This window comes from Oncorhynchus nerka, linkage group LG7, assembly GCF_034236695.1.
Source record: "Oncorhynchus nerka isolate Pitt River linkage group LG7, Oner_Uvic_2.0, whole genome shotgun sequence".
Taxonomy (NCBI): Eukaryota; Metazoa; Chordata; class Actinopteri; order Salmoniformes; family Salmonidae; genus Oncorhynchus; species Oncorhynchus nerka.
In genome coordinates, this window is record NC_088402.1 from 1940229 (window position 1) to 2012317 (window position 72089).

The 72089-nt window shown below is 45.9% G+C and overlaps 1 protein-coding gene across 1 annotated transcript; it reads right to left on the reverse strand.

Annotated features, from left to right (window-relative positions):
* Window positions 1-21066: 21066 nt before the first annotated feature.
* Window positions 21067-52210, reverse strand: klhl38a (kelch-like family member 38a). The gene is made up of 9 exons (XM_065020072.1): window positions 52016-52210; window positions 51762-51893; window positions 44435-44601; window positions 27966-28170; window positions 27525-27725; window positions 26495-27001; window positions 25912-26175; window positions 21668-21773; window positions 21067-21356 (listed from the first exon to the last, which is right to left on the reverse strand). The coding sequence occupies exons 1-9, from the start codon at window positions 52208-52210 to the stop codon at window positions 21067-21069; spliced, it is 2067 nt and encodes a 688-aa protein (XP_064876144.1).
* Between the last annotated feature and the right edge of the window lie 19879 nt (window positions 52211-72089).

Here is a 72089-nt window from a genome sequence, read left to right on the forward strand (position 1 = left end):
TGGCTATGGCTATCCAACAGAGAGGGATGCTATGTTAGCTAGCTGTGTATGGCTATCCAACAGAGAGGGATGCTATGTTAGCCAGCTGTGTATGGCTATCCAACAGAGAGGGATGTTATGTTGGCTAGCTGTCTATGGCTATCCAACAGAGAGGGATGTTATGTTAGCTAGCTGTCTATGGCTATCCAACAGAGAGGGATGTTATGTTAGCTAGCTGGCTATGGCTATCCAACAGAGAGGGATGCTATGTTAGCTAGCTGGCTATGGCTATCCAACAGAGAGGGATGCTATGTTAGCTAGCTGTGTATGGCTATCCAACAGAGAGGGATGCTATGTTAGCCAGCTGTGTATGGCTATCCAACAGAGAGGGATGTTATGTTGGCTAGCTGTCTATGGCTATCCAACAGAGAGGGATGTTATGTTAGCTAGCTGTCTATGGCTATCCAACAGAGAGGGATGTTATGTTAGCTAGCTGGCTATGGCTATCCAACAGAGAGGGATGCTATGTTAGCCAGCTGTGTATGGCTATCCAACAGAGAGGGATGCTATGTTAGCTAGCTGTGTATGGCTATCCAACAGAGAGGGATGCTATGTTAGCTAGCTGGCTATGGCTATCCAACAGAGAGGGATGCTATGTTAGCCAGCTGTCTATGGCTATCCAACAGAGAGGGATGCCATGTTAGTTAACTGGCTATGGCTATCCAACAGAGAGGGATGCTATGTTAGCTCCTCCCACTGGCTATCCAACAGAGAGGGATGCTATGTTAGCCAGCTGTCTATGGCTATCCAACAGAGAGGGATGCCATGTTAGTTAACTGGCTATGGCTATCCAACAGAGAGGGATGCTATGTTAGCTATGGCTATCCAACAGAGAGGGATGCTATGTTAGCTAGCTGGCTATGGCTATCCAACAGAGAGGGATGCTATGTTAGCTAGCTGTCTCAAATCAAATCAAATTTTATTTGTCACATACACATGGTTAGCAGATGTTAATGCGAGTGTAGCGAAATGCTTGTGCTTCTAGTTCCGACAATGCAGTGATAACCAACAAGTAATCTAACTAACAATTCCAAAACTACTGTCTTATACACAGTGTAAGGGGATAAAGAATATGTACATAAGGATATATGAATGAGTGATGGTACAGAGCAGCATACAGTAGATGGTATCGAGTACAGTATATACATATGAGATGAGAATGTAGACAAAGTAAACAAAGTGGCATAGTTAAAGTGGCTAGTGATACATGTATTACATAAGGATGCAGTCGATGATGTAGAGTACAGTATATACGTATGCATATGAGATGAATAATGTAGGGTAAGTAACATTATATAAGGTAGCATTGTTTAAAGTGGCTAGTGATATATTTACAACATTTCCCATCAATTCCCATTATTAAAGTGGCTGGAGTTGGGTCAGTGTCAATGACAGTGTGTTGGCAGCAGCCACTCAATGTTAGTGGTGGCTGTTTAACAGTCTGATGGCCTTGAGATAGAAGCTGTTTTTCAGTCTCTCGGTCCCAGCTTTGATGCACCTGTACTGACCTCGCCTTCTGGATGATAGCGGGGTGAACAGGCAGTGGTTCGGGTGGTTGATGTCCTTGATGATCTTTATGGCCTTCCTGTAACATCGGGTGGTGTAGGTGTCCTGGAGGGCAGGTAGTTTGCCCCCGGTGATGCGTTGTGCAGACCTCACTACCCTCTGGAGAGCCTTACGGTTGAGGGCGGAGCAGTTGCCGTACCAGGCGGTGATACAGCCCGCCAGGATGCTCTCGATTGTGCATCTGTAGAAGTTTGTGAGAAAATCCTTCTGTTCACCTGATTTAGAATTCCTCACAATCAAATGTAGACCGCATTATCTTCCAAGAGAATTCTCTTCGATTATAATCACAGCCGTATATATCCCCACCCAAGCAGACACATCGATGGCTCTGAACGAACTTTATTTAACTCTTTGCAAACTGGAAACCATTTATCCGGAGGCTGCATTCATTGTAGCTGGGGATTTTAACAAAGCTAATCTGAAAACAAGACTCCCTAAATTTTATCAGCATATCGATTGCGCAACCAGGGGTGGTAAAACCTTGGATCATTGTTACTCTAACTTCCGCGACGCATATAAGGCCCTGCCCCGCCCCCCTTTCGGAAAAGCTGACCACGACTCCATTTTGTTGATCCCTGCCTACAGGCAGAAACTTAAACAAGAGGCTCCCACGCTGAGGTCTGTCCAACGCTGGTCAGACCAAGCTGACTCCACACTCCAAGACTGCTTCCATCACGTGGACTGGGACATGTTTCGTATTGCGTCAGATGAAAATATTGACGAATACGCTGATTCGGTGTGCGAGTTCATTAGAATGTGCGTTGAAGATGTCGTTCCCATAGCAACGATAAAAATATTCCCTAACCAGAAACCGTGGATTGATGGCAGCATTCGCGTGAAACTGAAAGCGCGAACCACTGCTTTTAATCAGGGCAAGGTGTCTGGCAACATGACCGAATACAAACAGTGCAGCTATTCCCTCCGCAAGGCTATTAAACAAGCTAAGCGTCAGTACAGAGACAAAGTAGAATCTCAATTCAACGGCTCAGACACAAGAGGCATGTGGCAGGGTCTACAGTCAATCATGGACTACAAGAAGAAACCCAGCCCAGTCACGGACCAGGATGTCTTGCTCCCAGGCAGACTAAATAACTTTTTTGCCCGCTTTGAGGACAATACAGTGCCACTGACACGGCCTGCAACGAAAACATGCGGTCTCTTCTTCACTGCAGCCGAGGTGAGTAAGACATTTAAATGTGTTAACCCTCGCAAGGCTGCAGGCCCAGACGGCATCCCCAGCCGCGCCCTCAGAGCATGCGCAGACCAGCTGGCCGGTGTGTTTACGGACATATTCAATCAATCCCTATACCAGTCTGCTGTTCCCACATGCTTCAAGAGGGCCACCATTGTTCCTGTTCCCAAGAAAGCTAAGGTAACTGAGCTAAACGACTACCGCCCGTAGCACTCACTTCCGTCATCATGAAGTGCTTTGAGAGACTAGTCAAGGACCATATCACCTCCACCCTACCTGACACCCTAGACCCACTCCAATTTGCTTACCGCCCAAATAGGTCCACAGACGATGCAATCTCAACCACACTGCACACTGCCCTAACCCACCTGGACAAGAGGAATACCTATGTGAGAATGCTGTTCATCGACTACAGCTCGGCATTCAACACCATAGTACCCTCCAAGCTCGTCATCAAGCTCGAGACCCTGGGTCTCGACCCCGCCCTGTGCAACTGGGTACTAGACTTCCTGACGGGCCGCCCCAGGTGGTGAGTGTAGGCAACAACATCTCCTCCCCGCTGATCCTCAACACGGGGCCCCACAAGGGTGCGTTCTGAGCCCTCTCCTGTACTCCCTGTTCACCCACGACTGCGTGGCCACGCACGCCTCCAACTCAATCATCAAGTTTGCGGACGACACAACAGTGGTAGGCTTGATTACCAACAACGACGAGACGGCCTACAGGGAGGAGGTGAGGGCCCTCGGAGTGTGGTGTCAGGAAAATAACCTCACACTCAACGTCAACAAAACTAAGGAGATGATTGTGGACTTCAGGAAACAGCAGAGGGAACACCCCCCTATCCACATCGATGGAACAGTAGTGGAGAGGGTAGCAAGTTTTAAGTTCCTCGGCATACACATCACAGACAAACTGAATTGGTCCACTCACACTGACAGTGTCGTGAAGAAGGCGCAGCAGCGCCTCTTCAACCTCAGGAGGCTGAAGAAATTTGGCTTGTCTATCCAACAGAGAGGGATGTTATGTTAGCTAGCTGGCTATGGCTGTCCAACACTGGAACTCAAGTCAAGGTAAGCTTTTGGTTTTATTCATTTATTGCCACCAAGGCCCACCGGTGTAACTGCTAAACTGCTGGCCATACACCGTACTGCATGTTCTAGTAGCCATGGTGACTATGATGTTAGCTAATATGGTGACTATGATGTTAGCTGATATGGTGACTATGATGTTAGCTAATATGGTGACTATGATGTTAGCTAATATGGTGACAATGATGTTAGCTAATATGGTGACTATGATGTTAGCTAATATGGTGACTATGATGTTAGCTAATATGGTGACTATGATGTTAGCTAATATGGTGACTATGATGTTAGCTAATATGGTGACTATGATGTTAGCTAATATGGTGACTATGATGTTAGCTAATATGGTGACTATGATGTTAGCTAATATGGTGACAATGATGTTAGCTAATATGGTGACTATGATGTTAACTAATATGGTGACAATGATGTTGACTGTGTGTAATGGTTAGCAGTTATGGTATGAACGTTTGGCTTGGGAACTTCTTTTTCGGGGGGTGAAATTGGTCCACGGGCCTACAAAAGCCAGTTGCCCATCCCTGAGCTAGAAGCTCAAGAGTGTCCAAGGTGGTATTGAATGTGTCACTGTCTGTCACCTTGATTAATCTAATCTTTCTCTTGTCCTTTTGTGCACCTACGTTGTAATCTTTCATTCATAGTCTAGGTACCTCGTGATGGTATAGGGAAATTTTCAGTACCATGTAGTAACCTAAACCTATCACTGTTACATTGAACTGGGTGAATATGAATGCCAGTAACCTAAACCTGTCACTGTTACATTGAGCTGGGTGAATGGAATATGAATGACAGTAACCTAAACCTGTCACTGTTACATTGAGCTGGGTGAATGACAGTAACCTAAACCTATCACTGTTACATTGAGCTGGGTGAATATGAATGACAGTAACCTAAACCTATTACTGTTACATTGAGCTGGGTGAATATGAATGACAGTCACCTAAACCTATTACTGTTACATTGAGCTGGGTGAATATGAATGACAGTAACCTAAACCTATCACTGTTACATTGAGCTGGGTGAATGGAATATGAATGACAGTAACCTAAACCTATTACTGTTACATTGAGCTGGGTGAATATGAATGACAGTCACCTAAACCTATCACTGTTACATTGAACTGGGTGAATGGAATATGAATGCCAGTCATCCAACATGCTGTAATAGAAATAAGGCCATGTTCATAAAATAACATCTTAAATGGCACCGACCCCAACTGATTCTGTTGTACAACTGACTAGATATCCCCCTTTCAGTTTTCCCATAACAGCAGATCCACCATGCTTGAAAATAGAGAGGGGTACTCAGTAATGTGTTGGATTTGCCCCAAACATAACACTTTGTATTCAGGACCAAAAGGGATTTTCTTTGCCACACTTTTTTGCAGTATGACTTTAGTGCCTTGTCGCAAACAAGATGCATCTTTTAAAATATTTTTATTTTGTACAGGCTTCCTTCTTTTCACTCTGTCATTTTGGTTGGTTGTGTGGAGGAACTACAATGTTGTTGATCCATCCTCAGTGTTCTCCTATCACAGCTATTAAACTCTGTAACTGTTTTAAAGTCACCATTGACCTCATGGTGAAATCCCTGAGCGGTTTCCTTCTTCTCTGGCAACTCAGTTAAGAAGGACTCCTGTATCTTTGTAGTGACTGGGTGTATTGATACGTCCAAAATATAATTAGTAACTTCACCAGGCTCAAAAGGATTTTCAATGTCTTTTTTTTTTTTTCTTCTTTAACCCGTATACCAATAGGTATCCTTCTTTGCAAGGCATTGGAAAACCTCCCTGGTATTTGTGGTTCAATCTGTGTTTGAAATTCAATGCTCGACTGAGGGGCCTTACAATTATCTGTATGTGTGGGGTACAGAGGTAGTCATTCAAAAATCATGTTAAACACTATTATTGCACACAGTCCATGCAACTTATAATGTAACGTGTTAAAACTTCGTATGGCTGCAGGGGGCAGTATTGAGTAGCTTGGATGAAAGGTGCCCAGAGTAAACGGCCTGCTCCTCAGTCGCTAATATATGCATATTATTATATGCATTATTAGTATTGGATAGAAAACATGTTGAAGTTTCTAAAACTGTTTGAATGATGTCTGCGAGTATAACAGAACTCATATGGCAGGCAAAAACCTGAGAAGAACTCCAAACAGGAAGTGGAAAATCTGAGGTTGGTCGATTTTCAACCCAGCCCCTATTCAATACACAGTGGGATATGGATGAAGTTACACTTCCTAGGGCTTCCACTAGCTGTCAACCTTCTTTAGAAACTTGAATGAGGCTTCTACTGTGTTGTGGGGGCAGGTGTCTGGTCATGGGCTGGTCATGATAGCGACCTGCGTTCCATTGCTTCTCTTCTCAAAGGAATTCTCTGGTTGGATTATATTATTATTATTATTATTATTATTGAAGATTTATGATAAAACAATCCTAAAGATTGATTCTATACTTAGTTTGAAATGTTTCTAAGACCTGTAATATAACTTTTTGAAGTTTTTGTCCGACGCTATGCTGGACCTGCACGAGCGTTTGGATTTGTGTACCTAAGCCCTGACAAAAGTAGCTACTTGGACATAAATAATGGACATTATCAAACAAATCAAGCATTTATTGTGGAACTAGGATTCCTGGGAGTGCATTCTGATGAAGATCATCAAAGGTAAGGGAATATTTATAATGTTATTTCGGATTTCTGTTGACTCCAACATGGCGAATAAATGTTTTTCTTCTTCTGAGCGCTGTCTCAGATTATTGCATGGTTTGCTTTTTCCGTAAAGTTAAAAAAGAAATCTGACACAGCAGTTGCATTAACCTGTTGAACCTATGGGGACGCTGTGTCATTATTGGATAAAAAGACGTGCCCGTTTTAAGCGCAATATTTTGTCACGAAAAGATGCTCGACTATGCATGGAATTGACAGCCTTGGAAAGACACACTCTGACGTCTCCAAAACTGCAAAGATATTATCTGTGAGTGCCCCAGAACTAATGCAACAGGCGAAACCAAGATGAAGTTTCATACAGGAAATGCCCCAGATTCTGAAGGCGCTGTGTTCCAATGTCTCCTTATATGGCTGTGAATGCGCCAGGAATGAGCCCGCGCTTTCTGTCTATTCCCCGAGGTGTCTGCAGCATTGTGACGTGTTTGTAGGCATATCATTGGAAGATTGACCATAAGAGACTACATTTACCTGGTGTCCCGCCCGGTGTCCTGTGTGCGTAATCTGTAGGTCCATGCGCGTTCCATTTCTTCAGAACACAAAGTAAAATGCCACAATGGATTTTATCGTCGATAGATATGTGAAAAACACCTTGAGGATTGATTCTAAACACCGGTTTGCCATGTTTCTGTCGATATTATGGAGTTCATTCGGAAAAAAGTTCGTTTTAATGACTTTTTTTTTTTTTTACCCAAACGCGATGAACAAAACGTAGTGATTAGTCGACACAAATAATATTTTTTGTAAAAACGGAACATTTGCTATCTAACAGTATCCTCATTGAAATCATCTGAAGTTCTTCAAAGGTAAATGATTTTATTTGAATGCTTTTATGGTTTTTGTGGAAAATGTTGCATGCTGAATGCTAACGCTAAATAGTACGTTATCCATCAATACTGTTACACAAATGCTTGTTTTGCAATGGTTGAGAAGCATATTTTGAAAATCTGAGATGACAGTGTTGTTAACAAAAGGCTAAGCTTGAGAGCTAGCATATTTCATTTCATTTGCGATTTTCATGAATAGTTAACGTTGCGTTATGGTAATGTGCTTGAGGCTGTAGTCACGATACCGGATCCGGGATGGCTCGACGCAAGAAGTTAAGGAGAGGCATATCTATAATTCCATGTGTATAACTTGTATTTTCATCTACATTTATGATGAGTATTTCTGTTGAATTGATGTGGCTATGCAAAATCACTGGATGTTTTTGGAACTAGTGAACGTAATGCACCAATTTAAACTCAGATATAAATATGAGTTTTTGATATAAATATGAACTTTATCAAACAAAACATACATGTATTGTGTAACATGAAGTCCTATGAGTGTCATCTGATGAAGATCATCAAAGGTTAGTGATTCATTTTATCTCTATTTCTGCTTTTTGTGACTCCTCTCTTTGGCTGGAAAAATGGCTGTGTTTTTCTGTGAGTTGGTGGTGACCTAACATAATTGTTTGTGGTGCTTTTGCTGTAAAGCCTATTTGAAATCGGACACTGTGGTGGGATTAACAACAAGATTACCTTTAAAACGGTATAAGATACATGTATATTTGAGGAATTTTAACTATGAGATTTCTGTTGTTTTGAATTTGGCGCCCTGCACTTTCACTGGATGTTGTCATATCGATCCTGTTAACGGGATTGCAGCCATAAGAAGTTTTAAGTACATTTTTTTTTTCTCCTGAAATTATTTACACTTGCTCTAACAAAGGGGTTGAATACTGTTTGACTGAAGACATTTCAGATTTTCATTTACATTTTTGTTTTTGTTGTTGAATTTTTCAAAAAACAATTAACTTGGACATATTGTGGTATTGTGGGAAAGGTCAAGGGGTGTGAATACTTTCTGAAGATCATTACTCTGTTACATTATCTCGTGTTGTAGGGGATGGACAGAGCTTCTATGTTGAAGTATGTAGCCTTGTGAACATGACACCTGTGTCTGGGTGCCTGCCTGCCTGACTCTGTAATAGTCTAAGGTTGCAGCTGGCAGCGGTCACTTGATCCCTGCAGAAGGTGAGGAGTCAGACCACGTACCCTGATCCCTGCAGAAGGTGAGGAGTCAGACCACATACTAACATACTAGAGAGAAGCACCAGTTAACACTGACTGCAGTCAAAGTACTAAAGAGGAAATGTATCGTTACCTAAAGTATTTTACAGAAATAACACGTGTTTTTCTCCACTGTGGTGTATATTATCAACCCAGTCTCAAACATCAGATCATATTTTGGTAAAATCACTTTAATATTATTCATAAAGAAATAAGAAATAGTTTTGTTATAAAACACAAGTCACAAATTAATAAATATGGACAATGTCATCATTTACACAAGTAATTCAGGATATAAAATAAATTAGAAAGAAATACATTATTTTAAAAAGTGAGTTTTTTTTTCTCTCTTTGGTGCAAACAATAGATAGCGTTATACTCTATGCCTCTATATGCATAGTGCTGCATTCATTGAGATTTGAAACACATAGAAACCCACAGAGAAGCATGCCACAGGCTCATCTAGTCACATGACGTCTCCTGGTTCCCATGGTAACCACGGTCAAGGCTACAGGCTACTGTCTGTACAATAGGGTCAAGAGCAAAAGGTGGCATTTAGTGAATTGGCACTGTAGTGCTAATCAGTGTCTTTGGCAATAGCTATCCTCCTTGGAAGATCTGACTTAGTAGCTGTCCGCAGCAAACAAGATATGAGGGACTTATTTTCTGTAGCAAACTGGCTCAAATGAAGCTCCTCCATCTGTCAATGTTGTGGACCATATTCTGCCAGTAAACAGAACCCATGTGGTTCTGCAGGGAGTAAACAGAACCCATGTGGTTCTGCCAGGGGAGTAAACAGAACCCATGTGGTTCTGCCAGGGGAGTAAACAGGACCCATGTGGTTCTGCCAGGGGAGTAAACAGAACCCATTTGGTTCCGCCAGGGGAGTAAACAGAACCCATGTGGTTCTGCCAGGGGAGTAAACAGAACCCATGTGGTTCTGCCAGGGGAGTAAACAGAACCCATGTGGTTCTGCCAGGGGAGTAAACAGAACCCATGTGGTTCAACTCGCCTTCACTTTAATGACTCATTAGAAAGTGAACAAGGACAGATGCTTGGAAGGGAGGAATGATTGTCTACGAACTGACTATTTACATGTATTATGATCTGTCCACAAGCCCTTAGACTGGCAGTCGTAGTGTGGTGGATGTCGCTGCGCTTAGACTGGCAGTCGTAGTGTGGTGGATGTCGCTGCCCTTAGACTGGCAGTCGTAGTGTGGTGGATGTCGCTGCCCTTAGACTGGCAGTCGTAGTGTGGTGGATGTCGCTGCGCTTAGACTGGCAGTCGTAGTGTGGTGGATGTCGCTGCCCTTAGACTGGCAGTCGTAGTGTGGTGGATGTCGCTGTGCTTAGACTGGCAGTCGTAGTGTGGTGGATGTCGCTGTGCTTAGACTGGCAGTCGTAGTGTGGTGGATGTCGCTGTCCTTAGACTGGCAGTCGTAGTGTGGTGGATGTCGCTGTGCTTAGACTGGCAGTCGTAGTGTGGTGGATGTCGCTGTGCTTAGACTGGCAGTCGTAGTGTGGTGGATGTCGCTGTGCTTAGACTGGCAGTCGTAGTGTGGTGGTATTCCTATCCTAGGAATACCTAGGATAGGATAAAGTAATCCCTCTCACCCCCCCCCCCCCCCCCCTTAAAAGATTTAGATGCACTACTGTTCCACTGGATGTCATAAGGTGAATGCACCAATTTGTAAGTCGCTCTGGATAAGAGCGTCTGCTAAATGACTTAAATGTAAATGTTAAATGTGGATGTCGCTGTCCTTAGACTGGCAGTCGTAGTGTGGTGGATGTCGCTGTCCTTAGACTGGCAGTCGTAGTGTGGTGGATGTCGCTGTCCTTAGACTGGCAGTCGTAGTGTGGTGGATGTCGCTGCCCTTAGACTGGCAGTCGTAGTGTGGTGGATGTCGCTGTGCTTAGACTGGCAGTCGTAGTGTGGTGGATGTCGCTGTGCTTAGTTTAGAAGCAGCGTCACACCAGGTCAGGGAGTTAAGGGAGATCTTACATTCATTGTCCATTCAGGGGTATAGGAAGATATGGTTTGGTAGGATATAGTATGGTAGGGTATAGTATGGTAGGCTATGGTATAGTATGGTAGGCTGTGGTATAGTATGGTAGGATATGGCTTGTTAAAATATGGTATGGTAGGGTATGTTATGGTAGGGCCCTGTATGGTATGGTTGGGCATAGTATGGTAGGATGTGGTAGGATATGGCATGGGAGGGTATAGGAAGATATGGTTTGGTAGGCTATGTTATGGAATACTATTGTATGGTAGGGTACTGTATAGTATGGAAGGATATGGTATGGTAGAATATATGGTATTGTAGGGTATAGTATGGTAGGATATATGGTAGGGTATAGGAAGATATGGTTTGGTAGGCTATGCTATGATAGGGTATTGTTTGGTATTATAGGGTATAGTATGGTAGGATATGGTATTGTAATGCATGGTAGAATATGGTATTGTATGGTAGAGTATGGTAGGATATGGTATAGTAGGGTATAGTAGGACATGGTATAGTAGAGTATGGTAGGATATGGTAGGATATGGTATTGTAGGGTATAATAATGCATGGTAGGATGTGGTATTGTATGGTAGAGTATGGTAGGATATGGTATAGTAGGACATGGTATAGTAGAGTATGGTAGGATATGGTAGGATATGGTATTGTAGGGTATAGTAGGACATGGTATAGTAGAGTATGGTAGGATATGGTATTGTAGGGTATAGTAGGACATGGTATGGTAGGATATGGTATAGTAGGGTATAATGATGTATGGTAGGATATGGTATAGTAGGGTAGGATATGGTATAGTAGGGTATAATGATGTATGGTAGGATATGGTATAGTAGGGTATAATGATGTATGGTAGGATATGGTATAGTAGGGTATAATGATGTATGGTAGGATATGGTATAGTAGGGTATAATGATGTATGGTAGGATATGGTATAGTAGGGTAGGATATGGTAGTGTATGGTATTGTATGGTAGGATATTGTAATGTAGGGTATGTTAGAGTATGGTAGGCTATTGTATGGTAGGATATGGTATTCTATGGTAGGGTGGTGTGTTATGGTAGGATAGTGTAAGATATGGTATGTTATGATATAGCAATCCAACTTCAATGGATACCTAGGCTGTTATGCTAAATTATTAACAGGGTAGAGCTGGAAAGATAAACTGAAAAAATGTAGACACCGACCATACCGGTAACATTGCAGACATTTTACTGATATCCTTCATTACGATAAGTAGCCCATACTAGAGAAATGTGATGTTGAAATTAAATAACTTTGTTAATATGGGAAATAATAGGAAACTGTGGTGCACATTAATGTTAGAAACTGTGGTGAACATTGATACTAGAAACTGTGGTGCACATTAATGCTAGAAACTGTGGTGCACATTGATACTAGAAACTGTGGTGCACATTGATACTAGAAACTGTGGTGCACATTGATACTAGAAACTGTGGTGCACATTAATGTTAGAAACTGTGGTGCACATTAATGCTAGAAACTGTGGTGCACATTGATACTAGAAACTGTGGTGCACATTGATACTAGAAACTGTGGTGCACATTGATACTAGAAACTGTGGTGCACATTAATGTTAGAAACTGTGGTGCACATTAATGCTAGAAACTGTGGTGCACATTAATGTTAGAAACTGTGGTGCACATTGATACTAGAAACTGTGGTGCACATTGATACTAGAAACTGTGGTGCACATTAATGTTAGAAACTGTGGTGCACATTAATGCTAGAAACTGTGGTGCACATTAATGTTAGAAACTGTGGTGCACATTAATGCTAGAAACTGTGGTGCACATTAATGCTAGAAACTGTGGTGCACATTAATGCTAGAAACTGTGGTGCACATTAATGCTAGAAACTGTGGTGCACATTAATGCTAGAAACTATGGTGCACATTAATGTTAGAAACTGTGGTGCACATTAATGCTAGAAACTGTGGTGCACATTAATGCTAGAAACTGTGGTGCACATTAATGTTAGAAACTGTGGTGCACATTGCTAGAAGCTGTGGTGCACATTAATGCTAGAAACTGTGGTGCACATTAATGTTAGAAACTGTGGTGGACATTCATTCATGTTAGAAACTGTGGTGCACATTAATGCTAGAAACTGTGGTGCACATTCATGCTAGAAGCTGTGGTGCACATTCATGTTAGAAACTGTGGTGCACATTGATACTAGAAACTGTGGTGCACATTGATACTAGAAACGGTGGTGGACATTGATACTAGAAACGGTGGTGCACATTGATACTAGAAACTGTGGTGCACATTGATACTAGAAACTGTAGTGCACATTCATTAATAGAAACTGTGGTGCACATTAATGCTAGAAACTGTGGTGCACATTGTTATAAACTGTGGTGCACATTCATTAATAGAAACTGTGGTGCACATTGCTAGAAACTGTGGTGCACATTGCTAGAAACTGTGGAGCACATTGCTAGAAACTGTGGTGCACATTGCTAGAAACTGTGGTGCACATTGCTAGAAACTGTGGTGCACCTTCATGTTAGAAACTGTGGTGCACATTGTTAGAAACTGTGGTGCACATTGCTAGAAACTGTGGTGCACATTGCTAGAAACTGTGGTGCACATTGCTAGAAACTGTGGAGCACATTGCTAGAAACTGTGGTGCACATTGCTAGAAACTGTGGTGCACATTGCTAGAAACTGTGGTGCACATTGCTAGAAACTGTGGTGCACATTGCTAGAAACTGTGGTGCACATTGCTAGAAACTGTGGTGCACATTGCTAGAAACTGTGGTGCACATTGATGCTAGAAACTGTGGTGCACATTAATGCTAGAAACTGTGGTGCACATTAATGCTAGAAACTGTGGTGCACATTCATGTTAGAAACTGTGGTGCACATTCATGTTAGAAACTGTGGTGCACATTCATGTTAGAAACTGTGGTGCACATTCATGTTAGAAACTGTGGTGCACATTGATACTAGAAACTGTGGTGCACATTGATACTAGAAACTGTGGTGCACATTGATACTAGAAACTGTGGTGCACATTGATACTAGAAACTGTGGTGCACATTGATACTAGAAACTGTGGTGCACATTGATACTAGAAACTGTGGTGCACATTGATACTAGAAACGGTGGTGGACATTGATACTAGAAACGGTGGTGCACATTGATACTAGAAACTGTGGTAGATACTAGAACTGTGGTGCACATTCATTAATAGAAACTGTGGTGCACATTAATGCTAGAAACTGTGGTGCACATTCATTATAGAAACTGTGGTGCACATTGCTAGAAACTGTGGTGCACATTGCTATGTGGAGCACATTGCTAGAAACTGTGGTGCACATTGCTAGAAACTGTGGTGCACATTGCTAGAAACTGTGGTGCACCTTCATGTTAGAAACTGTGGTGCACATTGTTAGAAACTTAGAAACTGTGGTGCACATTGCTAGAAACTGTGGTGCACATTGCTAGAAACTGTGGTGCACATTGCTAGAAACTGTGGTGCACATTGCTAGAAACTGTGGTGCACATTGCTAGAAACTGTGGTGCACATTGCTAGAAACTGTGGTGCACATTGCTAGAAACTGTGGTGCACATTGCTAGAAACTGTGGTGCACATTGATGCTAGAAACTGTGGTGCACATTGATGCTAGAAACTGTGGTGCACATTAATGCTAGAAACTGTGGTGCACATTCATGCTAGAAACTGTGGTGCACATTCATGTTAGAAACTGTGGTGCACATTCATGTTAGAAACTGTGGTGCACATTGATACTAGAAACTGTGGTGCACATTGATACTAGAAACTGTGGTGCACATTGATACTAGAAACTGTGGTGCACATTGATACTAGAAACTGTGGTGCACATTGATACTAGAAACTGTGGTGCACATTGATACTAGAAACTGTGGTGCACATTGATACTAGAAACTGTGGTGCACATTGATACTAGAAACTGTGGTGCACATTGATACTAGAAACTGTGGTGCACATTAATGGTAGAAACTGTGGTGCACATTAATGCTAGAAACTGTGGTGCACATTCATGATAGAAACTGTGGTGCACATTAATGTTAGAAACTGTGGTGCACATTAATGCTAGAAACTGTGGTGCACATTAATGCTAGAAACTGTGGTGCACATTCATGTTAGAAACTGTGGTGCACATTCATGTTAGAAACTGTGGTGCACATTCATGTTAGAAACTGTGGTGCACATTCATGTTAGAAACTGTGGTGCACATTCATGTTAGAAACTGTGGTGCACATTGATACTAGAAACTGTGGTGCACATTGATACTAGAAACTGTGGTGCACATTCATGTTAGAAACTGTGGTGCACATTCATGTTAGAAACTGTGGTGCACATTCATGCTAGAAACTGTGGTGCACATTGATACTAGAAACTGTGGTGCACATTGATACTAGAAACTGTGGTGCACATTGATACTAGAAACTGTGGTGCACATTGATACTAGAAACTGTGGTGCATTCATGTTAGAAACTGTGGTGCACATTGATACTAAAACTGTGGTGCACATTGATACTAGAAACTGTGGTGCACATTGATACTAGAAACTGTGGTGCACATTGATACTAGAAACTGTGGTGCACATTGATACTAGAAACTGTGGTGCACATTGATACTAGAAACTGTGGTGCACATTGATACTAGAAACTGTGGTGCACATTGATACTAGAAACTGTGGTGCAGAAACTGTGGTGCACATTGATACTAGAAACTGTGGTGCACATTGATACTAGAAACTGTGGTGCACATTGATACTAGAAACTGTGGTGCACATTGATACTAGAAACTGTGGTGCAAACTGAAACTGGGTGCACATTGATACTAGAAACTGTGGTGCACATTAATGCTAGAAACTGTGGTGCACATTAATGTTAGAAACTGTGGTGCACATTAATGCTAGAAACTGTGGTGCACATTAATGCTAGAAACTGTGGTGCACATTCATGTTAGAAACTGTGGTGCACATTCATGTTAGAAACTGTGGTGCACATTCATGTTAGAAACTGTGGTGCACATTCATGTTAGAAACTGTGGTGCACATTGATACTAGAAACTGTGGTGCACATTGATACTAGAAACTGTGGTGCACATTCATGAAACTGTGGTGCACATTGATACTAGAAACTGTGGTGCACATTGATACTAGAAACTGTGGTGGTGCACATTGATATGAAACTGTGGTGCACATTGATACTAGAAACTGTGGTGCACATTGATAGAAACTGTGGTGCAGAAAGAAACTGTGGTGCACATTGATACTAGAAACTGTGGTGCACATTGATACTAGAAACTGTGGTGCACATTGATACTAGAAACTGTGGTGCACATTGAAGAAACTGTGGTGCACATTGATACTAGAAACTGTGGTGCACATTGATACTAGAAACTGTGGTGCACATTGATACTAGAAACTGTGGTGCACATTGATACTAGAAACTGTGGTGCACATTGATACTAGAAACTGTGGTGCACATTGATACTAGAAACTGTGGTGCACATTGATACTAGGAAACTGTGGTGCACATTGATACTAGAAACTGTGGTGCACATTGATACTAGAAACTGTGGTGCACATTGATACTAGAAACTGTGGTGCACATTGATACTAGAAACTGTGGTGCACATTGATACTAGAAACTGTGGTGCACATTGATACTAGAAACTGTGGTGCACATTGATACTAGAAACTGTGGTGCACATTGATACTAGAACTGTGGTGCACATTAATACTAGAAACTGTGGTGCACATTGATACTAGAAACTGTGGTGCACATTCATGTTAGAAACTGTGGTGCACATTAATGTTAGAAACTGTGGTGCACATTAATGTTAGAAACTGTGGTGCACATTGATACTAGAAACTGTGGTGCACATTGATACTAGAAACTGTGGTGCACATTGATACTAGAAACTGTGGTGCACATTGATACTAGAAACTGTGGTGCACATTGATACTAGAAACTGTGGTGCACATTAATGTTAGAAACTGTGGTGCACTTGATACTAGAAACTGTGGTGCACATTGATACTAGAAACTGTGGTGCACATTGATACTAGAAACTGTGGTGCACATTGATACTAGAAACTGTGGTGCACATTAATGAAACTTGCACATTGATACTAGAAACTGTGGTGCACATTCAAAACTGTGGTGCACATTAATGCTAGAAACTGTGGTGCACATTGATACTAGAAACTGTGGTGCACATTGATACTAGAAACTGTGGTGCACATTGATACTAGAAACTGTGGTGCACATTGATACTAGAAACTGTGGTGCACATTGATACTAGAAACTGTGGTGCACATTAATACTAGAAACTGTGGTGCACATTAATGTTAGAAACTGTGGTGCACATTGATACTAGAAACTGTGGTGCACATTAATGCTAGAAACTGTGGTGCACATTGATACTAGAAACTGTGGTGCACTAGAAACTGTGGTGCACATTGATGTTAGAAACTGTGGTGCACATTGATACCAGAAACTACATTGATACTAGAAACTGTGGTGCACATTGATACTAGAAACTGTGGTGCACATTGATACTAGAAACTGTGGTGCACATTGATACCAGAAACTGTGGTGCACATTGATACTAGAAACTGTGGTGCACATTGATACTAGAAACTGTGGTGCACATTAATACTAGAAACTGTGGTGCACATTGATGTTAAAACTGTGGTGCACATTGATACTAGAAACTGTGGTGCACATTGATACTAGAAACTGTGGTGCACATTGATACTAGAAACTTGATGAAACTGTGGTGCACATTGATACTAGAAACTGTGGTGCACATTGATACTAGAAACTGTGGTGCACATTGATACTAGAAACTGTGGTGCACATTGATACTAGAAACTGTGGTGCACATTGATAAAAACTGTGGTGCACATTGATACTAGAAACTGTGGTGCACATTGATACTAGAAACTGTGGTGCACATTGATACTAGAAACTGTGGTGCACATTGATACTAGAAACTGTGGTGCACATTGATACTAGAAACTGTGGTGCACATTGATACTAGAAACTGTGGTGCACATTGATACTAGAAACTGTGGTGAAACTGACATTGATACTAGAAACTGTGGTGCACATTGATACTAGAAACTGTGGTGCACATTGATACTAGAAACTGTGGTGCACATTGATACTAGAACTGTGGTGCACATTAATACTAGAAACTGTGGTGCACATTGATACTAGAAACTGTGGTGCACATTCATGTTAGAAACTGTGGTTAGAAACTGTGGTGCACATTGATACTAGAAACTGTGGTGCACATTGATACTAGAAACTGTGGTGCACATTGATACTAGAAACTGTGGTGCACATTGATACTAGAAACTGTGGTGCACATTGATACTAGAAACTGTGGTGCACATTAATACTAGAAACTGTGGTGCACATTAATGTTAGAAACTGTGGTGCACATTGATACTAGAAACTGTGGTGCACATTGATACTAGAAACTGTGGTGCACATTGATACTAGAAACTGTGGTGCACATTGATACTAGAAACTGTGGTGCACATTCATGTTAGAAACTGTGGTGCACATTAATGTTAGAAACTGTGGTGCACATTGATACTAGAAACTGTGGTGCACATTGATACTAGAAACTGTGGTGCACATTAATACTAGAAACTGTGGTGCACATTGATACTAGAAACTGTGGTGCACATTCATGTTAGAAACTGTGGTGCACATTAATGCTAGAAACTGTGGTGCACATTGATACTAGAAACTGTGGTGCACATTGATACTAGAAACTGTGGTGCACATTGATACTAGAAACTGTGGTGCACATTGATACTAGAAACTGTGGTGCACATTGATACTAGAAACTGTGGTGCACATTGATACTAGAAACTGTGGTGCACATTAATACTAGAAACTGTGGTGCACATTAATGTTAGAAACTGTGGTGCACATTGATACTAGAAACTGTGGTGCACATTAATGCTAGAAACTGTGGTGCACATTGATACTAGAAACTGTGGTGCACATTAATACTAGAAACTGTGGTGCACATTGATGTTAGAAACTGTGGTGCACATTGATACCAGAAACTGTGGTGCACATTGATACTAGAAACTGTGGTGCACATTGATACCAGAAACTGTGGTGCACATTGATACTAGAAACTGTGGTGCACATTGATACCAGAAACTGTGGTGCACATTGATACTAGAAACTGTGGTGCACATTGATACTAGAAACTGTGGTGCACATTAATACTAGAAACTGTGGTGCACATTGATGTTAGAAACTGTGGTGCACATTGATACTAGAAACTGTGGTGCACATTGATACTAGAAACTGTGGTGCACATTGATACTAGAAACTGTGGTGCACATTGATACTAGAAACTGTGGTGCACATTGATACTAGAAACTGTGGTGCACATTGATACTAGAAACTGTGGTGCACATTGATACTAGAAACTGTGGTGCACATTAATACTAGAAACTGTGGTGCACATTGATGTTAGAAACTGTGGTGCACATTGATACTAGAAACTGTGGTGCACATTAATACTAGAAACTGTGGTGCACATTAATACTAGAAACTGTGGTGCACATTGATGTTAGAAACTGTGGTGCACATTAATACTAGAAACTGTGGTGCACATTAATGTTAGAAACTGTGGTGCACATTAATACTAGAAACTGTGGTGCACATTGATGTTAGAAACTGTGGTGCACATTAATACTAGAAACTGTGGTGCACATTAATGTTAGAAACTGTGGTGCACATTGATACTAGAAACTGTGGTGCACATTGATGTTAGAAACTGTGGTGCACATTAATGTTAGAAACTGTGGTGCACATTAATGTTAGAAACTGTGGTGCACATTAATGTTAGAAACTGTGGTGCACATTAATGTTAGAAACTGTGGTGCACATTAATGTTAGAAACTGTGGTGCACATTAATGTTAGAAACTGTGGTGCACATTAATGTTAGAAATCAATTCAGGCAATTTATGGCCATATCATCCAGCTCTGTTACAGGGCTTCAATCAGTGTTATGGTGGAACAAACTCCCTCACGACGCCAGGACAGCGGAGTCAATCACCACCTTCCGGAGACACCTGAAACCCCACCTCTTTAAGGAATACCTAGGATAGGATAAAGTAATCCTTCTCACCCCCCTTAAAAGATTTAGATGCACTATTGTAAAGTGGCTGTTCCACTGGATGTCATAAGGTGAACGCACCAATTTGTAAGTCGCTCTGGATAAGAGCGTCTGCTAAATTACTTAAATGTAAATGTTAAATGTTAGTTTGGGTAGGGGAGCGTTGGTCTGAAATGGCACCCTATTCCCTTGTCTTGACCAGAGCCTACCCTATTCCCTATGTAGTAAACTAGTTCTGACCAGAGCCTACCCTATTCCCTATGTAGTAAACTAGTTCTGACCAGAGCCTACCCTATTCCCTATGTAGTAAACTAGTTCTGACCAGAGCCTACCCTATTCCCTATGTAGTAAACTAGTTCTGACCAGAGCCTACCCTATTCCCTATGTAGTAAACTAGTTCTGACCAGAGCCTACCCTATTCCCTATGTAGTAAACTAGTTCTGACCAGAGCCTACCCTATTCCCTATGTAGTAAACTAGTTCTGACCAGAGCCTACCCTATTCCCTATGTAGTAAACTAGTTCTGACCAGAGCCTACCCTATTCCCTATGTAGTAAACTAGTTCTGACCAGTAGTCGTGAACTGTATAGGGAATAGGGTGTCATTTCAGATTTACCCTTGGAGGAGTGTGGAGACTCTGTCCTCCGATCTCCCTCCCTCCCTCCCTCCCTGGGGCCAATGTGACACCTCTGCCTGCCAGCTAAGATCTCAGGTTTTGATTTAGAACGCCACAGATGCGAGCATCAAGACCATGTCTGAGGCGTGTGTTGACGTCCTGTGACTGTGTGAGAGAAGAGACCAACGTCTGTCTGTTCAGATGGTGTCCGATCCCAGCTGTGGTGTCCAATTATAACTGCTGTGAATGAGTAACGTGACAGGTAGCTAGCTAGATTAGGTTAGGAGCCGGCTAGGCTAGGAGTCCATGACAGGTAGCTAGCTAGATTAGGTTAGGAGCCGGCTAGGCTAGGAGTCCAAGGAGTTTTGGGGATGTTGTGGGTCACTCATCAGAGAGATCATATACAGTTTGTGGACCAGCTGAAATGTGACAACGGACTGGAGAAGTGGAGGACATTGCATCTGTAATGGGGGACAGAGAGGCAGCTGTAGAAGTCAGTCCCACTGTTCACCCTACTGTTGAACTCCAGACGACCAGATGATGTTGATAAGATGTCGTGGGTCACTCAGGGGGGGTTGGGTCTGTTGGAGACACAGACCAGAGGCAGGGAGCCGTGGTCGAACAGTTTGTATGGCAGCGTCCCCTTGGAGGTCCACACGTCCGTCTTGGGGTCGTAACACTCGAAGCAGTCCGAGTCCTCGATGGTGTCGTGCCCGTTCAGGAAACGGCCCCCCGTCACGTACAGCTTGTTGTTGATGACCGTGGCGCTGTGGTGCATTCGCCTCTCCTTCAGGTTCTCACACTTTACAAACTTGTTGGCTTTGGTGTCGTAGGCGATCATCCGTCTAGTGTACCCTACAAATGAAACGTTTCAAATACACATGACTATTAAGGGAGCCGGCGTCCCAAATTGCAGCCTATTCCCTATGCAGTGCACTCCTTTTGACCAGAGCCCAGAGGGAATAGGGTGCCATTGGGGACAAAGCCTACCCACAGATTGTTCAGAATCACAACATCAAAGTAAATAAAGTTGAAAGGAGATGACTCCATTTAAGATGAAAAAGAGACACATGCTATCAACTCATGTGGACTGTAACAGCTGTGGGTATTCGACATGATAGACCCGGTAAACCAGATAAACATGTTGAAAGCGGCAGCCTGTTCACCTCCAATGATGTAGATCTTATCTTCGATGACAGCAGCAGGTGCACAGACGTTCTTCACTGTCCTGGTTTCCAATCTGGACCACAGGTTCCTGGAGATGTGGTACACCTGAGAGACAGAGATACCAGAGAGAGTTTTAGTCAGCCAGTCTGCCAGTCAGTCAGCCAGTCAGTCAGTCAGCCAGCCAGCCAGTCAGTCAGTCAGCCAGTCAATGACAAGGGCTGCCAGAACATGTGTGGTGAGGCAAAGTGCTGTTTTTTTTAGACCAATTTGCCTCACGATTTGTCTCTTTGCGTATCTTGACCAATCAGATTCATGGAAATCGCAGGTCTTGTGGGCCGGGCACAAAGCTCAAGGGTCACTGCTATTGGGATGTCCCTGTTCTAAAACTCTAACATTAACCTAATCCCTACCCTGTCCCTTAACCCTTACCTAACCTAGCCTTAACCCTTACATTAACCATTTTACAATGGGATAGGTTCTTCCCAAGGAAACTGGGACAGCACAGACAAAAGCTTAAGGCGTGCTCTTCCAGTATTGATTTAGCAAGCATGATAACACATCACTCCTGACAGACACAACCAAAAATGTACATAAATGTAGCAGCCTACAGACCAGTGGTCGCCGACTGGTCGATCTAAAAGGCATTCCTAGGCGATCACCAAATATTTCTGTAGAAAAGCTAAAAGAACCATAAAGGCGTACGATCCTTTTATTTAAATCGTGTTGAGCTGTTGCCGGTGGGTGCACTTGTTTCAAAAGTCTTGCGCACCGGGTAGCAAAGTGTTCCCATGAGACAAACTCCGCCTACCCGGCGGAACGGCAAATCTGTGACTAAATCGAGTGCACCTTCTGTGCTGCCGGTCAGATGGCTCAAATCACCGTGGGAACAGAGCTTCCATGACCCTGGCCACGGCCACGTTTAATAGGCTACTTAGCCTACGTCAGATTTAATAACTTTTAAAACCATGACAACAGAGAGACTGTCAACAAATACAGCAAAGAGCTGCTGTTTTTATGTCATGTTTAAGTTTATATTCAACACTATTACAAAACGCACTTCTCCGTACATCCGTTCGGGGCTGCGGCTGCAATGAATGAGTAGCCAAGTATCGACAGCCCTACGTTTTTATTATTATTAGCAGCTCGTCGTGTCCATTTTAATATGAATGAATATTTAACTTTCTCTGGTCATAGGAACAACATGAATTTGCGCATGAGGCAGATACAGTGCGACTCGAGTTTCGCCATCAGGTGGAAGACGGTGTCCCCTCTCTCTGGTCAGTCTCACCGGAGGAAAGGACGGAGAGAGCAGGGACGGTGAGAGGCGGATGGGAAACATCGTTTTGAACGGTCATCCAACTCGGAATTCCAAGTCGGAAACTCGGGCATCTTTCTAGAGCTCCGATTTTTCGAACTGAAGATCAATGACGTCGTGATTTGACCTCGATGCAGGTACCATCAGTCCAGTTAAATCAAATATATAATTAATTCACTTCATGCTCCACAAACCAACTGATCTATTTTGTTATCAAAGCTCGAGTTTTGAAATATAATATGGTCTGATTAACAATATTGGCAATCATATAGCCAATATGCTGTGATAATGTACTAGGTTTACTGCCCAAACCTCATTCCTACAAAACTGTTTGTGTGGGTTAATGTAAAATAAAATAAAAATCTCGGTTTGCTTTTTGCCTGGGAAAGTGATCTTGACTCAAAAGGTTGGTGACCACTGATATAGCCCTAAAACATTAGCTGTATTGCATGGCAAATATAACAAATGTCTGTCTGGTCAACTGTAGGCTACTAACAACAGCAGCTTCATTGTCAACAGCCTGGACTGAGAGGTAGATGTAACATAGTAAATGGACTAACAACAGCAGCTTCATTGTCAACAGCCTGGACTGAGAGGTAGATGTAACATAGTAAATGGACTAACAACAGCCTGGACTGAGAGGTAGATGTAACATAGTAAATGGACTAACAACAGCAGCTTCATTGTCAACAGCCTGGACTGAGAGGTTGATGTAACATAGTAAATGGACTAACAACAGCAGCTTCATTGTCAACAGCCTGGACTGAGAGGTAGATGTAACATGGTAAATGGACTAACAACAGCCTGGACTGAGAGGTAGATGTAACATAGTAAATGTAAATCTCAGAATCTCAGACATTTGTGGATGTCCATCATCTAATTCGTGCAACATGTTATGAAAATCGTATTATATGTAGCAAATCCAATTTCTGGTATGTTTTAATTTGCCAACGTCTAATTGCTCATGTGGCTAATCGTTAGCAAATCCAATTTCTCGTGGCCAACGTTAGCTCGGTGGCTAACGTTAGCTCGGTGGCCAACGTTAGCTCGGTGGCTAACGTTAGCTCGGTGGCTAACGTTAGCTAGGGGTTCCAGTTAGCGGAAGGGTTAGCTAACATGCAAAGTAGCTAAAAAAGTAGTAAGTAGTTGTTAATTAGCTAATGTACTCCTTGATGAGATTCGAACACGCAACCTTTGGGTTAGAGTAATATGCCCACCCATTCACCCCGACCATCCACCCTTATTATGTAAAGTTCTGTCTTGTGTAACCATACCACACGTAACATATCGTACTAATTTTAGTATCCCGGATTTACTTTACTATGTTACGTTGAGTTCATGAGACCAGTGCTTTAGTGTAGCTTACTATGCGCCCTGCCCCTCTGGCCAGTGTAAAGGAAGTGGTAAAGTTGTATATTTATAGCCCATTTGTTTGTGAGAAAAAATGTGAACGGGATCAAATTTGATTAATATTCAAACTTGGGCTGACGAGACTACCTACACTTTACAATCTAAAATGTATTAATTCATTCCAGTTAATAATTAACACAATAGCTGACAGTCTGTTAGGTAATGTGTAATTAGGCTTACAGTTGCATAGGGCAGGACTATACGATGAAAAGCTGCATAAAACAAGCTCTGTGAGATTTATTGTCCAATCACCTTGCTTTCTCTGTGTATAGGAAACGCCCCTAGTTCTTCTTTAAAACACAACTCATATGAACAAGAACAGGGTACCAAAAGCACTCACAAACTTCTACAGATGCACAATCGAGAGCATCCTGTCGGGCTGTATCACCGCCTGGTATGGCAACCTGCTCCGCCCACAACCGTAAGGCTCTCCAGAGGGTAGTGAGGTCTGCACAACGCATCACCGGGGGCAAACTACCTGCCCTCCAGGACACCTACACCACCTGATGTTACAGGAAGGCCATAAAGATCATCAAGGACAACAACCACCCGAGCCACTGCCTGTTCACCCCGCTATCATCCAGAAGGCGAGGTCAGTACAGGTGCATCAAAGCTGGGACCGAGAGACTGAAAAACAGCTTCTATCTCAAAGGCCATCAGACTGTTAAACAGCCACCACTAACTTTGAGTGGCTGCTGCCAACACACTGACTCAACTCCAGCCACTTTAATAATGGGAATTGATGGGAAATGATGTCAAATATATCACTAGCCACTTTAAACAATGCTAACCATGTGTATGAGACAAATAAAATTTGATTTGATTTGAGGGTAGCTGCAGTTTGACAGGGTTTTCATCCTCCCCAAGGCCAGGAGTTTTTCAAAACCATGTGACCTGATTAGAACAATTATTATTAAATTATTATTATTAATTATTAAACCTTTTTTACAAACGGACTAGTCGCGTCATACCGTATACGGTCCAGAGTTTTACATTTACATTTACATTTAAGTCATTTAGCAGACGCTCTTATCCAGAGCGACTTACAAATTGGACCTGGTTAGGTTACCAAATCAGGAAAAACTACAGGCCCCATCATTTTCGTCTTTTCTTCGCCTCACCACTCTCTCCACCTCTGGTCAATGATATCAAAGATTAATATCCATCAACCATCTGTCAGGCTATTAGCATAATACACGCTAAAGTTTAAACTGTTTCTGTTCTGGATGGATTAGTTGGTTGATTGATGGGTTGATTGATTGATTGGAGGGTTGATTGATTGATTGATTGGTGGGTTGATTGATTGATTGGTGGGTTGGTTGATTGATTGATGGGTGGGTTGATTGATTGGTGGGTGGGTTGATTGATTGATTGATTGGTGTGTTGGTTGATTGATTGATTGATTGATTGATGGGTTGATTGATTGATTGGTGGGTTGATTGATTGATTGGTGGGTTGATTGATTGATTGGTGGGTTGATTGATTGATTGGTGGGTTGATTGATTGACTGATGGTTACCTGTATCTCCCTGACAGGGTTCTGCATGGCGTCCTCCCCTCCGAACACATAGACCCTCTGGTCGTTGGCGGCGACGGCGGGGTGCAGCACGGCGCTGGGGAGAGGAGCCATGGCCTCCCATTGGTTAAACATACTGTTGTACCTCTCCACGGAGTTGGAGATCTGTTTGTCAACTCCGATCCCCCCCAGGACAAAGATGAAGTGGAGATAGGAGACACTCTGATGGGCGTAGCGCGGCTCCAACATGGGCTCAGCCGTCCTCCACTGGTCACAGAGACATGTGGGTTTCAATAAGGCAGCATTACATGGTATCAATAGCAGGTTGAAATGTACCATTTTTATAAATACACAATACAAAATAATTATCCATCAGCACAATAAAATCTCATTTAAAAATACCTATTTTTCTGGACAAACCGTCAGTGCTGTGGGTATGCTAGCCCCTTCATACCTGGACAAACCGTCAGTGCTGTGGGTATGCTAGCCCCTTCATACCTGGACAAACCGTCAGTGCTGTGGGTATGCTAGCCCCTTCATACCTGGACAAACCGTCAGTGCTGTGGGTATGCTAGCCCCTTCATACCTGGTTGGTCTTGAGGGAGAGGGTGTAGACGGTGGCAGACACAGAGCTGTCTCCCGAGGCCATGCTGAGGCTGAGCCCCCCCACCACATACAGGATGCTGTGGATACAGACGTACGAGGCCTTGTAGAGTCGCAGGGGCAGCTTGGCCAGCCACTGCCAGCGCTGCGTCCTCTCGTCATAGAGCAGGGCTTCCCGGGATGTCTGCTCGTTATTCTTGCGCCCGCCGACCACAACGAGCGTCTCTCGGCAGGTGTAGCGGCGCGGTGTGGTCCAGAGGGGCTTCAGCTCACGACCGCACTTGGCACTGACTGAGAGCATGAGACGCCGGACGGACTCAATGATCTCAGTGCAGAGCGTGGAGGACTGCACTAGCGGGTCGTTGGCGATGAACTGGAACAGGTAGGTGGGGTGGATGTAGCGCAGGCGCACCTTCTTGAAGAGGTCGTGGATGGCGCCGCGCCGGGAGAACGGGTCGTGGTGGATCCACGCCAGGAGGGTCTCAAACACCTGCGAAATTGGACTTTTAGTACTAACCCCCCCATGTTTGAAACAATATTATTTTGTATCTAATCCTATTTTTTCACATCTCTTCTTTACTCATCTCTACTCATCTCTCTCATCTCTCCTCATCTCTACTCATCTCTACTCATCTCTACTCATCTCTACTCATCTCTCCTCATCTCTACTCATCTCTCCTCATCTCTACTCATCTCTACTCATCTCTCCTCATCTCTACTCATCTCTCCTCATCTCTCCTCATCTCTCCTCATCTCTACTCATCTCTCCTCATCTCTCCTCATCTCTCCTCATCTCTACTCATCTCTCCTCATCTCTCCTCATCTCTACTCATCTCTCCTCATCTCTCCTCATCTCTCCTCATCTCTCCTCATCTCTCCTCATCTCTCCTCATCTCTCCTCATCTCTCCTCATCTCTCCTCATCTCTACTCATCTCTACTCATCTCTACTCATCTCTCCTCATCTCTACTCATCTCTCCTCATCTCTCCTCATCTCTCCTCATCTCATATCACCTGCTCCTCCTCTGCACACAGTCGGTCGTCCTCCAGGTAACACATAAGCTCCGGTAAGGAGAGCTCACAGAAGTCTTCGGAGGCAGCTACGTCTGAGAAGCTCCTCACGGCCATCTCCTTAGCCTTCTCCTTCAGACTGTCACAGTGGAGGATCTCTGACAACCTGATCATACTGAGACAGTTGTCTGGGCTCAGCTGCTCCTGGAATATATTATAATTTAACAAAGACCGTGTGCACATTATTATTATTATGTATTTAATTTAACCTTTTATTTAAGCAGGAAAGTCCCATTGAGACAAAAGTCTATTTTGCAAAGGGAGGCCTGATTCACAAACACAATCAGGAGTTAGTGGCACAATCACATCAGTCAACGCTGCAGTTTCAAAATCAATCTAACAGTCCCAGAGTTAGCAACAAAGCTGATTTCAATCTGTAGTCACCTGAAGGAAGGCGGAGCAGGCCTCAAACAGCCGTCCATAGTGCAGCATAGAGGCAGCCTGCATTAGAGGCAGCACTATGTCCATGCTGATGGTGATGGCTCCTGTATACACATAGTCCACTATGCCACTGAGCACGTCAGGGGAGATACCCTTCAGATCCACACGCCCCTGTCTGCTCTCTACAAAGTTACTGCAGAACATGGCCCTGAGGAATAGACATGACAAGTTACTGCAGAACATGGCCCTGAGGAATAGACATGACAAGTTACTGCAGAACATGGCCCTGAGTTACTGCAGAACATGGCCCTGAGTTACTGCAGAACATGGCCCTGAGTTACTGCAGAACATGGCCCTGAGTTACTGCAGAAAATGGCCCTGAGTTACTGCAGAACATGGCCCTGAGTTACTGCAGAAAATGGCCCTGAGGAATAGACATGACAAGTTACTGCAGAAAATGGCCCTGAGTTACTGCAGAACATGGCCCTGAGTTACTGCAGAACATGGCCCTGAGTTACTGCAGAACATGGCCCTGAGTTACTGCAGAAAATGGCCCTGAGTTACTGCAGAAAATGGCCCTGAGTTACTGCAGAACATGGCCCTGAGTTACTGCAGAACATGGCCCTGAGTTACTGCAGAACATGGCCCTGAGTTACTGCAGAACATGGCCCTGAGTTACTGCAGAACATGGCCCTGAGTTACTGCAGAACATGGCCCTGAGTTACTGCAGAACATGGCCCTGAGTTACTGCAGAACATGGCCCTGAGTTACTGCAGAACATGGCCCTGAGGAATAGACATGACAAGTTACTGCAGAACATGGCCCTGAGGAATAGACATGACAAGTTACTGCAGAACATGGCCCTGAGTTACTGCAGAACATGGCCCTGAGTTACTGAGAACATGGCCCTGAGTTACTGCAGAACATGGCCCTGAGTTACTGCAGAACATGGCCCTGAGTTACTGCAGAACATGGCCCTGAGTTACTGCAGAAAATGGCCCTGAGTTACTGCAGAACATGGCCCTGAGTTACTGCAGAACATGGCCCTGAGTTACTGGAGAAAATGGCCCTGAGGAACAGACATGACAAGTTACTGCAGAAAATGGCCCTGAGGAACAGACATGACAAGTTACTGCAGAAAATGGCCCTGAGTTACTGCAGAACATGGCCCTGAGTTACTGCAGAAAATGGCCCTGAGTTACTGCAGAACATGGCCCTGAGTTACTGCAGAACATGGCCCTGAGTTAAGAACATGGCCCTGAGTTACTGCAGAACATGGCCCCGAGGAACAGACATGACAAGTTACTGCAGAACATGGCCCTGAGTTACTGCAGAACATGGCCCTGAGTTACTGCAGAACATGGCCCTGAGTTACTGCAGAAAATGGCCCTGAGTTACTGCAGAAAATGGCCCTGAGTTACTGCAGAACATGGCCCTGAGTTACTGCAGAACATGGCCCTGAGTTACTGCAGAACATGGCCCTGAGTTACTGCAGAACATGGCCCTGAGTTACTGCAGAACATGGCCCTGAGTTACTGCAGAACATGGCCCTGAGTTACTGCAGAACATGGCCCTGAGTTACTGCAGAACATGGCCCTGAGTTACTGCAGAACATGGCCCTGAGTTACTGCAGAACATGGCCCTGAGTTACTGCAGAAAATGGCCCTGAGTTACTGCAGAACATGGCCCTGAGTTACTGCAGAACATGGCCCTGAGTTACTGCAGAACATGGCCCTGAGTTACTGCAGAAAATGGCCCTGAGTTACTGCAGAACATGGCCCTGAGTTACTGCAGAACATGGCCCTGAGTTACTGCAGAACATGGCCCTGAGTTACTGCAGAACATGGCCCTGAGTTACTGCAGAACATGGCCCTGAGTTACTGCAGAACATGGCCCTGAGTTACTGCAGAACATGGCCCTGAGTTACTGCAGAACATGGCCCTGAGTTACTGCAGAACATGGCCCTGAGTTACTGCAGAACATGGCCCTGAGTTACTGAGAACATGGCCCTGAGTTACTGCAGAACATGGCCCTGAGTTACTGCAGAACATGGCCCTGAGTTACTGCAGAACATGGCCCTGAGTTACTGCAGAACATGGCCCTGAGTTACTGGAGAAAATGGCCCTGAGGAACAGACATGACAAGTTACTGCAGAAAATGGCCCTGAGGAACAGACATGACAAGTTACTGCAGAAAATGGCCCTGAGTTACTGCAGAACATGGCCCTGAGTTACTGCAGAAAATGGCCCTGAGTTACTGCAGAACATGGCCCTGAGTTACTGCAGAACATGGCCCTGAGTTACTGCAGAACATGGCCCTGAGTTACTGCAGAACATGGCCCTGAGGAACAGACATGACAAGTTACTGCAGAACATGGCCCTGAGTTACTGCAGAACATGGCCCTGAGTTACTGCAGAACATGGCCCTGAGTTACTGCAGAACATGGCCCTGAGTTACTGCAGAACATGGCCCTGAGTTACTGCAGAACATGGCCCTGAGTTACTGCAGAACATTAGTTACTGCAGAAAATGGCCCTGAGGAACAGACATGACAAGTTACTGCAGAAAATGGCCCTGAGTTACTGCAGAACATGGCCCTGAGTTACTGCAGAACATGGCCCTGAGTTACTGCAGAACATGGCCCTGAGTTACTGCAGAACATGGCCCTGAGTTACTGCAGAACATGGCCCTGAGTTACTGCAGAACATGGCCCTGAGTTACTGCAGAACATGGCCCTGAGTTACTGCAGAACATGGCCCTGAGTTACTGCAGAACATGGCCCTGAGTTACTGCAGAACATGGCCCCGAGGAACAGACATGACAAGTTACTGCAGAACATGGCCCTGAGTTAGAACATGGCCCTGAGTTACTGCAGAACATGGCCCTGAGTTACTGCAGAACATGGCCCTGAGTTACTGCAGAACATGGCCCTGAGTTACTGCAGAACATGGCCCTGAGTTACTGCAGAAAATGGCCCTGAGTTACTGCAGAAAATGGCCCTGAGTTACTGCAGAACATGGCCCTGAGTTACTGCAGAACATGGCCCTGAGTTACTGCAGAACATGGCCTGAGTTACTGCAGAACATGGCCCTGAGTTACTGCAGAACATGGCCCTGAGTTACTGCAGAACATGGCCCTGAGTTACTGCAGAACATGGCCCTGAGTTACTGCAGAACATGGCCCTGAGTTACTGCAGAACATGGCCCTGAGTTACTGCAGAACATGGCCCTGAGTTACTGCAGAACATGGCCTGAGTTACTGCAGAACATGGCCCTGAGTTACTGCAGAACATGGCCCTGAGTTACTGCAGAACATGGCCCTGAGTTACTGCAGAACATGGCCCTGAGTTACTGCAGAACATGGTTACCCTGAGTTACTGCAGAACATGGCCCTGAGTTACTGCAGAACATGGCCCTGAGTTACTGCAGAACATGGCCCTGAGTTACTGCAGAACATGGCCCTGAGTTACTGCAGAAAATGGCCCTGAGTTACTGCAGAACATGGCCCTGAGTTACTGCAGAACATGGCCCTGAGTTACTGGAGAAAATGGCCCTGAGGAACAGACATGACAAGTTACTGCAGAAAATGGCCCTGAGGAACAGACATGACAAGTTACTGCAGAAAATGGCCCTGAGTTACTGCAGAACATGGCCCTGAGTTACTGCAGAAAATGGCCCTGAGTTACTGCAGAACATGGCCCTGAGTTACTGCAGAACATGGCCCTGAGTTACTGCAGAACATGGCCCTGAGTTACTGCAGAACATGGCCCTGAGTTACTGCAGAACATGGCCCTGAGTTACTGCAGAAAATGGCCCTGAGTTACTGCAGAACATGGCCCTGAGTTACTGCAGAACATGGCCCTGAGTTACTGGAGAAAATGGCCCTGAGGAACAGACATGACAAGTTACTGCAGAAAATGGCCCTGAGGAACAGACATGACAAGTTACTGCAGAACATGGCCCTGAGTTACTGCAGAAAATGGCCCTGAGGAATAGACATGACAAGTTACTGCAGAACATGGCCCTGAGTTACTGCAGAACATGGCCCTGAGTTACTGCAGAACATGGCCCTGAGTTACTGCAGAACATGGCCCTGAGTTACTGCAGAACATGGCCCTGAGTTACTGCAGAACATGGCCCTGAGTTACTGCAGAACATGGCCCCGAGGAACAGACATGACAAGTTACTGCAGAACATGGCCCTGAGTTACTGCAGAACATGGCCCTGAGTTACTGCAGAACATGGCCCTGAGTTACTGCAGAAAATGGCCCTGAGTTACTGCAGAACATGGCCCTGAGTTACTGCAGAAAATGGCCCTGTTACTGCAGAACATGGCCCTGAGTTACTGGAGAAAATGGCCCTGAGTTACTGCAGAAAATGGCCCTGAGTTACTGCAGAAAATGGCCCTGAGTTACTGCAGAAAATGGCCCTGAGTTACTGCAGAACATGGCCCTGAGTTACTGCAGAAAATGGCCCTGAGTTACTGCAGAACATGGCCCTGAGTTACTGCAGAACATGGCCCTGAGTTACTGCAGAACATGGCCCTGAGTTACTGCAGAACATGGCCCTGAGTTACTGCAGAACGTGGCCCTGAGTTACTGCAGAACGTGGCCCTGAGTTACTGCAGAACGTGGCCCTGAGTTACTGCAGAACGTGGCCCTGAGTTACTGCAGAACGTGGCCCTGAGTTACTGCAGAACGTGGCCCTGAGTTACTGCAGAACGTGGCCCTGAGTTACTGCAGAACGTGGCCCTGAGTTACTGCAGAACGTGGCCCTGAGTTACTGCAGAACGTGGCCCTGAGTTACTGCAGAACGTGGCCCTGAGTTACTGCAGAACGTGGCCCTGAGTTACTGCAGAAAGTGGCCCTGAGTTACTGCAGAACGTGGCCCTGAGTTACTGCAGAACGTGGCCCTGAGTTACTGCAGAACGTGGCCCTGAGTTACTGCAGAACATGGCCCTGAGTTACTGCAGAACATGGCCCTGAGTTACTGCAGAACATGGCCCTGAGTTACTGCAGAACATGGCCCTGAGTTACTGCAGAACATGGCCCTGAGTTACTGCAGAACATGGCCCTGAGTTACTGCAGAAAATGGCCCTGAGGAACAGACATGACAATAATAACAATAATAATGTATCATCTGTACATAAAAATTAAAAAATAAAACGAAACAAAAGACAACACACAGAGGCACACAAACATCTCACTACTGTCCTGTCTAGACCCACCTGTTCTCACTACTGTCCTGTCTAGACCCACCTGTTCTCACTACTGTCCTGTCTAGACCCACCTGTTCTCACTACTGTCCTGTCTAGACCCACCTGTTCTCACTACTGTCCTGTCTAGACCCACCTGTTCTCACTACTGTCCTGTCTAGACCCACCTGTTCTCACTACTGTCCTGAGTGTAGGGGCGGTAGGTAGCCTAGTGGTTAGAGTGTAGGGGGGTTAGGTAGCCTAGTGGTTAGAGTGTAGGGTGGCAGGTAGCCTAGTGGTTAGAGTGTAGGGGGGTTAGGTAGCCTAGTGGTTAGAGTGTAGGGTGGCAGGTAGCCTAGTGGTTAGAGTGTAGGGGCGGCAGGTAGCCTAGTGGTTAGAGTGTAGGGGGGTTAGGTAGCCTAGTGGTTAGAGTGTAGGGTGGCAGGTAGCCTAGTGGTTAGAGTGTAGAGGTGGCAGGGTGGCCTAGTGGTTAGAGTGTAGAGGTGGCAGGGTGGCCTAGTGGTTAGAGTGTAGAGGTGGCAGGGTAGCCTAGTGGTTCGAGTGTAGGGACGGTAGGTAGCCTAGTGGTTAGAGTGTAGGGGCGGCAGGTAGCTTAGTGGTTAGAGTGTAGGGGCGGCAGGTAGTCTAGTGGTTAGAGTGTAGGGGCGGTAGGTAGCCTAGTGGTTAGAGTGTAGGGGGGTTAGGTAGCCTAGTGGTTAGAGTGTAGGGTGGCAGGTAGCCTAGTGGTTAGAGTGTAGGGGGGTTAGGTAGCCTAGTGGTTAGAGTGTAGGGTGGCAGGTAGCCTAGTGGTTAGAGTGTAGGGTGGCAGGTAGCCTAGTGGTTAGAGTGTAGGGGGGTTAGGTAGCCTAGTGGTTAGAGTGTAAGGGGAGGCAGGTACCCTAGTGGTTAGAGTGTAGGGTGGCAGGTAGCCTAGTGGTTCGAGTGTAAGGGGAGGCAGGTACCCTAGTGGTTAGAGTGTAGGGGCGGTAGGTAGCCTAGTGGTTAGAGTGTAGGGGGGTTAGGTAGCCTAGTGGTTAGAGTGTAGGGACGGTAGGTAGCCTAGTGGTTAGAGTGTAGGGGGGTTAGGTAGCCTAGTGGTTAGAGTGTAGGGTGGCAGGTAGCCTAGTGGTTTGAGTGTAAGGGGAGGCAGGTAGCCTAGTGGTTAGAGTGTAGGGACGGCAGGTAGCCTAGTGGTTAGAGTGTAGGGGCGGCAGGTAGCTTAGTGGTTAGAGTGTAGGGTGGCAGGTAGCCTAGTGGTTCGAGTGTAAGGGGAGGCAGGTACCCTAGTGGTTAGAGTGTAGCGACGGCAGGTACCCTAGTGGTTCGAATGTAGGGACGGCAGGTACCCTAGTGGTTAGAATGTTGGGACGGCAGGTACCCTAGTGGTTAGAGCATTGGGCCAGTAACTGAAGGGTTGCTGGATCGAATCCCATATCCGACAAGGTGAAAATCTGTCATCATTGTAAGTAAAAATTTCTTCTTAACTCACTTGCCTAGTTAAATTTAAAAAAGTTTATAAATAAAGATAAAATTAATAAAATAAAGATTAATCAGGAATCTACACCTCTTCTATTACAAGCATTTCGTTACACTCGCAATAACATCTGCATGTGACCAATACAATTTGATTTAATTTTGATTTGAACAGTAGGTGGCAGCATAGCCTCTCCAACCTTAACTCCTCTAAATATTCAACGTCTTATTTTTTTTTTATGTAACAAAAAAAAACCCACATTGGTTGACCATCTCTTTAGGTTGATGGAGCCCATATGCACAAACCATGTAGTTAGTTAGACTTCTTCATTTTGTTTTACTTGTATAAGATCAAAGTTAACCTTGTCTGTTCCGTCTATCACTGAAGAACCTGATCAAACCTTTTAAGAGATGAGGGCAGCGGACATCCCATTGAATGGTAGGATCATGTGTACATACATAGTTATTGTATACATCACATGTATAGAGCATGTGTACAGACGTTTTAACAGAGAACGCACAAAAAAACAAAAAGCAGTGTACTTTATTTCTTCACTTGTTTTAGGGCTTTTAAGGTCCAACTCGTCTCCTAATGTACCAAAAGCCTAGGGATTATGTATATACATACACATGACAATACATTGGAGAAGGACTGCCACTTACTGTGCTTTAAAGACCGTATTCACACCCCTTTGACATTTTCCACATTAGTTGTACTTCAGCCTGAATTTAAATATGGGTTAAATTGTCACTGGCCTACACACAATAACCCATAATGTTAAAGTGGAATTATGTTTAAAGAAATGTTTACCAAATGAATTAAAAATGAAAAGCTGAAATGTCTTCAGTCAGTAAGTATTCAACCACTTTGTTATGGCAAGTCTAAATATTTTCAGGAGTACAATTTTGCTTAACAAGTCCCATAATAAGATGGAATCTCCAGTAATAGTATTTAACATGAATGATGAGCTCATCTCTGTACCCCACACATATAATTATCTGGTTGGTTCCTCAATAGAGAATTACATTTCAACCACAAAGACCAGGGAGGTTTTCCAATGCCTCACAGAGAAGGGCTCCTATTGGTAGATGGGTAAAAATAAAAAAACAGACATTGAATATCCCTTGGAGCATGGTGAAGTTATTCATTACACTTTGGATGGTGTGTCAATACACCCAGTCACTACAAAGATACAGGCGTCCTTCCTAACTCAGTTGCCGGAGAGGAAGGAAACTGCTCAGGGGTTTCACCATGAGGCCAATGGTGACTTTAAAACAGTTACTGAGTTTAATGGTTGTGGCAGGAGACAACTGAGGATGGAACAACAACATTATAGTTACTCCACAATACTATCCTAAATGACAGAGTGAAAAGAAGGAGGCCTGTACAGAATAAAAATATTCCAAAACATGAATACTGTTTGCAAATAAGGCACTAAAGTAAATCTGCAAAAAAATGTAGCTAAGAAATGTACTTTTCATCGACCTGGCCAAGGCTTTCGACTGTCAATCACCACATCCTCATCGGCAGACTCGACAGCCTTGGTTTCTCAAATGATTGCCTCGCCTGGTTCACCAACTACTTCTCTGATAGAGTTCAGTGTTCAGTTCAGTTATTGCATTAACTCCCTTATCTTACCTCATTTGCACTCACTGTATATAGACTTTTTGTTTTCTTTTGTTCTACTGTATTATTGACTGTATGTTTTGTTTACTCCATGTGTAACTCTGTGTTGTTGTTTTTGTCACACTGCTTTGCTTTATCTTGGCCAGGTCGCAATTGCAAATGAGAACTTGTTCTCAACTGGCCCATCTGTTTAAATAAAGGTGTTCTCAACTAGCCCTACCTGGTTAAATAAAGGTGTTCTCAACTAGCCCTACCTGGTTAAATAAAGGTGTTCTCAACTGGCCTTCCTGGTTAAATAAAGGTGTTCTCAACTAGCCCTACCTGGTTAAATAAAGGTGTTCTCAACTAGTCCTACCTGGTTAAATAAAGGTGTTCTCAACTGGCCCTACCTGGTTAAATAAAGGGGAAATAAAGGCATGGTAAGTATTGTGGTTGTAATACCTTGTGATTTAATAATACTATACAGAGCATTCAGAAACTATTCAGACCCTTTCCTTTTTATATATTTTGTTATGTTACAGCCGTATTCTAAAACTGATTAAAGTCTTGATTTTTATCTCATCGTTATACACACAATACCCCATAATGACATCACAATACCCCATAACGACAAAGCGAAAACATGTTTTTAGAAAAAAAAAAAACAGAAATACCTTATTTACATAAGTATACAGACCCTTTGCTATGAGACTCGAAATTGAGCTCAGGTGTATCCTGTGTCCATTGATCATGCTTGAGATGTTTCTACAACTTTATTGGAGTCCACCTGTGGTAAGTTCAATTGATTGGACATGATGTGGAAAGGCACACACCTGTCTATATAAGGTCCCACAGTTGACGGAACATGTCAGCAAAAACCGAGCCATGAGGTTGAAGGAATTGTCCGTAGAGCTCTGAGACAGAATAGTGTCGAGGCACAGATCTGTTGAAGGGTACCCAAAAATGTCTGCAACATTGAAGGTCCCCAAGAACACAGTGGCTTCCACCATTCTTAAATGGAAGAAGTTTGGAACCACCAAGACTCTTCCTGGAGCTGGCCGCCCGGCCAAACTGGGCAATCAGGGGAGAATGGCCTTGGTCAGGGAGGTGACCAAGAACCTGATGGTCACTTTGACAGAGATACAGAGTTCCCTTGTGGAGATGGGAGAACCTTCCAGAAGGACAACCATCTCTGCAGCAGTCCACCAATCAGGCCTTTATGGTAGAGTGGCCATAGACATTCCTCAACAAAAGGCACACGACAGCCCGCTTGGAGTTTGCCAAAAGGCACCTAAAGACTCTCACAAACCTGGCACCATCCCTCCGGCGAAGCATGGTGATGGCAGCATCATGCTGTGGGGATGTTTTTCAGTGGCAGGGACTGGGAGACTAGTCAGGATCGAGGCAAAGATGAACAGAGCAAAGGACAGACACTTTACAGAAAAGCATCCCCAAAGAATGATGTTTCCACCTCCATGCTTCACGGTTGGGATGGTGTTCTTGGGGTTGTACTCATCCTTCTTCTTTATCCAAACACGGCGAGTGGAGTTTAGACCAAAAATATATATTTTTGTCTCATCAGACCACATGACCTTCTCCCATTCCTCCTCTGGATCATCCAGATGTTCATTGGAAAACTTCAGACGGGCCTGGACATGCGCTGGCTTGAGCAGAGGGACCTTGCGTGCGCTGCAGGATTTTAATCCATGACGGCGTAATGTGTTACTAATGGTTTTCTTTGAGACTTTGGTCCCAGCTCTCTTCAGGTCATTGACCAGGTCCTGCCGTGTAGTTCTGGGCTGATCCCTCACTTTCCTCATGATCATTGATGCCCCACGAGGTGAGATCTTGCATGGAGCCCCAGACCGAGGGTGATTGACCGCAATCTTGAACTTCTACATATTATTACAGTCTGGTTTCTACATATAACTCAGTCTGGATTCTACATATAACCACAGTCTGGTTTCTACATATAACTCAGTCTGGTTTCTACAGTGCCTTGCAAAAGTATTCACCCCCCTTGGCATTTCTCCTATTTTGTTGCATTACAAACTGTAATTTAAATAGATTTGTATTTGCATTTCATGTAATGGACATGCACAAAAAAGTCCAAATTGATGAAGTGAAATGAAAAATAATTACTTGTTTAAAAAAAATTGAAATAATAAAAACTGAAAAGTGGTGCGTTCATATGTATTCACCCCCTTTACTATGAAGCCCCTAAATAAGATCTGGTGCTTCCAATTACCTTCAGAAGTCACATAATTAGTTAAATAAAGTCCACCTGTGTGCAATCTAAGTGTCACATGATCTGTCACATGATCTCAGTATATATACACCTGTTCTGAAAGGCCCCAGAGTCTGCAGCACCACTAAGCAAGGGGAACCACCAAGCAAGCGGCACCATGAAGACCAAGGAGCTCTCCAAACAGGTCAGGGACAAAATTGTGGAGAAGTACTGATGAGGGTTGGGTTATAGAAAAATATCAGAAACTTTGAACATCCCAGGGAGCACCATTAAATCCATTATTAAAAAAATTGAAAGAATATGGCACCACAACATACCTGCCAAGAGAGGGCCGCCCACCAAAATTCACAAACCAGGCAAAGAGGGCATTAATCAGAGAGGCAACAAAGAGACCAAAGATAACCCTGAAGGAGCTGCAAAGCTCCACAGCAGAGATTGGAGTATCTGTCCATAGGACCACTTTAAGCCGTACACTCCACAGAGTTGGGCTTTACGGAAGAGTGGCCAGAAAAAAAGCCATTGCTTAAAGAAGAAAAGCAAACACGTTTGGTGTTCACCAAAAGGCATGTGGGAGACTCCCCAAACATATGGAAGAAGGTACTCTGGTTGGATGAGACTAAAATTTAGCTTTTTGGCCATCAAGGAAAATTATGTCTGGCACAAACCCAACACCTCTCATCACCCCGAGAATACCATCCCCACATTGAAGCATGGTGGTGGCAGCATCATGCGGTGGGGATGTTTTTCATCGGCAGGGACTGGGAAACTGGTCAGAATTGAAGGAATGATGGATGGCGCTAAATACAGGGAATTTCTTGAGGGAAACCTGTTTCAGTCTTCTTCTTGGAATGGCCTAGTTAAAGCCCAGACCTCAATCCAATTGAGAATCTGTGGTATGACTTAAAGATTGCTGTACATCAACGGAACCTATCCAACTTGAAGGAGCTGGAGCAGTTTTGCCTTGAAGAATGGTCAAAAATCCCAGTGGCTAGATGTGCCAAGCTTATAGAGACATACCCCAAGAGACTTGCAGCTGTAATTGCTGCAAAAGGGTGACTCTACAAACTATTGACATTGGGGGGTGAATAGTTATGAACGCTCAAGTTTTTATTTGATCTTTTATTATTTATTGTATGTTTCACAATAAAAACACATTTTGCATCTTCAAAGTGGTTGGCATGTTGTGTAAATCAAATGATACAAACCCCCCAAAATAAATGTTAATTCCAGGTTGTAAGGCAACAAAATAGGAAAAATGCCAAGGGGGTGAACACTTTCGCAAGCCACTGTACATATAACCACAGTCTGGTTTCTACATATAACCACAGTCTGGTTTCTACAAACAACTCACACCTCATGAGTCCTATCGGTACACGCGTGCACCTCATGTACATTGTACTGTACCCTCCTACAGTATACCCACTTTTCAAAACACCTGCTCTGCTCCCAGCCTGGTGTATTAACGAAAATGTGGTAGTCTCTGTATAATGTTGTCTTGTTCTAGGTGAGGTTGTGTTGTGTTAGGTTCTGTAGTCATGTTGTGCTAGGTGAGGTTCTGTAGTCGTTATGTGCGGTTCTGTAGTTGTGTTATGTTAGGTGAGGTTCTGTAGTCGTCTTGTGTTAGGTGAGGTTCTGTAGTCGTGTTGTGCTAGGTGAGGTTCTGTAGTCGTTATGTGCGGTTCTGTAGTTGTGTTAGGTGAGGTTCTGTAGTCGTCTTGTGTTAGGTGAGGTTCTGTAGTCGTGTTGTGCTAGGTGAGGTTCTGTAGTCGTTATGTGCGGTTCTGTAGTTGTGTTATGTTAGGTGAGGTTCTGTAGTCGTCTTGTGTTAGGTGAGGTTCTGTAGTCGTCTTGTGTTTGGTGAGGTTCTGTAGTTGTGTTTGGTGAGGTTCTGTAGTCGTGTTGTGCTAGGTGAGGTTCTGTAGTCGTGTTGTGCTAGGTGAGGTTTTGTAGTCGTGTTGTGCTAGGTAAGGTTCTATAGTCGGGTTTTGCTAGATGAGGTTCTGTAGTCGTTGTGTTTGGTGAGGTTCTGTAGTTGTGTTGTGCTGGGTAAGGTTATGTAATTGTTTTAGGTGAGGATCTGTAGTCGTTATGTGTTTGGTGAGGTTCTGTAGTCGTCTTGTGTTTGGTGAGGTTCTGTAGTTGTGTTTGGTGAGGTTCTGTAGTTGTGTTTGGTGAGGTTCTGTAGCCGTGTTGTGTTTGGTGAGGGTCTGTAGTCGTGCTGTGCTAGGTGAGGTTTTGTAGTCGTCTTGTGTTAGGTGAGATTCTGTAGTCGTCTTGTGTTAGGTAAGGTTCTATAGTCGGGTTTGCTAGATGAGGTTCTGTAGTCGTTGTGTTTGGTGAGGTTCTGTAGTTGTGTTGTGCTGGGTAAGGTTATGTAATTGTTTTAGGTGAGGATCTGTAGTCGTTATGTGTTTGGTGAGGTTCTGTAGTCGTGTTGTGCTAGGTGAGGTTCTGTAGTCATGTTAGGTGAGGTTCTGTAGTCGTGTTGTGCTAGGTGAGGTTCTGTAGTTGTGTTAGGTGAGGTTCTGTAGTCGTGTTGTGCTAGGTGAGGTTCTGTAGTCGTGTTGTGCTAGGTGAGGTTCTGTAGTTGTGTTGTGCTAGGTAAGGTTCTGTAGTTGTATTAGGTGAGGTTCTGTAGTCATGCTAAGTGAGGTTCTGTAGTCGTTGTGCTAGGTGAGGTTCTGTAGTCGGGTTGTGCTAGGTGAGGTTCTGTAGTCGGGTTGTGCTAGGTAAGGTTCTGTAGTCGGGTTGTGCTAGGTGAGGTTCTGTAGTCGGGTTGTGCTAGGTGAGGTTCTGTAGTCGGGTTGTGCTAGGTGAGGTTCTGTAGTCATGTTAGGTGAGGTTCTGTAGTCGTGTTGTGCTAGGTGAGGTTCTGTAGTCATGTTAGGTGAGGTTCTGTAGTTGTGTTAGGTGAGGTTCTGTAGTCGTGTTGTGCTAGGTGAGGTTCTGTAGTTGTGTTGTGCTGGGTAAGGTTATGTAATTGTTTTAGGTGAGGATCTGTAGTCGTTATGTGTTTGGTGAGGTTCTGTAGTCGTGTTGTGCTAGGTGAGGTTCTGTAGTCATGTTAGGTGAGGTTCTGTAGTCGTGTTGTGCTAGGTGAGGTTCTGTAGTCATGTTAGGTGAGGTTCTGTAGTCGTGTTAGGTGAGGTTCTGTAGTTGTGTTGTGCTAGGTGAGGTTCTGTAGTCGTGTTGTGCTAGGTGAGGTTCTGTAGTTGTGTTGTGCTAGGTAAGGTTCTGTAGTTGTATTAGGTGAGGTTCTGTAGTCATGCTAGGTGAGGTTCTGTAGTCGTTGTGCTAGGTGAGGTTCTGTAGTCGGGTTGTGCTAGGTGAGGTTCTGTAGTCGTGTTGTGCTAGGTAAGGTTCTATAGTCGGGTTTTGCTAGATGAGGTTCTGTAGTCGTTGTGTTTGGTGAGGTTCTGTAGTTGTGTTGTGCTGGGTAAGGTTATGTAATTGTTTTAGGTGAGGATCTGTAGTCGTTATGTGTTTGGTGAGGTTCTGTAGTCGTCTTGTGTTTGGTGAGGTTCTGTAGTTGTGTTTGGTGAGGTTCTGTAGTTGTGTTTGGTGAGGTTCTGTAGCCGTGTTGTGTTTGGTGAGGGTCTGTAGTCGTGCTGTGCTAGGTGAGGTTTTGTAGTCGTCTTGTGTTAGGTGAGATTCTGTAGTCGTCTTGTGTTAGGTAAGGTTCTATAGTCGGGTTTTGCTAGATGAGGTTCTGTAGTCGTTGTGTTTGGTGAGGTTCTGTAGTTGTGTTGTGCTGGGTAAGGTTATGTAATTGTTTTAGGTGAGGATCTGTAGTCGTTATGTGTTTGGTGAGGTTCTGTAGTCGTGTTGTGCTAGGTGAGGTTCTGTAGTCATGTTAGGTGAGGTTCTGTAGTCGTGTTGTGCTAGGTGAGGTTCTGTAGTTGTGTTAGGTGAGGTTCTGTAGTCGTGTTGTGCTAGGTGAGGTTCTGTAGTTGTGTTGTGCTAGGTGAGGTTCTGTAGTTGTGTTGTGCTAGGTAAGGTTCTGTAGTTGTATTAGGTGAGGTTCTGTAGTCATGCTAGGTGAGGTTCTGTAGTCGTTGTGCTAGGTGAGGTTCTGTAGTCGGGTTGTGCTAGGTGAGGTTCTGTAGTCATGTTAGGTGAGGTTCTGTAGTCGTGTTGTGCTAGGTGAGGTTCTGTAGTCATGTTAGGTGAGGTTCTGTAGTTGTGTTAGGTGAGGTTCTGTAGTCGTGTTGTGCTAGGTGAGGTTCTGTAGTTGTGTTGTGCTGGGTAAGGTTATGTAATTGTTTTAGGTGAGGATCTGTAGTCGTTATGTGTTTGGTGAGGTTCTGTAGTCGTGTTGTGCTAGGTGAGGTTCTGTAGTCATGTTAGGTGAGGTTCTGTAGTCGTGTTGTGCTAGGTGAGGTTCTGTAGTCATGTTAGGTGAGGTTCTGTAGTTGTGTTAGGTGAGGTTCTGTAGTCGTGTTGTGCTAGGTGAGGTTCTGTAGTCGTGTTGTGCTAGGTGAGGTTCTGTAGTTGTGTTGTGCTAGGTAAGGTTCTGTAGTTGTATTAGGTGAGGTTCTGTAGTCATGCTAGGTGAGGTTCTGTAGTCGTTGTGCTAGGTGAGGTTCTGTAGTCGGGTTGTGCTAGGTGAGGTTCTGTAGTCGGGTTGTGCTAGGTGAGGTTCTGTAGTCATGTTAGGTGAGGTTCTGTAGTCGTGTTGTGCTAGGTGAGGTTCTGTAGTCATGTTAGGTGAGGTTCTGTAGTTGTGTTAGGTGAGGTTCTGTAGTCGTGTTGTGCTAGGTGAGGTTCTGTAGTTGTGTTGTGCTGGGTAAGGTTATGTAATTGTTTTAGGTGAGGATCTGTAGTCGTTATGTGTTTGGTGAGGTTCTGTAGTCGTGTTGTGCTAGGTGAGGTTCTGTAGTCATGTTAGGTGAGGTTCTGTAGTCGTGTTGTGCTAGGTGAGGTTCTGTAGTCATGTTAGGTGAGGTTCTGTAGTCGTGTTAGGTGAGGTTCTGTAGTCGTGTTGTGCTAGGTGAGGTTCTGTAGTCGTGTTGTGCTAGGTGAGGTTCTGTAGTTGTGTTGTGCTAGGTAAGGTTCTGTAGTTGTATTAGGTGAGGTTCTGTAGTCATGCTAGGTGAGGTTCTGTAGTCGTTGTGCTAGGTGAGGTTCTGTAGTCGGGTTGTGCTAGGTGAGGTTCTGTAGTCGGGTTGTGCTATAGGTAAGGTTCTGTAGTCGGGTTGTGCTAGGTGAGGTTCTGTAGTCGGGTTGTGCTAGGTGAGGTTCTGTAGTCGGGTTGTGCTAGGTGAGGTTCTGTAGTTGTGTTGTGCTAGGTAAGGTTCTGTAGTTGTATTAGGTGAGGTTCTGTAGTCGTTGTGCTAGGTGAGGTTCTGTAGTCGGGTTGTGCTATAGGTAAGGTTCTGTAGTCGGGTTGTGCTAGGTGAGGTTCTGTAGTCGTTGTGCTAGGTGAGGTTCTGTAGTCGGGTTGTGCTAGGTAAGGTTCTGTAGTCATGCTAGGTGAGGTTCTGTAGTTGTATTAGGTAAGGTTCTGTAGTCATGCTAGGTGAGGTTCTGTAGTCGTTGTGCTAGGTGAGGTTCTGTAGTCAGGTTGTGCTAGGTGAGGTTCTGTAGTCGGGTTGTGCTAGGTGAGGTTCTGTAGTCGGGTTGTGCTAGGTGAGGTTCTGTATACGGGTTGTGTTAGGTGAGGTTCTGTAGTCGTGCTAGGTAAGGTTCTGTAGTTGTATTAGGTGAGGTTCTGTAGTCATTATGTGTTTGGTGAGGTTCTGTAGTCGTGCTAGGTAAGGTTCTGTAGTTGTATTAGGTGAGGTTCTGTAGTCATTATGTGTTTGGTGAGGTTCTGTATTTGTGTTGTGCTAGGTGAGGTTCTGTGGTCATGTTAGGTGAGGTTCTGTAGTTGTGCTAGGTAAGGTTCTGTATTCGGGTTGTCTTCTGCTCTCTGTATAATGAATCAATGAGTTTGTACTGTATTGTATCTGACCTGAAGTATCGGCTGGAGGACACCAGTACGTTCCTATGGCAGGGGATCTCTGTGTTGTCTGAACAGAGCAGCACGTCTGTTAGGATCCTCTCCTGTCTCAGCCTGTTCAGCTGGGCCAGCAGGAGGGAAGACAGCTCTGGGTCTCTAAACGGGAACCCCTGGAGGGTCTTCAGGGACTCACAGGGAGCCATTCTGTTGGGGGGAGAGGGGGGGGAATAAGGGGAGAGGGGGAGGGGAATAAGGGGAGAGGGGGAGAGGTGGGAAGGGGAAATGGGGAGGGGGAGAGGGGGAATGGGAAGGGGGGGGATAAGGGGAGAGGGGAAATGGGGAGAGGTGGGAGGGGGAGAGGGAGTGGGGGAGAGAGAATAACTATTTTGACTGGTTGTATGAGCATTTTACCAGAGTTGGGGTCATTTTTTGTTCAATATAAGTGAGATCACACAATGAATAAATGTAAATAATGAATAGAAACATTAAGAGTTCATTCTGTACAGTGTCTTCAGGAAGTCTTCAGACCCCTGGATCCAATCCACAGTTTGTGTTACAGCCTGAATTCAAAATAGATTAAATTGATGTTTTCTCTCACCCATCTATGTACAAACATAAACACCCCATAATGATAAAATAAAGTTTTTAGAAAATGTTGGCAGATTGATTGAAAATGAAATACAGAAATATCTTATTTACATAGGTATTCACACCAACCCGAGTCTATACTTTGTAGAATCACCTTTGACAGTGATTACAGCTGTGAGTCTTTCAGGGTAAGTCTCTAAGAGATGTGAGTCTTTCTGGGTAAGTCTCTAAGAGCTGTGAGTCTTTCTGGGTAAGTCTCTAAGAGATGTGAGTCTTTCTGGGTAAGTCTCTAAGAGATGTGAGTCTTTCTGGGTAAGTCTCTAAGAACTGTGAGTCTTTCTGGGTAAGTCTCTAAGAGATGTGAGTCTTTCTGGGTAAGTCTCTAAGAGTGATTACAGCTGTGAGTCTTTCTGGGTAAGTCTCTAAGAGTGATTACAGCTGTGAGTCTTTCTGGGTAAGTCTCTAAGAGATGTGAGTCTTTCTGGGTAAGTCTCTAAGAGCTGTGAGTCTTTCTGGGTAAGTCTCTAAGAACTGTGAGTCTTTCTGGGTAAGTCTCTAAGAGCTGTGAGTCTTTCTGGGTAAGTCTCTAAGAGTGATTACAGCTGTGTGTCTTTCTGGGTAAGTCTCTAAGAACTGTGAGTCTTTCTGGGTAAGTCTCTAAGAGCTGTGAGTCTGTCTGGGTAAGTCTCTAAGAGATGTGAGTCTTTCTGGGTTAGTCTCTAAGAGTGATTACAGCTGTGAGTCTTTCTGGGTAAGTCTCTAAGAGTGATTACAGCTGTGAGTCTTCCTGGGTAAGTCTCTAAGAGCGATTACAGCTGTGAGTCTTTCTGGGTAAGTCTCTAAGAGTGATTACAGCTGTGAGTCTTTCTGGGTAAGTCTCTAAGAGTGATTACAGCTGTGAGTCTTTCTGGGTGAGTCTCTAAGAGTGATTACAGCTGTGAGTCTTTCTGGGTTAGTCTCTAAGAGTGATTACAGCTGTGAGTCTTTCAGGGTGAGTCTCTAAGAGATTTGCACACCTGGATTGTACTATATTTGTACAATATTCAAGCTCTATCAAGTTGGTTGTTGACCATTGCTCGACATTCATTTCCAAGTTTTGACACAGATTTTCAAGCAGATTTAAGTCAACTGTAACCACTCAGGAACATTCACTGTCTTCTTGGTAAGCAACTCCAATGTTTGTTTGTCCTTGTGTTTTAGGTTATTGTCCTGCTGAAAGGTGAATTCATCTCCCAGGGTCTGTTGGATAGCAGATTGAAGCAGGGTTTATTGTCCTGCTGAAAGGTGAATTCATCTCCCAGGGTCTGTTGGAAAGCAGATTGAACCAGGTGTTCCTCTAGGATTTTGTGCTTATCTCTATTCCGTTTATTTTTTTAAATCCTAAACAATTCCCTAGTCCTTGTCGACGACAAGAATATCCATAACATGAAGCAGCCACCATGCTTGAAAATATGAAGAGTGGTAATCGGTGATGTGATGTGTTGGATTTTCCCCAAACACAGTGCTTTGTATTCAGGACATAAAGTACATATTTTTGCTATATATTTTGCAGTATGACTTTAGTGCCTTGTTGCAAACAAGATGCATGTTTTGGAATATTTTTTTATTCTGTACAGGTTTCCCTCTTTTCACTCTGTCATTTAGTTTAATATTGTGGAGTAACTACAATGTTGTTGATCCATCCTCAGTTGTCTCATTGGCCTCATGGTGAAACCCCTGAGCGGTTTCCTTCCTCTCCGGTAACTGAGTTAGGAAGGACGCCTGTATCTTTGTAGTGACTGGGTGTACTCATACACCATCCAAAGTGTAATTAATAACTTCACCATGCTCAAAGGGATATTCAATGTCTGTTTTTAATTGCATTTTTGCCCAGACTAAATACGTTTTGATGCAAGGCATTGGAAAACCTCCCTGGTCATTTGAATCTGTGTTTGAAATACACTTCTAGACCTAGGGATCTTACAGACCCTGCCTGATACAGTGCATTCGGAAAGTATTCAGACCCCTTGACTTTTTACACATTTTGTTACGTTACAACCATAATGACAATGTCGAAAACAGATTTTTAGAAATGTTAGCAAATTTGCAAAAGATGTAAAACAGGAAAACCTTATTTACATAAGTATTCAGACCTTTGCTATGAGACTCAACATTGAGCTCTGCTGCATCCTGTTTCCATTGATCATCTTTGAGATGTTTCTACAACTTGTTTGGGGTCCACCAGTAGTAAATTCAATTGATTGGACATGATTTGGAAAGGCACATGTCTATATAAGGTCCCACAGTTGACAGGTCCCACAGTTGACAGTGCATGTCAGAGAATAAACCAAGCCATGAGGTCGAAGGAAATGTCCGTAGAGCTCCGAGACAGAATTGTGTCGAGGCACAGATCTGGTGAAGGGAACCAAAACACTTACGCAGCATTGAAGGTCCCCAAGAATACAGTGGCCTCCATCATTCTTAAATGGAAGAAGTTTGGAACCACCTAGACTCTTCCTAGAGCTGGCTGCCTGGCCAAACTGAACAATCTGGGAGAATGGCCTTGGTCAGGGAGGTGACCAAGAACCCGATGGTCACTCTGACAGACGTCCAGAGTTCCTCTGTGGAGATGGGAGAACCTTCCAGAAGGACAACCATCTCTACAGCACTCCACCAATCAGGCCTTTATGGTAGTGCGGCCAGACGGAAGCCACTCCCCACTAAAAGGCACATGACAGCTCGTTTAGAGTTTGCCAAAAGGCACCTAAAGACTCTCAGACCATGAGAAACAAGTCTCTAGTCTGATGAAACCAAGATTGAACTCTTTAGCCTCAATGCCAAGCGTCACGTCAGGAGGAACCCTGGCACCATCCTTATGGTGAAGCATGGTGGTGGCAGCATCACGTCAGGAGGAACCCTTGCACCATCCTTATGGTGAAGCATGGTGGTGGCAACATCATGATGATGGTATGCTTTCATCCGCAGGTACTGGGAGACTAGCCAGGATCGGAAGAAAGATGAACGGAGCAAAATACAGAGAGATCGTTGATGAAAATTTGCTCCAGAGTACTCAGGACCTCAGGAAGGTTCACCTTCCAACAGGAGAAGAAGCCTAAGCACACAGCCAAGACAATGTAGGAGTGGCTTTAGGACAAGTCTCTGAATGTCCTCTGACCAGGGTACCTCTAACCAGGGTCCTAACTCACTACTTCTAACCAGGGTCCTAACTCACTACTTCTAACCAGGGTCCTAACTCACTACTTCTGACCAGGGTCCTAACTCACTACTTCTGACCAGGGTCCTAACTCACTACTTCTGACCAGGGTCCTAACTCACTACTTCTGACCAGGGTCCTAACTCACTACTTCTGACCAGGGTCCTAACTCACTACTTCTGACCAGGGTCCTAACTCACTACTTCTGACCAGGGTCCTAACTCACTACTTCTAACCAGGGTCTTAACTCACTACTTCTGACCAGGGTCCTAACTCACTAATTCTGACCAGGGTCCTAAGGCTCTGGTCAGACATCTGACCAGTTTCCTCTTAGTTTTCCATTGGCTCAACAGAGCATTCTTAAAAAACATTCCCATAATTAAACCAACAACCACCACAACTGTCCATGTTGCTGCTGACTCCCTGCTAGGACACACACTGAGTCCCGGGCTGAGGCCAGGAAGGCAGGCAGCTTTCTATTTCCATTCTGCCTCCTAAATCATCCAAATGGATCCATGTAGCAATTGGCCACATCTCCACATCACTGGCTAACTTCATCAGAGCTGTTACATGAACCAGTTGTTTTTCTCTCTCTCCCCCACCCCTCTCCCTCTCTCCCCCCACCCTCTCTGTCTAACTCCCCCACCCCTCTCTCTCTAACTCCCCCACCCCTCTCTCTAACTCCCCACCCCTCTCTCTCTAACTCCCTCTCTCTTTCCCCCACCCCTCTCTCTCTAACTCCCCCACCCCCTCTCTCTCTCTCTCCCCCCCCTCTCTCTCTCTACCCCTCTCTCTCTCTAACTCCCCACCCTCACTCTCTCTAACTCCCCCACCCCTCTCTCTCTCTAAGTCCCCCACCCCTCTCTCTCTCTAACTCCCCCACCCCTCTCTCTCTCTAAGTCCCCCACCCCTCTCTCTCTCTCCCAACTCCCCCACCCCTCTCTCTCTCTAACTCCCCCACCCCTCACTCTCTCTAACTCCCCCACCCCTCTCTCTCTAAGTCCCCACCCCTCTCTCTCTCTAACTCCCCCCCACCCCTCTCTCTCTAAGTCCCCCACCCCTCTCTCTCTAACTCCCCCTCCTCTCTCTCTCTCTAACTCCCCCACCCCTCTCTCTCTCTCCCCCCCACCCCCTCTCTCTAACTCACTCCTCTCTCTCTCTCTCTCCCCCACCCCTCTCTCTAACTCACTCCCTCTCCCCCACTCCTCTCTCTCCCCACCCCTCTCTCTCCCCACCCCCTCCTCTCTCTCTCTCCCCACCCCCTCTCTCTCTCTCCCCACCCCTCTCTCTCTCTTTAATCCCACCCCCAACAGAAATCTCTCTCTCTCCCCACCCCCTCTCTCCCTCCCCCACCCCTCTCTCTCCCCACCCCTTCTCTCTAGATCTCCCCACCCACCAGAAATACCCTATAGAGCTCAACAGAAATCTCTCTCCCCCACCCCTCTCTCTATCCCCCACCCCTCTCTCTCTCTCTCTCTCTCTCCCCACCCCTCTCTCTTCCCCCCCACCCTCTCTCTTCCCCCCATCCCTCTCTCTCTCTCTTCCCCATCCCTCTCTCTCTCTCTCCCCCCATCCCCTCTCTCTCTCTCCCCCATCCCCTCTCCCCCCAACAGAAATCCCTCTCTCTCTCCCCCACCCCTCTCTCTCTTCTTCCCCACTCCTCTCTTGCTTACTCCCCACTCCTCTCTCTCTCTCTCCCCAACCCCTCTCCCTCTCTTCCCCACTCCTCTCTCTCTCTCCCCACTCCTCTCTCTCTGTGTCCCCCACTACCTCCCTCAGGGGTTTGCCCTTGACGATTGTCTAGCTGTGGTGTGTAGACGAGAGCATTTCCTAGGGCTAGTGTCAGCACTAAGTCAGCTAATCACCAGAGCCAGCTATTCGTGTGATTTGTCCGGGATCACTGGGCCACCCTGTCTGGTATATTTGGAAACTTTAATCATTATTATGTATTATTAAATAGCTGCCATGGCTCACGAGGAGTGACGTCTGTCACAACATGGTATTCCCCAGACTTTGTGAAGCCTAAATCTGATTGTAACATAAACACCTTTTTATGGATCGCTCACAAATGTTAATATTGGAAGTGGAGTGGGTTGTACTGTAGCTACGTAAATAGTATTCACTATGGAAAGTTGGATGCCATAGTTGTGTTTTTTTTATTTAATCCCAATGAACGGCAGGTCCTGGGCGTTAGTAAAGGATATGTGAAATCAACAAAAATACCCTATAGAGCTATAGATGAACGATAGGAGAATCAACAGAAATACCCTATAGATCTATAGATGAACGATAGGAGAATCAACAGAAATACCCTATAGATCTATAGATGAACGATAGGAGAATCAACATAAATACCCTATAGATCTATAGATGAACGATAGAAAATCAACATAGAAATACCCTATAGATCTATAGATGAAACGATAGGAGAATCAACAGAAATACCCTATAGATCTATAGATGAACGATAGGAGAATCAACGATAAATACCCTATAACAGAAATACCCTATAGATCTATAGATGAACGATAGGAGAATCAACAGAAATACCCTATAGATCTATAGATGAACGATAGGAGAATCAACAGAAATACCCTATAGATCTATAGATGAACGATAGGAGAATCAACAGAAATATCCTATAGATGAACGATAGAGGAATCAACAGAAATACCCTATAGATCTATAGATGAACGATAGGAGAATCAACAGAAATACCCTATAGATCTATAGATGAACGATAGGAGAATCAACAGAAATACCCTATAGATCTATAGATGAACGATAGGAGAATCAACAGAAATACCCTATAGATCTATAGATGAACGATAGGAGAATCAACAGAAATACCCTATAGATCTATAGATGAACGATAGGAGAATCAACAGAAATACCCTATAGATCTATAGAAATGATGAACGATAGGAGAATCAACAGAAATACCCTCTATAGATGAACAACAGATAGGAGAATCAACAGAAATACCCTATAGAGCTATAGATGAACTCAAAAATAACAGATCTATAGATGAACAATAGGAGAATCAACAGATCTATAGATGAACGATAGGAGAATCAACAGAAATACCCTATAGATCTATAGATGAACGATAGGAGAATCAACAGAAATACCCTATAGATCTATAGATGAACGATAGGAGAATCAACAGAAATACCCTATAGATCTATAGATGAACGATAGGAGAATCAACAGAAATACCCTATAGATCTATAGATGAACGATAGGAGAATCAACAGAAATACCCTATAGATCTATAGATGAGCGATAGGAGAATCAACAGAAATACCCTATAGATCTATAGATGAACGATAGGAGAATCAACAGAAATACCCTATAGATCTATAGATGAACGATAGGAGAATCAACAGAAATACCCTATAGATCTATAGATGAACGATAGGAGAATCAACAGAAATACCCTATAGATCTATAGATGAACGATAGGAGAATCAACAGAAATACCCTATAGATCTATAGATGAACGATAATACCCTATATATCTAAATTAGACACAGGGTTGACCTTGACCCCCAATACCTTAGACACAGGGTTGACCCTGACCCCCAATACCTTAGACACAGGGTTGAACCTGACCCCCAATACATTAGACACAGGGTTGACCCTGACCCCCAATACCTCAGACACAGGGTTGACCCTGACCCCCAATACCTTAGACACAGGGTTGACCCTGACCCCCAATACCTTAGACACAGGGACCCTGACCCCCAATGACCAGGGTTGACCCTGACCCCCAATACCTGAGACACAGGATTGACCCTGACCCCCAATACCTTAGACACAGGGTTGACCCTGACCCCCAATACCTTAGACACAGGGTTGACCCTGACCCCCAATACCTTAGACACAGGGTTGACCCTGACCCCCAATACCTTAGACACAGGGTTGACCCTGACCCCCAATACCTTAGACACAGGGTTGACCCTGACCCCCAATTCTTTAGACACAGGGTTGACCCTGACTCCCATGATGCACGGCACGACCAGGCTATATTTCTCCCAACAAATCTGTTAAATCTGCCTCATCAAATGTCCCGACACAAACAGACTTATAACTACAGCCAGCTGTATATACTACTGTTCAAACGTTTGGGGTCACTTAGAAATGTCCTTGTTTTTGAAAATAGTACCCGCAAAACACCCGTCTCAACGTCAACAGTGAAGAGGCGACACCGGGATTGTCACACTCTGACCATAGAGAGACACTGTTTCTCTATGGTATAGTAGATCAGGGCGTGAATAGGGGGTGATCTAGTATTTCTATGTTGTGTTCTAGTTTATTTTACTATGCTGGTAATCGTCGTCTCTAATTGGGGATCATATTTAAGTCGTTATTTTCACACCTGCGTCTGTGGGATCTTGTTTATATTTAGTTGCCTGTGAGCACTTCATTGACTTCACGTTTAGTTCGTTCTTTATTGTTTTTGTGCGTTTCACTAAATAAATATGTGGAAACCCTAGCACGCTGCACCTTGGTCTGATGATTCTTACAACGAACGTGACAGGGATGCTGGCCTTCTAGGCAGAGTTCCTCTGTCCAGTCTCAGCGTTAACAGTGAAGAGGTGACTCCAGGATGCTGGCCTTCTAGGCAGAGTTCCTCTGTCCAGTCTCAGCTTTAACAGTAAAGAGGTGACTCCAGGATGCTGGCCTTCTAGGCAGAGTTCCTCTGTCCAGTCTCAGCTTTAACAGTAAAGAGGTGACTCCTGGATGCTTCCTCTGTCCAGTCTCAGCTTTAACAGTAAAGAGGTGACTCCAGGATGCTGGTCTTCTAGGCAGAGTTCCTCTGTCCAGTCTCAACAGTGAAGAGGAGACTCCGGGATGCTGGCCTTCGAGGCAGAGTTCCTCTGTCCAGTCTCAACGTCAACAGTAAAGAGGCGACTCCTGGATGCTGACCCTCTAAGGCAGAGTTCCTCTGTCCAGTGTCTGTATTCTTTTGCCCATCTTAATATTTTATTTTTATTGGCCAGTCTGAGATATGGCTTTTTCTTTGCAACTCTGCCTAGAAGGCCAGCATCAAGGAGTCACCTCTTCACGGTTGACGTTGAGACTGGTGTTTTGCGGGTACTATTTAATGAAGCTGCCAGTTGAGGACTTGTGAGGCGACTGTTTCTCAAACTAGACACTCTAATGTACTTGTCCTCTTGCTCAGTTGTGCACCGGGGCCTCCCACTCCTCTTTCTATTCTGGTTAGAGCCATTTCGTGCTGTTCTGTGAATGGAGTAGTACACAGCATTGTACGAGATCTTCAGTTTCTTGGCAATTTCTCGCATGGAATAACCTTCCTTTCTCAGAAAAAGAATAGACTGGCGAGTTTCAGAAGAAAGTTCTTTGTTTGTGGCCATTTTGAGCCTGTAATCGAACCCACAAATGCTGATGCTCCAGATACTCAACTAGTATGAAAGAAGGACAGTTTTATTGCTTCTTTAATCAGAACAACAGTTTTCAGCTGTGCTAACATAATTGCAAAAGGGCTTTATAATGTCTACACTGTGTTTCTGATAAATGGTATATTTCATTGATGTTATTTTAATGGACAATAAATGTGCTTTTCTTTCAACAACAAGGACATTTCTAAGTGACCCCAAACTTTGAAAGGTACTGTAACTATAGTCAGATCAATAACTATAGTCAGATCAGATCTATAGTCAGATCAGATCTATAGTCAGATCAGATCTATAGTCAGATCAGATCTATAGTCAGATCAGATCTATAACTATAGTCAGATCAGATCTATAACTATAGTCAAATCAGATCTATAACTATAGTCAGATGTATAACTATAATCAGATCAGATCTATAGTCAGATCAGATCTATAACTATAGTCAGATCAGATCTATAGTCAGATCAGATCTATAACTATAATCAGATCTATAACTATAATCAGATCTATAACTATAGTCAGATGTATAACTACAGTCAGATCAGATCTATAGTCAGATCAGATCTATAACTATAGTCAAATCAGATCTATAACTATAATCAGATCTATAACTATAATCAGATCTATAACTACAGTCAGATCAGATCTATAACTACAGTCAGATCAGATCTATAACTACAGTCAGATCAGATCTATAACTATAGTCAGATCAGATCTATAACTACAGTCAGATCAGATCTATAACTACAGTCAGATCAGATCTATAACTACAGTCAAATCAGATCTATAACTACAGTCAAATCAGATCTATAACTACAGTCAGATCAGATCTATAACTACAGTCAGATCAGATCTATAACTATAGTCAGATCAGATCTATAACTACAGTCAGATCTATAACTACAGTCAGATCTATAACTATAGTCAGATCAGATCTATAACTACAGTCAGATCAGATCTATAACTATAGTCAGATCAGATCTATAACTACAGTCAGATCAGATCTATAACTATAGTCAGATCAGATCTATAACTACAGTCAGATCAGATCTATAACTATAGTCAGATCAGATCTATAACTACAGTCAGATCTATAACTACAGTCAGATCTATAACTATAGTCAGATCAGATCTATAACTACAGTCAAATCAGATCTATAACTACAGTCAGATCAGATCTATAACTATAGTCAGATCAGATCTATAACTACAGTCAGATCAGATCTATAACTACAGTCAGATCAGATCTATAACTACAGTCAGATCAGATCTATAACTATAGTCAGATCAGATCTATAACTACAGTCAGATCAGATCTATAACTACAGTCAGATCAGATCTATAACTACAGTCAGATCAGATCTATAACTACAGTCAGATCTATAACCAGACATCAATAACTTTTGCCACATTATGAGTTCCTTGAAGATGATGTATCTATAGTTATCTCACTAGCCTCATGGTGGAGGGGGGACTCCATCTTACCTCTCCTCAGTCTGGATCTTCGATCCACAGCCTCCAGGTAGAGAGTCTGTATCTTGGGGAATCAGAAAAAGCTCAGTCACAAAAAAGCTTAAACAATATCCTCCTCACAGTCACAAATGTAACTTCAGCAAACGTGTTAAAGTTTCAGAGTGCGCATGGAGAAGAGGTTCTGTGAGGTTTCGGATCTGTGCCTGCCTACGTTAGTTGGCTTGCCATGAGGCCACTGTGTACATTCCTGCTGCTAATAATATCTCAGCGGGCCGCGGTCCTCCCCGTCCTCTCATGTGACAGACAGTCTGCCGTGTGTCCTAGCGGTGTGTTTACTATGGCAGCAAAATGGCTCCTCTCCCAGCCCAGAGACTAGAGACCTGGGGGTTGGTGGTGGGTGGGGGGAGGGGGCTCTCTCTCAGCCCAGAGACTAGAGACCTGGGGGGTTGGTGGTGGGTGGGGGGAGGGGGCTCCTCTCTCAGCCCAGAGACAAGAGACCTGGGGGGCTCCTCTCTCAGCCCAGAGACAAGAGACCTGGGGGGCTCCTCTCTCAGCCCAGAGACAAGAGACCTGGGGGTTGGTGGTGGGTGGGGGGGCTCCTCTCTCAGCCCAGAGACAAGAGACCTGGGGGCCCTCTCCCAGCCCAGAGACTAGAGACCTGGGGGGTTTGTGGTGGGTGGGGGGGGCTCCTCTCTCAGCCCAGAGACTAGAGACCTGGGGGTTGGTGGTGGGTGGGGGGGTTCCTCTCCCAGCCCAGAGACTAGAGACCTGGGGGGTTGGTGGTGGGTGGGGAGGCTCCTCTCCCAGCCCAGAGACTAGAGACCTGGGGGTTGGTGGTGGGTGGGGAGGCTCCTCTCCCAGCCCAGAGACTAGAGACCTGGGGGGTTGGTGGTGGGTGGGTGGGGGGCTCCTCTCCCAGCCCAGAGACTAGAGACCTGGGGGTTGGTGGAGGGGTCGCTCTCTCAGCCCAGAGACTACTAGAGACCTGGGGGGTTTGGTGGTGGGGGTTGGTGGTGGGGCTCCTCTCTCAGCACAGAGACCAGAGACCTGGGGGGTTTGGCCGATGGGCTCCTCTCTCAGACCAGAGACTAGAGACCTGGGGGTTTGGTGGTGGGGGTTGGTGGTGGGGCTCCTCTCTCAGACAAGAGATGAGAGACCTGGGGGTTTGGTGGTGGGGGTTGGTGGTGGGTGGGGAGGCTCCTCTCCCAGCCCAGAGACCAGAGACCTGGGGGTTTGGCCGATGGGCTCCTCTCTCAGACCAGAGACTAGAGACCTGGGGGGTTTGGTGGTGGGGGTTGGTGGTGGGGCTCCTCTCTCAGACAAGAGATGAGAGACCTGGGGGTTTGGTGGTGGGGGTTGGTGGTGGGTGGGAGGCTCCTCTCCCAGCCCAGAGACCAGAGACCTGGGGGTTTGGCCGATGGGCTCCTCTCTCAGACCAGAGACTAGAGACCTGGGGGGTTTGGTGGTGGGGGGTTGGTGGTGGGGCTCCTCTCTCAGACAAGAGATGAGAGACCTGGGGGGTTTGGTGGGGGTTGGTGGTGGGGCTCCTCTCTCAGCCCAGAGATCAGAGACCTGGGGGTTTGGCCGATGGGCTCCTCTCCCAGCCCAGAGACTAGAGACCTGGGGGGTTGATGGTGGGGCTTCTCTCTCAGCCCAGAGACTAGAGACCTGGGGGGTTGATGGTGGGGCTGCTCTCTCAGCCCAGAGACTAGGGACCTGGGGGGTTTGGTGGTGGGGGTTGGTGGTGGGGCTCCTCTCTCAGCCCAGAGACTAGAGACCTGGGGGGTTGATGGTGGGGCTGCTCTCTCAGCCCAGAGACTAGGGACCTGGGGGTTGGTGGAGGGGTCGCTCTCTCAGCCCAGAGACTACTAGAGACCTGGGGGTTTGGTGGTGGGGCTCCTCTCTCAGCCCAGAGACCAGAGACCTGGGGGTTTGGCCGATGGGCTCCTCTCTCAGACCAGAGACTAGAGACCTGGGGGGTTGGTGGTGGGTGGGGGGGGCTCCTCTCTCAGCCCAGAGACAAGAGACCTGGGGGGTTGGTGGTGGGTTGGTGGTGGGTGGGGAGGCTCCTCTCTCAGCCCAGAGACAAGAGACCTGGGGGTTTGGTGGTGGGGGTTGGTGGTGGGGCTCCTCTCTCAGACAAGAGATGAGAGACCTGGGGGTTTGGTGGGGGGGGTTGGTGGTGGGGCTCCTCTCTCAGCCCAGAGACCAGAGACCTGGGGGTTTGGCCGATGGGCTCCTCTCCCAGCCCAGAGACTAGAGACCTGGGGGTTGATGGTGGGGCTTCTCTCTCAGCCCAGAGACTAGAGACCTGGGGGGTTGATGGTGGGGCTGCTCTCTCAGCCCAGAGACTAGGGACCTGGGGGGTTTGGTGGTGGGGGTTGGTGGTGGGGCTCCTCTCTCAGCCCAGAGACTAGAGACCTGGGGGTTGATGGTGGGGCTGCTCTCTCAGCCCAGAGACTAGGGACCTGGGGGGTTGATGGTGGGGCTGCTCTCTCAGCCCAGAGACTAGGGACCTGGGGGGTTTGGTGGTGGGGGGTTGGTGGTGGGGCTCCTCTCTCAGCCCAGAGACTAGAGACCTGGGGGGTTGATGGTGGGGCTGCTCTCTCAGCCCAGAGACTAGGGACCTGGGGGGGTTTGGTGGTGGGGGTTGCTGGTGGGCTCCTCTCTCAGCCCAGAGACTAGTGACCTGGGGGTTTGGTGGTGGGGGTTGGTGGTGGGGCTCCTCTCTCAGCCCAGAGATGAGAGACCTGGGGGTTTGGTGGTGGGGGGTTGACCTGGGGGTTGATGGTGGGGCTGCTCTCTCAGCCCAGAGACTAGTGACCTGGGGGTTTGGTGGTGGGGGTTGGTGGTGGGGCTCCTCTCTCAGCCCAGAGACTAGAGACCTGGGGGGTTGATGGTGGGGCTGCACTCTCAGCCCAGAGATGAGAGACCTGGGGGTTTGGTGGTGGGGGTTGACCTGGGGGGTTGGTGTTGGAGCTCCTATCTCAGCCCAGAGACTAGAGACCTGGGGGGTGGTGGTGGGGCCGCTCTTTCAGCCCAGAGACTAGAGACCTGGGGAGTTTGGTGGTGGTGGGTTGCTGGTGGGGCTCCTCTCTCAGCCCAGAGACTAGAGACCTGGGGGTTGGTGGTGGGTGGGGGGGGGGTTCCTCTCCCAGCCCAGAGACTAGAGACCTGGGGGTTGGTGGTGGGTGGGAGGCTCCTCTCCCAGCCCAGAGACTAGAGACCTGGGGGGTTGGTGGTGGGTGGGGAGGCTCCTCTCCCAGCCCAGAGACTAGAGACCTGGGGGTTGGTGGTGGGTGGGTGGGGGGGGCTCCTCTCCCAGCCCAGAGACTAGAGACCTGGGGGTTGGTGGAGGGGTCGCTCTCTCAGCCCAGAGACTACTAGAGACCTGGGGGGTTTGGTGGTGGGGGTTGGTGGTGGGGCTCCTCTCTCAGCACAGAGACCAGAGACCTGGGGGTTTGGCCGATGGGCTCCTCTCTCAGACCAGAGACTAGAGACCTGGGGGGTTTGGTGGTGGGGGTTGGTGGTGGGGCTCCTCTCTCAGACAAGAGATGAGAGACCTGGGGGGTTTGGTGGTGGGGGTTGGTGGTGGGGCTCCTCTCTCAGCCCAGAGACTAGAGACCTGGGGGTTGATGGTGGGGCTGCTCTCTCAGCCCAGAGATGAGAGACCTGGGGGGTTTGGTGGTGGGGGGTTGACCTGGGGGTTGGTGTTGGAGCTCCTATCTCAGCCCAGAGACTAGAGACCTGGGGGGTGGTGGTGGGGCCGCTCTTTCAGCCCAGAGACTAGAGACCTGGGGAGTTTGGTGGTGGTGGGTTGCTGGTGGGGCTCCTCTCTCAGCCCAGAGACTAGAGACCTGGGGGTTGGTGGTGGGTGGGGGGTTCCTCTCCCAGCCCAGAGACTAGAGACCTGGGGGTTGGTGGTGGGTGGGGAGGCTCCTCTCCCAGCCCAGAGACTAGAGACCTGGGGTGTTGATGGTGGGGCTGCTCTCTCAGCCCAGAGACTAGAGACCTTGAGGGTTTGGTGGTGGGGGTTGGTGATGGGGCTCCTCTCTCAGCCCAGAGACTAGGGACCTGGGGGGTTGGTGGGGGGCTCCTCCCTCAGCCCTGAGACTAGAGACCTGGGGGACTCCTCTCTCAGCCCTGAGCCTAGAGACTTGGGGGAGGGGCTCCTCTCTCAGCCCAGAGACTAGAGACCTGGGAGGGGCTCCTCTCTCAGCCCAGAGACTAGAGACCTGGGGGTTGGTGGGGGGGCTCCTCCCTCAACCCTGAGACTAGAGACCTGGGGGGCTCCTCTCTCAGCCCTGAGACTAGAGACCTGGGGGGGGGGGGCTCCTCGTCTCTCAGCCCAGAGACTAGAGACCTGGGGGGGGTTTGGTGGGGGGGCTCTTCTCTCAACCCAGAGAATACAGACCTGGGGGGGTTGGTGGTTAGGTAACAGGGCAGGCAGGGCGCTGCGGTGGGCTGGCTGACTGGTGTAACCCAGGAAGCTGGTAAATATAGTCCAGCGCTGATGGCTGGGGACCTAAGTCTGAGCAGGGCAAACAGCTGAAACTCCAAGGCCTGGTTACCTTGCAGTGTTCATTTTGGCACCCTCTTTTTGGGGGGGTTTAGGGCTCTATTCAGTCAGAATGATCATATGCGTTTTGGTTGTGTTGGGGGTGGAACTTGAATCTAGGCCTTAGTTTAGTCTTAGTCATGTCGACTAAAATTTCTAGTTTTTGTCACATTTTTGTCATTTGAATAATGATTTAGTCTAATTATTGTAAAAATGACAGAAACATTAGTCAACTAAATGCCCTTTGAAATGAGTCACAACACATTTCTATTGCCTCCTATAGTAATAAATCACTGACATCCATGTGCACAAACATATGATGTCAAACAGAGGCACTGAGTTTGAAGGTAGGCCTTGAAATACATCCACTGGATTGGATTATCTACCCAGTCAGATATAGTCCACATAGTAACAAGAGGGATTATCTACTCAGTCAGATATAGTCTAGTAACAAGAGGGATTATCTACCCAGTCAGATATAGTCCATATAGTAACAAGAGGGATTATCTACCCAGTCAGATATAGTCTAGTAACAAGAGGGATTATCTACCCAGACAGATATAGTCCACATAGTAACAAGAGGGATTATCTACCCAGTCAGATATAGTCTAGTAACAAGAGGGATTATCTACCCAGTCAGATATAGGCTAGTAACAAGAGGGATTATCTACCCAGTCAGATATAGTCTAGTAACAAGAGGGATTATCTACCCAGTCAGATATAGTCTAGTAACAAGAGGGATTATCTACCCAGTCAGATATAGGCTAGTAACAAGAGGGATTATCTACCCAGTCAGATATAGTCTAGTAACAAGAGGGATTATCTACCCAGTCAGATATAGTCTAGTAACAAGAGGGATTATCTACCCAGTCAGATATAGTCAATATAGTTACAAGAGGGATTATCTACCCAGTCAGATATAGTCTAGTAACAAGAGGGATTATATACCCAGTCAGATATAGTCTAGTAACAAGAGGGATTATCTACCCAGTCAGATGTAGTCTAGTAACAAGAGGGATTATCTACCCAGTCAGATGTAGTCTAGTAACAAGAGGGATTATCTACCCAGTCAGATATAGTCTACATAGTAACAAGAGGGATTATCTACCCAGTCAGATATAGTCCACATAGTAACAAGAGGGATTATCTACCCAGTCAGATATAGTCTAGTAACAAGAGGGATTATCTACCCAGTCAGATATAGTCCACATAGTAACAAGAGGGATTATCTACCCAGTCAGATATAGTCTAGTAACAAGAGGGATTATCTACCCAGTCAGATATAGTCAATATAGTAACAAGAGGGATTATCTACCCAGTGAGATATAGTCTAGTAACTAGAGGGATTATCTACCCAGACAGATATAGTCCATATAGTAACAAGAGGGATTATCTACCCAGTCAGATATAGTCTAGTAACAAGAGGGATTATCTACCCAGTCAGATAGTCTAGTAACAAGAGGGATTATCTACCCAGTCAGATATAGGCTAGTAACAAGAGGGATTATCTACCCAGTCAGATATAGGCTAGTAACAAGAGGGATTATCTACCCAGTCAGATATAGGCTAGTAACAAGAGGGATTATCTACCCAGTCAGATATAGGCTAGTAACTAGAGGGATTATCTACCCAGTCAGATATAGTCCATATAGTAACAAGAGGGATTATCTACCCAGTCAGATATAGTCAATATATTAACAAGAGGGATTATCTACCCAGTCAGATATAGGCTAGTAACAAGAGGGATTATCTACCCAGTCAGATATAGTCCACATAGTAACAAGAGGGATTATCTACCCAGTCAGATATAGTCAATATATTAACAAGAGGGATTATCTACCCAGTCAGATATAGGCTAGTAACAAGAGGGATTATCTACCCAGTCAGATATAGTCTAGTAACAAGAGGGATTATCTACCCAGTCAGATATAGTCTAGTAACAAGAGGGATTATCTACCCAGTCAGATATAGGCTAGTAACAAGAGGGATTATCTACCCAGTCAGATATAGTCTAGTAACAAGAGGGATTATCTACCCAGTCAGATATAGGCCATATAGTAACAAGAGGGATTATCTACCCAGTCAGATATAGTCTAGTAACAAGAGGGATTATCTACCCAGTCAGATATCGTGTTTTGACAAGATGAATTTAGTCAATCAATCAATAGCTTGTTATCCCTTTTCCTTCCTTCTGTGCCACTAAATATTTGCATATTGACTACTGGTAGTGTTACCATGGCTACGTTCAGTAAACTATTGGTAATGTTACCAAGGCTACATTCAGTAGACTACTGGTAGGGTTACCATGGCTACGTTCAGTAAACTACTGGTAATGTTACCATGGCGACATTCAGTAGACTACTTGTAATGTTACCATGGCTACGTTCAGTAAACTACTGGTAATGTTACCATGGCGACATTCAGTAAACTATTTGTAATGTTACCATGGCTACATTCAGTAAACTACTGGTAATGTTACCATGGCGACATTCAGTAAACTATTGGTAATGTTACCATGGCTACATTCAGTAGACTACTGGTAGGGTTACCATGGCTACGTTCAGTAAACTACTGGTAGTGTTACCATGGCTACGTTCAGTAAACTACTGGTAATGTTACCATGGCTACGTTCAGTAAACTACTGGTAATGTTACCATGGCGACATTCAGTAAACTATTGGTAATGTTACCATGGCTACATTCAGTAAACTATTGGTAATGTTACCATGGCGACATTCAGTAAACTATTGGTAATGTTACCATGGCTACATTCAGTAGACTACTGGCAGGGTTACCATGGCTACGTTCAGTCGACTACTGGTAGTGTTACCATGGCTACGTTCAGTAAACTACTGGTAATGTTACCATGGCTACGTTCAGTCGACTACTGGTAGTGTTACCATGGCTACGTTCAGTAAACTACTGGTAGTGTTACCATGGCTACGTTCAGTAAACTACTGGTAATGTTACCAGGACCACGTTCAGTTGAAATCTTTCTGGAATGTTGCCGAGAGGAATTCCATGTAGTCTATTTTTATACCAGTATTTCTACTTGCATATCATCTGCTCATCTATCACTCCACTGTTATTTGCTCAATTGTAATTACTTTGCCACTATGGTTTATTTTTTGCCTTACCTCCTTACCTCATTTGCACACACTGTATACAGATTTTTCTATTGTGTTATTGACTGTACTGTTGTTTATTCCATGTGTAACTCTGTGTTGTTGTTGGTGTCGCACTGCTTTGCTTTATCTTGGCCAGGTCACAGTTGTAAATGAGAACTTGTTCTCAACTGGCCTACCTGGTTAAATAAAGGTGAAATAAATCAAATTTAAAAAAGAGCTGATGTTTTTCCTTTTTCAGCAGGTCATACCAGCAGAGGCTGCTGGAGGCAATGGAACTGTATCAAACAGGTGTTTTCCATGTGGTTTCCAGGTGGTTTCCATGTGGTTTCCATGTTGTTTCCAGGTGGTTTCCAGGTGGTTTCCATGTGGTTTCCAGGTGGTTTCCATGTGGTTTCCAGGTGGTTTCCATGTGGTTTCCATGTTGTTTCCAGGTGGTTTCCAGGTGGTTTCCATGTGGTTTCCAGGTGGTTTCCATGTGGTTTCCAGGTGGTTTCCAGGTGGTTTCCATGTGGTTTCCAGGTGGTTTCCATGTGGTTTCCAGGTGGTTTCCAGGTGGTTTCCAGGTGGTTTCCATGTGGTTTCCAGGTGGTTTCCATGTGGTTGATACCATTCCTTTGACTCCATTTCAGCCATTACTATGAGCCGTCCTCCCCTCAGCACATTCTGCTGTGTTCTACATGCTGTGGCATATTTGTATCTGAACGTTCCAAAACGTTGCATACTGCTGAACGTTCCAAAACGTTGCATACTGCTGAACGTTCCAAAACGTTGCATACTGCTGAACGTTCCAAAACGTTGCATACTGCTGAACGTTCCAAAACGTTGCATACTGCTGAACGTTCCAAAACGTTGCATACTGCTGAACGTTCCAAAACGTTGCATACTGCTGAACGTTCCAAAACGTTGCATACTGCTGAACGTTCCAAAACGTTGCATACTGCTGAACGTTCCAAAACGTTGCATACTGCTGAACGTTCAAAAACGTTGCATACTGCTGAACGTTCAAAAACGTTGCATACTGCTGAACGTTCCAAAACGTTGCATACTGCTGAACGTTCAAAAACGTTGCATACTGCTGAACGTTCAAAAACGTTGCATACTGCTGAACGTTCCAAAACGTTGCATACTGCTGAACGCACCCCAGGTTGTTAGATACAGCCAGCTGATGAGGTAACATGACTGTAGGCTAAACAAGTCCGGGTCCGCAAGTAGCCTAGCTTAGAACGGCCGAGATGCTTTATGAACATAAAGTGCGACCTGCCAATGCAAGATAGAGAGAGAAAAAATGTAGCAGCGGTGTTATGGGTCATGTCTTTTGAAGGGTGACTAGAATGAAGCTGTCCGCTACAAGACCATGGTGCTTGCCTACGGAGCTGTGAGGGGAACGGCACCTCAGTACCTCCAGGCTCTGATCAGGCCCTACACCCAAACAAGGGCACTGCGTTCATCCACCTCTGGCCTGCTCGCCTCCCTACCACTGAGGAAGTACAGTTCCCGCTCAGCCCAGTCAAAACTGTTCGCTGCTCTGGCCCCCCAATGGTGGAACAAACTCCCTCACGACGCCAGGACAGCGGAGTCAATCACCACCTTCCGGAGACACCTGAAACCCCACCTCTTTAAGGAATACCTAGGATAGGATAAAGTAATCCTTCTCCCCCCATAAAAGACCTAGATGCACTATTGTAAAGTGGCTGTTCCACTGGATGTCATAAGGTGAAAGCACCAATTTGTAAGTCGCTCTGGATAAGAGCGTCTGCTAAATGACTTAAATGTAAATGTAATGTAAATGTTTTCTCTGAGGAAAAGAGGGAGACTTAGATAAGTTTGGCTACAGAACCTGTATTAGAAATTCAAAATGTGGGAGGGTTGAGCGAGAGTACAAATACAAACACAGCCTACTTTTCCATAGCCTCCTCAAGGGAGAGAAAGACATAGCTTGACTGTTGTTTAACTATTAAACTCAATGCTGCGATTGCTTTTAATTTCGTAAAGCAGCTTGTATTTCTTAAAACCGCTTAAGGATCCGCCCCTTTAAAAAAAAACATACCCAAATCTAACTGCCTGTAGCTCAGGACCTAAAATAACATACCCAAATCGAACTGCCTGTAGCTCAGGACCTAAAATAACATACCCAAATCTAACTGCCTGTAGCTCAGGCCCTAAAATAACATACCCAAATCTAACTGCCTGTAGCTCAGGCCCTAAAATAACATACCCAAATCTAACTGCCTTTAGCTCAGGACCTACAATAACATACCCAAATCTAACTGCCTGTAGCTCAGGACCTAAAATGACATACCCAAATCTAACTGCCTGTAGCTCAGGACCTAAAATGACATACCCAAATCTAACTGCCTGTAGCTCAGGACCGAAAATAACATACCCAAATCTAACTGCCTGTAGCTCAGGACCTAAAATAACATACCCAAATCTAACTGCCTGTAGCTCAGGACCCAAATCTAACTGCCTGTAGCTCAGGACCCAAATCTAACTGCCTGTAGCTCAGGACCCAAATCTAACTGCCTGTAGCTCAGGACCTAAAATAACATACCCAGTTTTCGATTGATCCAATGAACCATTGTATTTATGTCAAAAGTGTTCTATCAAGACTTCCCAAATGTGCCTAATTGGTTTATTAATAACTTTTCATGTTCAAAACGATGCACTCTCTTCAAACAATAGCATGGTATTCTTTCACTGTAATAGCTACTGTAAATTAGACCGTGCAGTTAGATTAACAAGAATTTAAGCTTTCTGACAATATCAGATATGTCTATGTCCTGGGAAATGTCCTTGTTACTTACAACCTCATGCTAATCGCATTAGCCTACATTAGCTCAACCGTCCCAGACACCGATCCCAAAGAAGTTGCAAAGGGGATCTAACTAGAAGGCTGGTGAGGACTGGTTAGCTACGGTGAAGCAAGTCACCTTTATAATGTGAGGCGGAGCCGGAGCGCAGCCTGTCTGCTAACACTCACCTGCATCTCAACAGCTGGTGTAGGCTAGGCTGTAGGTGCCGGGTGTGGCGCGTCCTTCCCACCGCTGAACAGCGCATCTCTGCTGCTTATATTAATTGTCACTGAAAAGGTCACAATCTCTCCAAAAACTCTTGTCCAGTCCATTTAGTTGTCAGATTTTAGTCACCGAGATAATTTTGTCTCGTTTTAGTTAACTGAAATGAAAAATATTTTTTGTTTCGTTATAGATCTGACTCTTGGGTCTATTAAGTCATAGTCTCTCCACTGAAAAATAAGTGTTTGATTAATATTTTTGTCACTATTTTTGTTTACGAAATGAATACTGTTTCCTTGGGGTGAAGGAGAGGAGGTGGGGTGAAGAGTAGCTGCTGCCTTTGCAAGAATAATGGGGATCCATAATAAACCCCAGGAAGAGTAGCTGCTGCCTTGGCAGGAACTAATGGGGATCCATAATAAACCCCAGGAAGAGTAGCTGCTGCCTTGGCAGGAACTAATGGGGATCCATAATAAACCCCAGGAAGAGTAGCTGCTGCCTTGGCAGGAACTAATGGGGATCCATAATAAACCCCAGGAAGAGTAGCTGCTGCCTTGGCAGGAACTAATGGGGATCCATAATAAACCCCAGGAAGAGTAGCTGCTGCTGTAACGCCGTTCTTCGGTTGTAGAAAGAGAGTCGGACCGAAATGCAGCGTGTAGGTTACTCATGACTTTAATGAAAGAATGCGTACATGAAATAACTCAATAACATACAAAGCAAAACAACAAACGGAACGTGAAACTAATTACAGCCTATCTGGTGACTATAACACAGAGACAGGACAAACACCCACAAAATACAAAGCGAAACTGAAGCTGACTAAATACGGTTCTCAATCAGAGACAACGACAAGCACCTGACTCTGATTGAGAACCGCCTCAGGCAGCCAAGCAAAACTAGACACACCCCTAAACAGCCGCGATCCCAACTATACAAACCCCAATACGAAAAACAACATATAAACCCATGTCACACCCTGGCCTGACCAACTATATAACGAAAACACAAAACACTATGACCAAGGCGTGACAGAACCCCCCCCTAAGGTGCGGACTCCGGGACGCACCTCAAGTGCATAGGGAGAGTCCGGGTGGGCGTCTGTCCATGGTGGTGGTTCTGGCTCGGGACGTGGACCCCACTCCACGAATGTCCTTATTCCTCCCCTTCGCGTCCTGGGATAATCCACCCTCGCCGCCGACCATGGCCTAATAGTCCTCACCCAGATCCCCACATAACTGAGGGGCAGCTCGGGACCGAGGGGCAGCTCGGGACCGAGGTGCAGCTCGGGACAGAAGGGCATCTCGGGACAGAGGGGCAGCCCGGGACTGAGGGCAGCTCGGGACTGAGGGGCAGCTCGGGACAGAGGGGCAGCTCGGGACAAAAGGGCATCTCGGGACAGAGGCAGCCCGGGACTGAGGGGCAGCCCGGGACTGAGGGGAAGCCCAGTACTGAGAGGATGCCCAGTACTGAGAGGACGCCCAGTACTGAGATGAAGCTCAGACAGGTAGTAGGCTCCAGTAACTCCTGGCTGGCTGGCGGATCTAGCTGCTCTATGCAGACTGACAGCTCTGACTGCTCCATGCAGGCTGACAGCTCTCTGCAGACTGGCAGATCCTGGCAGACTGGCACTTCTGGCGGATCCTGGCAGACTGGCACCTCTGGCGGATCCTGGCAGACTGGCACTTCTGGCGGATCCTGGCAGACTGGCACCTCTGGCGGATCCTGGCAGACTGGCACTTCTGGCGGATCCTGGCAGACTGGCACTTCTGGCGGATCCTGGCAGACTGGCGGTGCTGGGCAGACTGGGAGCACTGGCGGCGCTGGGCAGACGGGGAGCACTGGCGGCGCTGGGCAGACTGGTAGCACTGGCGGCGCTGGGCAGACTGGGAGCACTGGCGGCGCTGGGCAGACTGGGAGCACTGGCGGCGCTGGGCAGACTGGGAGCACTGGCGGCGCTGGGCAGACGGGGAGCACTGGCGGCGCTGGGCAGACGGGGAGCACTGGTGGCGCTGGGCAGACTGACAGCTCTGGCTGCTTCATGCAGACTGACAGCTCTGGCTGCTTCATGCAGACTGACAGCTCTCTGCAGACTGGCAGCTCAGGCTGCTCCGAACAGGCACGAGGCTCCGGCAGCGCAGGAGAGGAGACAGGCTCTGGCTGCGCTGAACAGGCGGGAGACTCCAACAGCGCCGGAGAGGAGACAGGCTCTGGCTGCACTGGACAGGCGGGAGACTCCGGCAGCGCAGGAGAGGAGACAGGCTCTGGCTGCGCTGAACAGGCGGGAGACTCCGGCAGCGCAGGAGGGAAGGAAGGCTCTGGCTGTGTTGAACAGGCGGGAGACTCCAACAGCGTAGGAGGGAAGGAAGGCTCTGGCTGTGTTGAACAGGCGAGGCGCACTGAAGGCCTGGTGCGTGGTGCTGGAACTGGTGGTAGCTGCTACCGGAGGACTGGTGTGTAGAGGTGGCTCTGGATAGACCGGACCGTGCAGGCGCACTGGAGCTCTTGAGCACGGAGCCTGCCCAAGCTTACCTGGCTCGATGCCCACTCTAGCCCGGCCAATAGGAAGAGCTGGTATGTGTCGCAGCTGGCTCTGCACCCGCACTGGAAACACCCTGTGCTCCATAGCATAACACGGTGCCTGCCGGTCTCTCTAGCCCAACGGTGAGCACAGGGAGTATGCGCAGGTTTCCTACCTGGCATAACTACTCTCCCTTCTAGCCCCCCCCCAATACATTTTTTGGGGTGACTTTCCGGTTTCCAACCGCATCGCTGTGCTGCTTCCTCATACCTGCGCCTCTCCGCTTTAGCTGCTTCTATTTCCTCCTTGGGACGGCGATATTCTCCCGGCTGCGCCCAGGGTCCTTTACCGTCTAATTCCTCCTCCCATGTCCAAATCTCCAAATGGTGCAGTCTTTCCCACTGCAACTGTTCTTCCCGATTAACAGGGAGAGTAGGCTCAGGTCTGACTCCTGACTCAACCACTCTCCCTCTGCGCTTTCCCCGTTTACTTTCCGTTTTCGCTCTGTATAGCCGTGCTTTCCTTCTCGAATCCATACGTCTATAGCCCTCTTCGCATTGCTGTAGGGAATCCCAGGCGGGCTCCTGCACTCGCTCTGGATCGGCCGCCCACCTGTCGATTTCTTCCCAGGTAGTATACTCCATGCTTCTGCTGTCCATAACGTCCTCCTTCAGATCCTGCCAGTTCACACGCTGCTCGGTCCGTGAGTGGTGGGTGTTTCTGTAACGCCGTTCTTCGGACGAGAGTCGGACCGAAATGCAGCGTGTAGGTTACTCATTACTTTAATGAAAGAATGCGTACATGAAATAACTCAATAACATACAAAGCAAAACAACAAACGGAACGTGAAACTAATTACAGCCTATTTTTTTTATTTCTTTTATAAAAATAGTTTATTATCTTCAATACCATTCATTCTTTACAACTCATAATTTACATACATACACAAATAATGGTATTTTAAATAAACTAATTAAACTAAAACATAAACCACAAACAAAACCTCAGGGGAGCATCTTCCCTCCCCGTTACCCTACAAAATACCTCTCCCTATCTCCCCGTCCCTAATCTATCCTCTTACAAATCTAAATGACACCCAGCCCTAAACCCCCCTTCCACCTCTCCCGAGCAGCATGCTGCCCCCACTTCCTCTCCTCCCTCTTCATCCTCCCCCTCAAATCTCCTTCCACCCTCCTCACTATCCCTTCCACCCCCCAATCTTTCCCTGTCTTCACCATGTTCTGCCTTGCTTCCCACAGCCCCCGTTTAAAGAGACTCATGAGAAGCCAGAGCAGAAACCTGTCCCTATCCGTCCCTCTCGCTCTCCCTACACCCCTCTCTAACCTGGCCCACGTCAATACAAAATCCCCCTTTACCAAACCTAACAACACCCGTGCCCTAGCCCATACTACTCCGGCAAAGGCACAGTCCCAAAAGACATGGTGCACAGTCTCCTCCCTGCCACAAGAGGATCTTAGACAGGTGGGGGATTGCACCAAATTATACCGGTACAAGATGGAACGTACCGGCAAACACTTATGAAGGCTCAACCAATTCAGGTCCTTGAGCCTGTTATCCAGACCCCGCGCCTGCACTCCCTCCCAGACCACTTCCGAGATGCCCACTACAGGCGCCGGACTCCCTGCCTTTCTGACCTCCTCGTACAGGTGCCTGTGATCTAAACCTACTCGGGCAACTTCAACCTCAGGGTGCGCACGCAGCCACTTGGCCGCATGACCAAAGTGCCACGGCAGCTGTTCCGCCTGAGGACCCGTGTTAGACCACACCATTATGCTTCTCGCCTGATACGAGAAAAACACCCGCAGGAGGTAACCGGACGGGTGTATCACTGGCTGAGCAAGCTCCGTTAACAAGAAGGAAACAAAATTGAGTCCAGCTTGAGGGGAAATGTGGTACCCCCTACCTCCCTCCCCCGATGGGACAGATCATGCGTGCCCTGGCGACCCACTCGCACCTGCCACTCCACATAAACTGAAACACAAGCCTCACTAGAGGCCTCCTCAGACAAGCCGGCAATGGGTAGATGTATGCCAAATACAAAAGAGACGGCAACACATCCACCTTTAGGACCAGGACTTTGCCCATAAAAGACAAATACCTAGCTTTCCACATTGCTAGCTTCCTCTGTACCACTGCGATACGCATGTTCCAGTTTAGCGTCGCTGAGCCGGAGGTCTCAAAATGGACCCCGAGAATCCTCAGGGCCCCCTCACAGAGAGACAACCCCCCAGGCACATCTGTTCTACCGCGCCATCTTCCGAAAAAACTTGACAGAAGACTTTGCATGGTTCAGAACTGCTCCCGACGCTCGGGTGAAATCCCCAAAGATGGCAAGGGACCTTGTCAGGCACGAGTCCTTGCACAACAGCAAGGAAGTGTCGTCGGCGTACTGCGTCATCTTAACACGCAGCCCACCACTTCCAGGGATCAGCAAACCTTCCACCCCTGTGTCTGCCCTAATGGCAGCCCCCAGAGGCTCCATGTACAGAACGAAGAGGAGAGCCGAGAGTGGGCACCCCTGCCTGACCCCAGACGAGAGGTCAAAAACATCACCCAAGTGACTATTTACACTAACTCGGCACCCCGCTCCGACATATAATGTACGAATCCATCCTATAAACTTCTCCCCAAATCCTAATCGACCTAACACTCTGAATAAAAAGGATCTATTCACGCGATCGAAGGCTTTCGCCTGATCTAGCGCTGCTACCATTAAAGGCAGACCTCTATCTTCAACCCAAGCGATGGAGTCCCTGATTAACTGTAGGTTCCATCTAATAGAGCGGCCCTCTACCCCGCACGTCTGATCCTCATGAACGACGTAGGGAAGGGCTGTGCGCAACCGGTCTGCTAAAACCTTTGCAAGTAGCTTGTAATCTACACACAGCATGGTCAACGGCCGCCAGTTGCCAAGGTCTGTTACTTCCCCCTTCTTATATAAAAGTGACAGCACACCAACAGCCATTGATCCCCCGGGACCCCGTCTCAAGGATGGCCTTCAAGACTTCGAGGACCACTGGTCCAAGTATACCCCAAAACTTGAGATAAAACTCAGCCGGCAGCCCATCTATCCCAGGCACCTTCCCTTTTCCCATCCTCCTAAGAGCGCTCTCAACCTCTTCTAGTGAGATCTGGGCCTCCATCACTTCTCTAATGTCCTCCGGCAACCGCCTGGACAAGTGTTCTAAAAACACATTTCCCTGCTCTACATCTATTTTCCTTTCCTTAAATAAACCTTGGAAATGATCAGTTGTCACCCTGACCATATCCTCTGGTTCTCTAACTATACTACCATTTTCTTCCCTAACACCATGCATTACCTTCCTACTCTGTCTTGCCCTAACCATCTTAAAGAACATAGCAGAACAAGTCTCATTATGTTCTAGAAAGCCACTATGCGCTCGCTCAAGGAAAGCTCGAGCCTTCCGCTCCTGCAACTCCCTGAGCTGCGCCTTTAGGGTTGCGGATCTCTCCCAGTCAAACGACCCGCCGAGGTTGCCTGCCTCGTATTCGAGTTCAATTAACCTCTGGATACGATCCACTTCCCTCCTCTCCTCCCTTTTTTTCCTCTTGCAATACCCTATTATAAAAGCCCTAATCCTCACCTTAACTAATTCCCACCACTCTAACACCCCCTCGCACATGGACCGGAGGCCCTCAAGCCTCCAAAAGAAACCATAAAACCCGTCAACAAAAGCCTGCTCCTCCAGCACATCCCGATCTAGCTTCCAGTACCCTCTACCAAAGAGGCA

Bases quoted from the DNA above. Each gene is read 5' to 3' on its own strand.
- klhl38a (XM_065020072.1), bottom strand. From the start codon at position 52,210: ATGGGAGTCAGGGTCAACCCTGTGTCTAAAGAATTGGGGGTCAGGGTC. The intron at 51,894-52,015 runs GTATTGGGGGTC...CCTGTGTCTAAG, and splicing joins GGGTCAACCCTGTGTCTAAG to GTATTGGGGGTCAGGGTCAA. The intron at 21,357-21,667 runs GTGAACAGGCTG...TTTCATTTGTAG, and splicing joins TAAGATCTACATCATTGGAG to GGTACACTAGACGGATGATC.